General features: G+C 46.1%; 4 protein-coding genes across 9 annotated transcripts; 2 read left to right on the top strand and 2 right to left on the bottom strand.

Moving 5' to 3' along the window:
- The first annotated feature begins 6599 nt into the window (after positions 1-6599).
- PPP1R35 (protein phosphatase 1 regulatory subunit 35) lies at positions 6600-7881 on the top strand. Its single transcript, XM_045571128.1, is given in 5 exon segments — positions 6600-6992; positions 7073-7237; positions 7240-7324; positions 7406-7542; positions 7637-7881. Coding segments are annotated over 5 exon segments (798 nt in total). The 5' UTR covers positions 6600-6755; the 3' UTR covers positions 7811-7881.
- A 2224-nt stretch (positions 7882-10105) lies between these two features.
- On the bottom strand, positions 10106-15650 carry MEPCE (methylphosphate capping enzyme). The gene is made up of 4 exons (XM_036411237.2): positions 12676-15650; positions 11109-11327; positions 10808-10934; positions 10106-10697 (listed from the first exon to the last, which is right to left on the bottom strand). The coding sequence occupies exons 1-4, from the start codon at positions 14338-14340 to the stop codon at positions 10645-10647; spliced, it is 2064 nt and encodes a 687-aa protein (XP_036267130.1). The 5' UTR covers positions 14341-15650; the 3' UTR covers positions 10106-10644.
- Positions 15651-16062: 412 nt separating this feature from the next.
- ZCWPW1 (zinc finger CW-type and PWWP domain containing 1) lies at positions 16063-37467 on the top strand. Of its 4 annotated transcripts, none has more exons than XM_036410557.2 (17): positions 16064-16228; positions 21132-21189; positions 22186-22457; positions 23141-23231; positions 24283-24367; positions 24648-24805; positions 25018-25137; positions 26122-26238; positions 27654-27774; positions 28643-28718; positions 29125-29229; positions 30382-30465; positions 31079-31145; positions 32502-32617; positions 34928-34988; positions 35439-35573; positions 36999-37467. In XM_036410557.2, exons 2-17 carry the CDS (start codon positions 21162-21164, stop codon positions 37304-37306), a joined length of 1944 nt encoding a protein of 647 aa, XP_036266450.1. In that variant the 5' UTR covers positions 16064-16228; positions 21132-21161; the 3' UTR covers positions 37307-37467. The 4 variants fall into 4 exon arrangements, with proteins under 4 accessions (XP_036266453.1, XP_036266450.1, XP_036266448.1 ...); XM_036410555.2 differs by having other exon boundaries at positions 16071-16228; positions 25015-25137; XM_036410559.2 differs by having other exon boundaries at positions 16073-16228; positions 23141-23219; positions 25015-25137.
- Positions 37468-37984: 517 nt separating this feature from the next.
- On the bottom strand, positions 37985-48742 carry LOC118703530 (paired immunoglobulin-like type 2 receptor alpha). Of its 3 annotated transcripts, XM_036410564.2 has the most exons (7): positions 48494-48738; positions 47805-48194; positions 45011-45205; positions 40121-40184; positions 38986-39035; positions 38725-38756; positions 37985-38553 (listed from the first exon to the last, which is right to left on the bottom strand). In XM_036410564.2, the coding sequence occupies exons 1-7, from the start codon at positions 48555-48557 to the stop codon at positions 38425-38427; spliced, it is 924 nt and encodes a 307-aa protein (XP_036266457.1). In that variant the 5' UTR covers positions 48558-48738; the 3' UTR covers positions 37985-38424. The 3 variants fall into 3 exon arrangements, with proteins under 3 accessions (XP_036266457.1, XP_036266459.1, XP_036266458.1); XM_036410566.2 differs by lacking the exon at positions 45011-45205; XM_036410565.2 differs by lacking the exon at positions 38725-38756 and having other exon boundaries at positions 38419-38553; positions 48494-48742.
- Between the last annotated feature and the right edge of the window lie 12987 nt (positions 48743-61729).

Here is a 61729-nt window from a genome sequence, read left to right as displayed (position 1 = left end):
CTGCCCGTCTCCAGCAGCCAGCCCGCAGGCCTGCCTCTCTAGTGCTCTTGGGCCCGGAAGTCCGTGGGTCTGAAGATAGCTGCCGAAAACTACATCTCCCAGGGTTCCCTGCGGCGGCGCCACGGGCGGGGGGTGGAGCGGTGGCCTCTGTCAGTCTTGGCCGGAGGGCCGTGCACACTTCCGCTGGGAGGGTGCAGGCTTTGCGCCAAGTCCAGGGAGATCCAGACGGAGTTTGATTGGCGCTCCGGGGGGTGGGGTTGGGGGCCACGCGGGAGACCGGGGAGGGGCGGGCGTGGAGGCGCAAGCGCCCCTCTCCTGCTTAGCCTGTCCTCTTGAGAAGCCATGTGAAGATGCAGGGGTGTCTCCCCAAGGAAAAGCAGGGAAGTTTCACAAAACAAAAACCAGCAACATTCGGGGATTTCAGGGCCCACAGGGGTGGGGCGGCCTGGGGAAGGAGATAGGGGTGGCAGCTGGGCCAAGCTTAGGGGACAGCAGAGGCCGGGGTGGGGAAGATGGGGAGAAAGAGCGGATTGCTTTGCTGCAGAGTCTTGCTCACGGAGAGGTGGGTTGTGAGTAGCAGACAGTGCGCATGAGCAAAGAAAGCTAGGGGATAGATAGTGAGGAGAGACAGGGATGGCTTCCTGGAAGCATGGATTCACTAAGCCCCCCCTCCCCCAAGTCCTGCAGCTCTGGGAGAGTTGGGGCCCATTTGCTGGGAATCCGGGTGGCCTTTCCCAAGAATCCGGAGTAGCACTGAGCTGCCCACCCTACAGCTAAGCACCTTAACACTTACAGCCACAATTAATATTAACCACCACTTATTAAGCACCTACTATGATTATATGTATAGTATTGATTTTACACAGAGAGGAAGGGAGAGGGATAAAGAGCTAGAAACATCGGTGAGAGAGAAACATCAATCAGCTGCCTCCTGCACACCCCCCACCGGGGATGTGCCCGCAACCAATGTAAATGCCCTTGACTGGAATCAAACCTGGGACCTCTCAGTCTGCAGACCAACACTCTATCCACTGAGCCAAACCAGATAGGGCTTTATGTATTTTTTAAAAGTAATTCTCACAACAGCTTTACAATGAAGTTTGTTGTTTCCCTTTTTTTGTTAATCCTCACCTGAGGATATTTTTTCTATTGCTTCTCAGAGAGAGAGTGGAAGGGAGGGAGGGAGAGAAACACTGATATGAGAGAGAGGGACACCGAATGTGCCCATACCAGAGCCAGGAAGTGAACCCCAAACCCAGGATGTGCCTTTGATCAGGAATTGAACCCGAGATTCTTACGGCCCCTGGCCAACACTCTAACCACTGAGCAACACAGGCCAGGGCAACTTCCATTTTTCTTAGAGGAGAAAATTGAAGGACAGTTCATGTTTTCATTCATCCAACTAACTAGCTCACACAGGACATGTTACATTCATGTGACATGCATACACACACACACGTAATACAGTAGATGTTCAATGCATGAAGGAGGTGGCTTTGCTCAATATTAGTCCTGAATTCAGCCTGAAGTCAAAGCCAGTGTTAGATGGGTTCTCAAAACACACTGATAACGCAGTGGCACATTTCTGGGGTTTTTAATCACAGATTACTTACCACACCTTCATTATGTGCCAAGAATGTACGGGGGCCAACAGGCTATGCGGGAATATGTATCCCAGGAAGCCCAGATGTTTAATGGTCCCAGGGCTTTGGAATAGTGCCTCCCTGTCTGGGATCCACTGAGCTCTTCCAAGTCCTTAGAGACAGGCTTGTCTTTCTATCTTCCTGAGGACCTAAGACATTGACAAATTAGGGGAGGGTCTGGGGAGGGCGGGGCACCTGCTGGTCTCCAGTAAATAGCCTTGCAAGTAGCTTCAGGCCCAGGAGTCGATCTGGCCTTGAGGCTGTGGACTTATGGGAAGGAACATTGCTCTCATTTTCCATTGGCTTCTCCAGCATTTTGGGGGTGGGAAGGAAGAAGTTGAGTTCAGCCAGGAGCCACGGGAGCTGCTAGCACCTCCTGCCTCTCTCCCCAGACATGATGGAGTCCTGTCTAGGCCTGGCCATGCAGGGCAGGAGATTTGTGAGGGAGAAAGAGGCAGAACGGAAAAGGAAGGTCAATAATCCAGCCCAGAGCCCCATCGGAGGCATGTGGTGGAACCTGAGGAGGAAGTTCCCAACTGGGAGGGAGGACAGCATGTGGGATCTCCTGGGGCAGAAATTTGGGGAAAGAATTCTTATCCACCACAGCCCTCTCCTGGTCAAGAACAGTGGCAGACAGGGTGATCCCTTGGGAAATTTACCTCCCGGTGACAGTCTTAAGCAAAAATTCTACCTTAGACACCCTCCCCCACTATCCCCATCCGACCCCAGGCATTTCCTCTCCTCTGAAGCTGTTCTATTCCATGGTAGGGCTATGAGAGGGCCTAACTGGAACCAGGGTCCTTTTTTAAAAAAACCGATTTTAAAGAGAAAGGAGGAGAGAGGGTGAGAGAAACATTGATTGGCATTCCGACTGGGGATAGAGCCCACAACCTGGCATGCGTCTTGACCAAGAATCGAACCAATAACTCTCAACCAACTGAACCACACCTGCCAGGGCCTTTATTTTTAAAACTTAACCATCCTATTAGAGAGGGGGTCCCTGGGAATGTGGGAAGCAAAATAAAAATGCTGGTCCCTGATGCCCTGGCTCCCTTCCCAGCCCAGACCCTCTCACTCCTCCCCCATCACCATCAAGTTTCCTGAAAATGTCAAATCTTTTCTCCTGCTTTCCCCTGGGATCCCCCTACAATTCATTACACAGCAAAATATGTCACTCCCCTGCTTAAACCTCCCAAGGGCGTTTCCCCCCCAAAAAAATCCAAGTTTCCTTCGTCTAAAATGCCCTTCTCTCAGCTCTTGGCATGGTGGGCTCTTTGTCAGTCTGGAATCTGTACAGAGGCCGCTACACCTTCAACCTTGACCACCCAACCTAACGAACAGAAGAGACACATGGTCATCCTCTGTGTCCCGCCATGCTTTATTTTTTTCGTAGTAAAAAGTATCTGAAATGGTCATATTTATTTTCTTACCCGTATTCTTGGGAGACAGTAGTGAAATGCAGTACTTAAGAGCAGGGGAAGTGGTTTAAGCTAACACTTCCTGAATGTGTAACCTTGGGTAAATTGGTTAACCTCTCTGAGCCTCAGGACCTCAACTGTATAATGGGGTTGGCATGATGACCAGGGATATGATGCCTGGACTCACTGCACTTTAGCTAATATGATAACAGTTAAGATGTACAGTTTATGGCTACTATCCCATGGCCTAAAACTGCTGAATGAACCAGAAAGCAATCTTCACGTAGTGCGTAGGAAGCATACTCCAACCAGCTGCCTGGTGGAAGGAACGCCATTTAAGGTGTGACCCCCCCCCCAAAAAAAAAATGCATGCGCAATGGGTAGCAGGAAGAAGACCTGACAGAGTCCTGGTCGCAATATTACTACCACTTCGCTGTGGCGCTTGCGCGAGTCACTTCCCTTCCCTGGGCCTCAGGCTCTTAAGATAAAACGGTGGGTTGAGCTACTGGTTGCGCTGCGCCCTGCCAGCTTCCAGGGGTTCCCATTTGGGTCCTGCGCTCCCATTACCCACTATATACTCTGTTGCTTACAGCCACCCAGCCTATGGTATTCTGTTATAACAACAGGAATAGACTAAAACAGTAATATTTTGCAAACTATATTATATACTGTCACAACCAGGATATTGACATTAATTAATGTAATCTACCAATGTGATTCATATTTCTCAGTGTTGTACTGATTTTTACATCTGTATGCATTAAGTTCTGTAAAATGTTATAACCAGTGTGGGGTCCTATTTCCATTTTTAAAGTATTTTTTTCCTGTTATAATACAAATCTACATAATTATTCCTTCCCATTTTTTAAAAATATATTTTATTGATTTTTTACAGAGAGGGATAGAGAGTTAGAAACATCGATGAGCGAGAATCACTGATCAGCTGCCTCTTGCACACCCCCTACTGGGGATGTGCCTGCAGCCAAGGTACATGCCCTTGACCGGAATCGAACCCGGGACCCTTCAGTCCGCAGGCCAACGCTCTATCCACTGAGCCAAACCTGTTTCAGCTTCCTTCCCATTTTTTTATTGTGGTAAAATATGCATACAATTTAACATCTTAACCATTTTTAAGTATATATTTGTGTTATTAAATATATTCATAATGTGCAACTATCACCACAATCCATCTTCATCACTTTTTTTTTCTTAAAGCCTCACCCGAGAATATTTTTCCATTGATTTTTAGAGAGTGAAAGAGAGAAGGAAAGACAGAAAGAAATATTGATTGCACATACCCTTGACCATGGCCCAGGCAGGGAGGAGCCGGCAACCCAGTACATGGCCTTGACCTGAATTGAACCAGGGACCCTTTAGTCCACAGGCCCATGCTCTATCCACTGAGCCAAGCAGGCTAGGCTGGCAGTTAATTTTATCTTTTGGGTAGATCTTCAGATGTATAGTTATATCGGTGTGTTTTGAAGTCATTCAGAAGAGTTCCTTTCTGTGCCACCAATTAGTTATACATTTAGGTTCATTTGTTCTTGCTATTTGGGATTGATTTTTTAAAAAATTATGTTAATCATACAATCATGTAAAACATAAGATTTCAGAAGTCAAATGCACAAAACAAAGTATATTCAAGTCTTATTTCATTCTATCCTCTCCTTTCCAAGGTAAATAACTATTAAAAAATTTAAATGTATACTTCCACTTAAAAAAAAAAGTATTTATTTATTTACATTTGTACCTCCCTACTCCCTTTTACAAATAAAGAGTAGAGAGAGCCCTAGTTGGTTTGACTCAGTGGATAGAGCGTAGGCCTGTAGACTTGAAGGTCCTGGGTTCGATTCTGGTCAAGGGCACATGCCTGGGTTGTGGGCTTGACCCTCAATGGGGGGCGTGCAGGAGGCAGCCGATCAATGTTTCTCTTTCATCATTGACGTTTGATCTCCCTCTTCCTCCCCCTTCCTTTCTGAAATAAAAAAAAAAAAAAGTAGGAGAAATGAGTATACTTTCTTATTCCCAATTTTAACAGTAAAGTCCTTGGTGTTTCGTCATTAAGATCCTCAAAAACTTTTTTTGTGAAGTGAAGGAAACATATCCATTCTATCTGATCTTCCACACCATTTCTTAGGAAGATAAAGGATGTGAAAAGTGGTACACAGCCCTAACCTGTTTGGCTCAGTGGATAGAGCATCGACCTGCGGACTGAAGGGTCCCAGGTTCGATTCCAGTCAAGGGTATGTACCTTGCTTGCAGGCACATCCTCAGTAGGGAGTGTGCAGGAGGCAGCTGATTGATGTTTCTCTCTCATTGATGTTTCTATCTCTATTCATCTCCCTTCCTCTGTGAAAATCAATGAAATATATATTTTTTAAAAAATCCAAGTTTAACAACAAAAAAGTGGTACACAAACATGCCTGTTTCCTTATATTGACCCACTTTTGGGAGAACCTTGAGTCCTAGATCCAATTTAGTACATTGAACACAAGAACAGAGGCTCACAGAGCTGAGAGGACCTGCCCAAGGTAAGTAGGAAATAAGCAAGGGCTTCGGTCATCTGCCTTGCAGTCCAAGGGTCTGATAAATCCACCAAGCTCCTTTTTTAAAACTGTTCTCAAGCCTTCTCTCTCTTTTTCCACCATCGAGGGGTGTGCAGTTTGCTTCTCCTTTCATGTCTTCCCACAAGACTTTCAGATCTTGGCCAAGAAACAAAAGCAGAATCGGCTCATTTCACCAAGGGATTCTGATGAAAATTAGTAATAAAATCAGGTACAACTCAAAGAGACAATGGAGAAGTACCAAAATGGGTTTATGAGGAATCACACATGAGAGAGAACTCACATATTTATGCTGCATCCAGGCTGCCTGCACCTTTAAATGATTGAAAAGATCTCTACTGTCTGGGTAGTTGGGGGATTTTAATTGGAAAATTATTCGACTCATGATTTTGCTCTGTTGATTTTTTCCCCCCTGCAGTAGTAGGTTGGTTCAGTAATAAATGTGTGAGACCTTTTAAACTGCAAAAAATAAAAACTGTACTCAATCTATAAATACCTATTTTTATAGAAATGAGCATTTTAGGAGACCCTGGAAAAGGAAAAAGTAACAAAAGCCTCAAGGCTGCGTGAGCCAGTGAATGCTCAAGCAACCACTAGCACCCAGAGTGCCAGGAGGGAGCAGGAGGCCCTCACTCAAACCGGGCGGCTCTGGTCCGAGCGGAGGCGACGGAAAGCCTGGAGATGCGGTGCCGGCACCGAGTAGGGGGCCCAATGCGAGGACGCTGGGCAGTGAAGTTAAAGCTGCCCCATTTGGAACCCGACAGGAGGACTGAGACTGACATACTCCGGACCCCAGGTGAAGGCTCCGCCAAGACAGGGCGCCATGACGGAGATTGCGAAAGGAGACATGGCACTGATGAGGACCCGTAGCGCTTCCCCGGCTTCGGCTCTAAAACCCCGGCCTGGGGGCGGGGCGGAGGCCGGCCGGGAGAGCCCGCCGGAAGCCGGGGGAGGAGCGACAAAATGACGCTGCGGAGCGTCCCAGGGCGGGGCGAGGGTGGCTCCCGCCCACCTGGGCCGGGCTAACGGTTTCGGGTCGCGATATCCGGGAAGGGCGGGGAGAGGAGGTGCTCAGCCCGCGCCCGTGAGCCTCCGCCCCCAGTGACCGAGTGCCCCGCAGCCGCTCCAGGATGATGGGCTGCGAGGAGTCAGAGCTGAAGTCGGGGGGACGGGAGGCGGCCATTGCGGCCCCGGGGCCACCCCCGCAACCCCGCTCCCCGGAGCCCGGGGCTCCCGTGCCCGAGCCCGGCCTGGATCTCAGCCTGAGCCTGAGCTCGCGGTCCGAGAGCCCCGAGCAGCCGAACTGCAGCCCTGGGCGCGGGAAGGGGCGGGCAAACCGGCGGGGCGGGGCCCGCAAGGAGCGGCAGGTGAGCTGGTGGAAGGCCTGGCCGGCAGCCCGCCCACCGCCCGGGTCCCCGTTCCTCACCGCCCTGCTCTCTGCTCCCAGGTCCGTTTCCGCCTGGCGCCGTCCTCCCCGGTCCGGTCCCAGCCGCTGCCGGTCCCGGCCGCGCCGAGCGCGAAGCCCGCGGCGGCGCAGGACCTGGCTGCGCCCGCGCCGCACAGCAGCCTGGCGCTGGGCCTAGAGCTGCAGGCGGCGCGGGCCGCAGCCGCGGGCCCTTCGATGCCGCCAAGGCCGTGGAGGAACAGCTGAGAAAATCGTTCCAGACCCGCTGTGTGCTGGAGGAGAGCGTGGCCGAGGGTGAGGGCGGGCGGATGGCAGAGCGGGCGCGGGAGTCGGGGTGAGAGACGCGGCTCACCTCCGCTCCCCCTGCGGTCTCAGGACTGAACGTGCCGCGCTCCAAGCGGCTCTTCCGGGACCTGGTGAGCCTGCAGGTGCCCGAGGAGCAGGTTCTGAACGCCGCGCTGAGGGAGAAGTTGGCGCTCCTGCCGCCGCAGGCCCGAGCCCCGCCTCCAAAGGTGAGGGACGGGGCTCGAGTCTCCCCTGTTCCCTTCTCCGCTGCGGGTTCTTCCCTCTCCTAGTGTAACCTTGCTTTGGACTCCATTCCAACAGGAGCCACCTGGGCCAGGGCCAGACATGACTATGCTGTGTGACCCAGAAACATTATTTTATGAATTTCCACACCTGAACCTGGACAGTCTGCCCTCTCTCCGCCTTCAACTCCGGCCCCGCCCTTCAGAGGACACCTTCCTCATGCACCGAACACTAAGGCGATGGGAAGTGTAGACCAGGAGGCTCCTGGAATTGCTCGTATTTTTGTGTTGAAAGTAACATAATAAAGTGGTTTTGCTAACAAATGGGACTTTTCTTGGAAGGCTTAAGATGGAAAGCCGTAGGTTAGAAGCTGCCTGAAAGTCAAGTGTTTTGGCTCCTTCTTTAAGGAATTCCATAATGACCAGTAGAAAACACTGGTCCAAGTAAAAAGTTTAGTTTTTTTGCTTTTCTTTTTTTAAAAAAATCTTACTGATTTTTTTTTACAGAGAGGAAGGGAGTGGGAGATAGAAACATCAATGAGCTGCCTCCTGCACACCCCCTACTGGGGATGTACCCACAATCAAGGTATATGCCCCTGACCAGAATGGATAGGCTGAACTCTATCCACTGAGCCAAACCGGCCAGGGCTAGTTTTTTTCTTTTAATCCTCACCTTAGGATGTTTATTGATTTTTAGAGAGGATAGGAGAAACATTCGACTGGTTGCCTCTAGTAAACACCTGACTGGGAATGAACTCACAACCTTTCAGTGTAGGAGTCTCTAACCCTGTGAGCCACACTAGCTAGAGCCAAGTCAGGGGTTTAGGTTCCCTCCTCCCCACATCTTCCCGATTGCAGTCACACCTACCACCTTTGTTTTTTTATGACAACTACACTTGTTTCTTTGCACCACTTATTTCTGATCACTTTATGAGGTTCTCAGCCTGCATGTTACCTGACTCAAGGAACCTGGTAAGGCAGCTGCCGTGTTTCCTCGAAAATAAGACATCCTCCGAAAATAATACTAGTGCATGGAAAGATAAGACATCCCCTGAAAATAAGACCTAGCGCAACTTTGGGAGAAAAAATTAATATAAGAAACTATCTTATTTTCAGGGAAACAGGGTACTAGCATTTAGTTATTTAAATTATCTTTTACCTTCAAAGGCCTTGCCCATCTTTACACCTGACCAGAGTACTCAATACTTGACAAACCGCTGAATAGCTACATGTTAAGTTAAACTGCCTATTAATCTGATTCCACCGAATCAAAAAAAGAGGTTGGAAGGTAGGGAGGGAGGTTCTAGAACAGGGAGTCGGTCCAATCCAAACTGTCTTTCTAGCTCCACTTGAATTCTGTTAAATTCCAAAGTTAGCCTCTGCCAAAGCTTCCATGAAAAAAACTGTGAATGTTTTTGTTTTTGTGGGGGAGAGGACGGGAGATAGGCAGGCTCTTCAAGTTTCACATCAAAATTTGCATTTTAGCTGAAACCAGTTTGGCTCAGTGGATAGAGCTTCGGCCTTTGGACTGAAAGGTCCCAGGTTCAATTCCGGTCAAGGGCATGTACCTTGGTTGTAGGCACATCCCAGTAGGGGGTGTGCAAGAGGCAGCTGATTGATGTTTCTCTCTCATCGATGTTTCTAACTATCCCTCTCTTCCTCTGTAAAAACTCAATAAAATATATATATTAAAAAAAAAATGTCTTCCCAATCATTGAAAATCCTTGAGTAGTTTAGACAAAGGAAGCACAGGTTGTACTGGGAGGCACCATCCCTTCCCACCAGTTAAAACGTGCCAGCCTGGCCTGTTGAGCATTGACCTATGAACCAAGAGGTCACTGTTCAATTCCCGGTCAGGGTATATGCCTGGGTTGCAGGATTGATTCCCAATGCAGGGTGTGAAGGAAGCAAGCCAATCAATGATTCTCATCATTGATGTTTCTCTCCCTCTCTCTAAAATTTTATATATATATACATATAAATATATACAGTGGTGCCTCACACAACGAACTTAATTTGTTCCAGGAGCAAGTTTGTTATGCGAAAAGTTCGTTATGTGAAACGTGTTTTCCCATAACAATACATGTTAAAAAAAATAATTCGTTCTGTAGCATAAAATATGCTAAGATGACATAAAAAAGATAAATTTTTTGTTATTTTTATTTAGATACATCTAAAAACATAATTTTTTTAAAAAAAATTATATAAAAAAAATATTGAGTTTAACTTAAAAGGACGACTGCCGTGATACGTGCGTGATTTAATTCGTAATGAAGAACGATTGCCGCGATACGTGCTTAAGTTAAGCGCAGTGACTAACGACTGCCTGCAGTGCCTGCGCGGAAGGATGCAATACATCGGCAGCGATCGTGGAAGCTCGGGCGACTTCGTTGTGTGAAACGAAGTTCGTTGTATGAATCGTGAAATGAAGTTCGTTGTGTGCAGCGTTCGCTGTGCGAGGCGTTCTTTATGCGAGGCACCACTGTACATACACACACACACACACACACACACACACACACACACACATGACAAAAAGTGCTAGACATAGGTATGTGGGCCATTGCCCTAAACATCAAGTTTATTGTGCTGTTCTTACATTCCAAACCCAACCCCTTCTCCCAATGGGGGACAGCAGAGGGATTTTCACAGTACCTGCATGCCTCCCCATCAAGCTTCCCCCCCTTAAGCCTCAGTCCATCTATCATGTGGTCCACTGAAACATAGGTAAGGACAAGGGCTGAGGAGAATGGGAATTTCTCCTTGGAAGGACAGGAGGAAGAGGCCAGAGAACGTGATAATTCCCCACCTCCTGTGCCCGAGAACAGAGGTCAGCCAACAGTCCATGCCATCCAGCCAGTGGGCTGGGGGAAGAGGAAGATGGCCGTAACTCCAGAACAGCTGGGCTTGCTGCTTAGGTATCAGAGGTGTAGGGAGGAGGCTGGGGCAGCAACACAGGAAAAGCTTTCTATGCAGATCCAAGAAAGGAAACTTTTGGAGCCAGAAAGGAAAGACTGCGGGATATTTTCTTTCCCCAGGTCCTTAAGAGCAGCGGCAGCTTCTTCACACTTTCTGTGCAGGGGCCACTTAGTGGCTGGGGGAACGGGCCTTGTGGAACAGGTACACGGGACGCTGGAAGCCTAAGAGGAGAGTGTGCAATCAGGAGGGATGGGCAGGACCTCAAGACTCCACAGAGTCTGTACCTTCTCCCTCAGGACTGGTCTTCCCCCCCAAAATAAGCCAGACTTACCTTTGAAGGTGTTGTGGGGTGTGGCCACAAGCTCGTAGCTGGAAAAGCCCACTTCTGGGGATGTCAGGTAGGAACTGAACTGCTCTGGCTTCAGCTGGATCCGATAATAGTTCTTGTAGGTTGTTTCCTAAGGAGAAGAGCAGGGAACCACTTCACCTTGCTGCCTTCTCCCTTGCTAGAGAATGATGCCCACCCAGGAGATCTTTTCACCTTGTTCAGAACGTCCTCTTTTCACTTCTCTGGGGGTATTTCTTGCCTCAACTAAAGGACATACCCAATTTCCACTTAAATACCAACTCACTGTGAGAGTCTTTCTCTTGGCATAGGTTGACCAAGGTTGGGGTTCGAGGATCAAGATGCCCCCAGGGCGTAGGTGCCGGTAGATCCGTCGAAACATGCGCTTCAGTCCCTCGTCTCCCCAGTTCAGATGTACCCACTTGGTAAGGCTGAGGCAGAGCACCACGTCATACTCAGGTTTTTGGGCCTCCACCAGCTCATCTCGATCCAGCACATAGTTACCCTGAAGGGGAGAGGTCAACAGCGGCATTAAAAGAGCCCCACACATTCAATCTGCAGACTCGCTTTGTAGCCCGTGGCCACAATCATCTTTGATACCCTCTGTATCACTTTTTTTGCATGCCATTGGTGGTAAACAAAACAAAAAGAAGCCTGGCTAATTTAAATTTGGCAAAGCATCCATGAGATCGCCAAAGTTGGGGTGAAACTTCAGAGAAAGAATGCTAGAGTTCCTCCAAGACTCTGTCCATTAAGCCCAGCGACTCAGTTCTGCAAAGGGACCTAACCCAGATTTGAAAGGGAGACCTGTGATTCCTTCTCAGTAGTTGGGGCTGGCAAAGTTTTATTTTTTTTATTATTAAAAAATATATATATTTTATTGATTTTTTACAGAGAGGAAGGAAGAGGGATAGAGAGCTAGAAACATTGATGAGAGAGAAACATCTATCAGCTGCCTCCTGCACACCCCCCACCGGGGATATGCCCGCAATCAATGCACATGCCCCTGACCAGAATCGAACCTAGGACCCTTCAGTCCGCAGACCGACGGCCTATCCACTGAGCCAAACCGGTTTCAGCGGGGCTGGCTAAGTTTTAGGATTGTTCTTTCCAGAGAAGCGAAGAGGTCATCCATCCCTTAGAAAATTTTTTCTAATCTCAATACCACCCTCTGGAAAGTCTATTTTCCAACACTACTCCTGGAGATGGCCAAATTGGAGTGTTTTTATGAGGAGCTATTGCAGGCAGCCAGGGGACAGATGCTGAAGACATGTTACCCTCCCCTCCCACAGAGGACCCTGACTCTTCTCCATCCTATTATCGAGGGTCAGTGTGGCGATGATCCAAGGCCAAGCCACTTGGGTTCCTGACCACTGACACTCTTCACCTCTATCGAAGGCCAAGTCCCTATCAATGGAGAGAAACTGCAAATATTAGCCACTACCCTACCTAATCCTCCCTCCACCCTGAGACATTCCATGTCTGATACCCAACTCTTCATGCACCTTCAGTAGGTTAGAGGACAAATTCTTATGTGGACCAAACCCCCTAGTGAGCATCGGAAGTAACTCCCTAGAGAAGGAGGACTGGCCTGGATTACAGTCCAGGTAGGGAGCAAGGCAAAGGGGTCAAATCCCATTTTGGGGCTAGCAGTCACCAGAAAGGAGCCCAGGTAGAGAGCTTCCACCTTCCCAGGTTATAGGGACACCCAGTGGATTCAGACCCTTTTCTTGAGGATCTGGTTCTCCTGGTGTGGATTGCATACACAGAAATCCCTCTGGCTCATAACCTTCCCGTCACATTATTATTTAATCTCATCCTCACACCTGGGCCCTATCCCAAGCCCCTCTTACCGTAACGAAGACAACATTGTTGGGGAAGACTGTTGTGTCTGCTCCATCCAAGGGCACTTGGGGTGCAGCAATGGGACCCCGGGTTGCTGTCAGTGAGGCTGGGAAGCAGGTCCTCTTTCGGATGGTTGTGGTCCCTTCCTTACTCTCTGCTCCTGGGTCCCCCTCAGCAGTCTGGGATTGCAGTCGCAGCTCCTCTGACAGGTAGTGTCTGATGTTTTGGCGGGCCGAATGGATGAGTTGGGCATCGATATCCAGGCCTACCATGCGGGATGGGCCCCACTTACAGGCAATGCTCAGGGTCACATGGCCCACATTGCAGCCCAGATCTAGGACGTCCCGACCCTGAAACCACTCAGGCTTCAACACCCGAAGGCGCCCATCCTCACAGGAAGGATTTCGGTACCCATAGTACTTGCAGTAATTCCCATACTGGAACTTGCGCTGTTGCTTTTTGAAACCTGCTGCAGGTAGTGGGTGGAGGTGGTGGCGGCCTCCCCCACTCCCCCGGCCCTTTTCCTTGGGACCCTGGCTTCCTCCACTCCTAGCCCCTGCCTCTGACTTGCTGGAAGTCCTGCGCCGTTTTCTATGTCGTGAGGAGGAAGACGGGGGTGCAGAGGCAATTGAGGCAGCTGAAGAGGCTGAGAGAGAGCCTGAGGGTCTCGGTAGGGCAGATGGAAGGGGAGACACGACCTCATCCCTGCAGTTGATGGCTGTGTTGAGTTCATAGGGCTCGGGGGCATCACGGTTTTGGTTCTGGCCCCTATGCCGTTGCTGCTGTGTGGTGCCCTCCCCATGGAGTGAGGGAGTAGGGGGAGCTGTGGGCAGCACAGAGTGGCTATCAATCCCTCCAGTTGCCTGCTGCTGCTGGTGATGCTGTCCCCGGTGTCTATGTCGCTTCCGACCAGTCTTGAGTGGTGAAGCAAGAACTACTTGGGCCTCATCAGTGCAAGTATTGAGACTAAGTGGATCAGTAATATCTTTGGGGATGAGAATCTCCACTGGATCTCGCCCCTTGGCCGGAAGTGGGGATGACTTAGGGGTCTCAGCATTGAGTGCGCGGCTCACTTCCTCATCCAGGAGGCTATTCAGGTTCAGTGGATCAAAGATATTGCCCCCCAGGAGGAAGTTGGAGGGTAACACAGAGTCACAGTCCGAATTAACCCGCCTGCGCCTCTTGAAGGCCGGATGTTTGAAGCCTCCACCACCTCCCCCGACATTGCAGCTATTTCTCCTCTTGCCCCCACCTCCCCCGGGGGGCCGGTGGGGCTGATAGCCGTTCCGGGGGCGAGGCGGGGCAGGGGGTCCCAGTTCTGTTCCACCCCCTCCCCGTCGCTCCTCCCCCACGTCCGGGGGAGCGGCTCGCCCGTGGGGATCCGACAAGCGGGCCTCCCCCTGCGTCTGAAGGCCGCCCCCTCGCTGCTGCGACTGGCTGGCCCGAGGCTGGGCGGTAGCCCCGGGGCTCTCCTTGCCCGCTCCAGAAGCCAAGACCCCGGCGGCGTGTGCTCGCGAGCCAGGCCCACGCTGCGTACCGCCGCGGAGCTCCCCGGAGGCGGGCTCTCGGTGCGGCTGCACCGAGGGGCTGCCCCCTCCGCCTGACTCCTCTTTGAGCGGCGGCGGCGGGGCAGGTACCAGGAACGGCTCCTTCTCCGCCGCCATCTCTATCATTTCCTCCCCTTATTCCGTCCCAGTCGAGGGCTGAGAGGGTGGACCAGGGGGCTTAACCCCCCCCTTTCCTACACCCGCTCCCTTCCCCCCTTCCCTGGGTGCGCGCGCAGCTCCTCTCGCTAGTCTCGCGCCCTGGCGCCTCCCCCGAAGCGCGGCCCCCTGGCCTACGAGACCAAAACAAGATGCCCGCGAGACCCGAACTCCAGGAACACACCGCGCGTGCGCCGACCCCTTTCTCCTCCGCCACGGCCGCTCGGCCGCGAGCGCGCACCGCGAAGCGCGTCCCCCTCGCCCCGGGATCACGCATGCGCACTCCGCCACCACCCTGGTCGCGCGCGCATCCGAGTACGAACCAACTTAACGGCTCCGGGAGTTTAAATATAGCTCCCTTTAATCCCCCCACCAAAGCCCACCACCCCAAGCTGACACCCTACTTCCCTTCGCAGCTATGTTCGTCCCTACTGATATCCTTTGTCTCGGCCGCGCGAACCCACCCACCGTAGGCGGGGACGGGGAGCTGGTGTGAAAAGGTCTCCTTGACACCCGACCCTTGTTCCTGAGGAATGAGTCTCAGCGGTCTCCGCCCGGCTCTAAACCCAACAACCTCCCTACCCCGCCTCCTTCCTCCCCCTAGCGGGGAGCGCCTGCGCACATCCTTTTGGGCTTGCGCGGGTCGCTGCAGCACGTGCTGCTGGTGGTGCCCCGCCCGCCGTCCTAGGGGCGGGGACTGTGACGTCGCTTCCCCAGGTTTGATACACGTAACGTGCGTTAGCAGGATTGGGAGGGGCGTGGCTAAGGAGCGGGTAGGCCCTCATGAATTATTCATGACTCAGTTGTCTCCGTTTGCCCACCTACCTAGAAGGGCCGTGGGGAACGAGGGGGTGAATCTTAAAAGTAGAGGAAGGAGCGTGTGTACTGTCTTCCTACGAACTGTTCTCAATAAAATACAATAAGTCATTTTAACTCACCCCCCTGGAAAATGTTCACTGCTGAGCTGGGGAAAAAAAAAGTCAGCACTAAAACAGCTGATGTCCAACTTCCTCTTCCAACGAAATGGCCGAATGAGTCCTCTCGCTCCTCAGCCTTCCCCTAATCGCGATCACCTGAGGACACCACGCCCTTCCCTCCGTCTCCCGAGGCCCCGATACCAACGCCCCCGTACCCCACCGGACTCCAGCGCTCGACCCTCTAGCCCGAGGACTGCGACCCTATGCCCACCGCAACCACCAATAGCAATACATTCACCACTACCACCATCTCGCACGCAGGCCTTCCGAGCGCCGCCTTAAGATAAACGAGTGTGGGTGGGGGAAGAGGTTTAGGCTTGGTTGCCCCTGCCTCGGCCAATGAGGAGGAAGCTACTCGACGCCCATCTTACTGGGTGCAAGGTGGCCCGTTCTCCCTCCCAACAGTGCTGGGGTGCGGACCCTGTTTGCACCCCAGAGGGTGGGAGAGGCGAGAATGGGGAGGAGAGTCTCAAACAAAATATTAAAATACGTGTGCGGAGGAGACTAAAAGGAATAATTGGAATCAGGGAACGAAAAGGAAAAGACAGCTTGGGGGCAGAGAAAAGTTAGTAAAAGAAAGATGTGGTTCATTAACGATCAGGCACTGCTGTGGACGCCTAAGGAAAAAAGTGAGGCCATCTAGGATCATGGGATTTGTAGTTTTACAGGGCGCTAGAGGGGAAGATGGCGACATTCAGCTGCGCAAGCGCAAACGCATCTCCTGACTGCGCATGCGCCTCAGCACTGAGCATTCGCCGCTGGAGGGAACTGTGGAGCTTATGCGTGTCCTCGCGCCTTTTCTTGGTGGCGGGAAAAGTGGAACGAGGATGGAGGGGCTTGCAGAATTGTTGCAGTAGGTCTCTCTGTTCCTCGCTCCGAAGGTAGCTATCTTTAATCTGGTTATAGATGAAGGTGTTAGGCGCAGCTAATCTTGGGATCTTTCGTCTGAGTTTTCTCGTCAGCGTGACAACTCTTACCCTTGCTCCTTACCCCCAGCCAACAAAGTAACCTGTTCTTTCCTAGTGGCGGGCAGTGAGGGTCCGAGGGAGAATGAGGATTCTGGTGTCTCAGCGGGAGGGGCAGCTGAGGGGAAATTCTCTCATGATGGGGTTCTTGATGGGGGAAGAGAATCTAGAAAGACAGTGCTTTGCTCTTTGAGGGCCGTCAAGGACTTTTGACTGACACACCTCCGATCTTGAGACGTGGTGAAGGAAGAGCGAGGAAAAATGGCGACCACCAGAAAGTTATGCCCTCAAATTTTAAAGGTGGAATTAAGGCCTTTTACTGTTCCAAACCTCGGCACCCTGAGAGGAAAAATGGTGCGGTGATCTGGAAATTGACGGAGATGTGCTTCTTTAAGCGAAAACAACACACAAAAAAAGGCTAGTTGGAGGTCGGGCACACGGCGCACTTGGAAGCGTCCTTGGCCGTTGATAGCAAGACCAAGATCAGAGTCCCGAAAGAGTGTATTTTTTTGTGATAAGTGGCCATATCTTTGTGTTTCCTTGCACTCTCTGAACCAAGACGCTTTAAGTTCACCATTTATAAGATTCTGTAAAAGGTTTAGGTTAACTATAGTAGTTATGACAGTAATGTCAGGTAATCTAGTAAAGGCAGTAGGGTAGCTGGAATCTTCTTTTTCCTTCTATCTTTTTAAAAAATATATATTTTATTGATATTTTACAGAGAGGAAAGGAGAGAGAGAGAGAGCTAGAAACATCGATGAGAGAGAAACCAAGGTATATGCCCTTGACCGGAATCGAACCTGGGACCTTTCAGTCGGCAGACCGACGCTCTACCACTGAGCCAAACCGGTTTCGGCTCCTTCTATCTTCTATCTTGTTAAATGTTTTAAATCATCCTCTCTGAGCACAGAATGAGAGAGAGAGAGAGAGAGAGAGAAAGAAGAAACCAACTGTTACTGATTGAGGCATGAAAATAAGCAGTTTAGACATTAAAGCCAAAAGGGAATCCAATTCCAGCTTAAAGATTTTAAATATAGTCTTTAAATACAGGTTTTGAAGCTTGCATAGTTTATATTAGAGTACAATTCTAAAGGGTTTACTTTTATTTTCTTACACTAAGGATTCCAGAAACAATATAGAGGGAATAATTGGATAACTAGGAGGAAGAAATTTGTGAACACATTTTAAATGGGGAGGAGGAGGAGAGAGAATGAATGCTTTTTGAAAAGTATTTACAAGACTGAATTAAGTTATTTAGCTAGACCAGTTCTTAAACATGTTGCACTCTTTTTAAAATTAAAAAAATATTTTATTGATTTTTTTATAGAGAGGAAGAAAGAGGGATAGAGAGTTAGAAACATTGATGAGAGAGAAACATCAATCTGCTGTCTCCTGCACACTCCCTATTGGGTATGTGCCTGTAACAAAGGTACATGCCCTTGACTGGAATCGAACCTGGGATCCTTCACTCCGCAGGCTGATGTTCTATCCACTGAGCCAAACCAGTCAGGGCAGCTCTTTTGTACTCTTGAAAATTCTGAAGGACTCCAAAGATTGGTTTATATCTATGGCAGAAATTAACCAGAAAAATTTAAATATTTATTTATTTTTAAATATATTTTATTGATTTTTTACAGAGAGGAAGGGAGAGAGATAGAGAGCTAGAAACGTCGATGAGAGAGAAACATCGACCAGCTGCCTCTTGCATACCCCAACCGGGGATGTGCCCACAACCAATGTACATGCCCTTGACCAGAATTGAACCCAGGACCTTTCAGTCCGCAGACCGATGCTCTACCACTGAGCCAAACCGGTTTCGGCTAAATATTTATTAATGTTAAAATAATAAATTCATTACATGTTTACATTTTTATGAAAAATATATTTTCCTAAACAAAAGGAAAGTTAGAACATGATGTTGTTTTACATTTTTGCAATATCTTTTATGTTTGGCTTAATAGAAGACAGCTAGATTTTCATCTGTTTCTAAATTCAATCTGTTATGATACAGGCATACCTCGTTTTATTGCACATCCCTTTATTGTGCTTCACGGGTGTTGAATGTTAGTTTTTTTTTTTTTGTTTTGTTTTTTTTTTTTTTACAAATTAAAGGCAAGACCCTCCATCAGCAAAAAATTACAGCTTGCTTTATTGTGATACTTAGTTTATTGTGGTGGTTTGGAACCAAATCTGCAATATATACAAGGTATGCTTGTACCTTTTTTTGATTGAAGTATATGAGAAAACCTAGCCTAGCACAATAAGTAGTTGGAAAAGGGAGAGGACCCCCAGGAGTCTTTGGATCACACTTTGAGAACTGCTGAGCAAGGTGATTTTTTCTTAAAACCAATGTGATGATTTTTAGTGTTTAAGTGAAAGTCATTTATTAGCTGATCAGATGAAAGTTGGTGGTATTTTGTGTATTTATTAACTATTTAGAATTGTTTCTCTCTCTGAACTATATTTCAGTATTTGTTATTGTGGAAGAAAATAAATTAGTTTGGAGCAGAGGAGCAGAGACTTGAGTTGTCAGTGATTTCCTAGCTTTCCTTTCTCTATTGATCAAGTTAGAGATTTTCTTTAAAGGTAATGTTCTTCATCACAAACCCACTCTCGATTAAGGGGAAGTGTTACACATCATTGCATACTAGTATAGATTTACTACAGTTTGTTAGCTCAATAATGATCCACAATTTTATCCAGTTGGTTGGGGCTCCAGTAACACACTTTTTCCTACAGAGGTCAGTAGAGGCTTAAATAATGATTTGAACTTTACTTGGAAAATGTGTGCATTTTTAGATTGATCAAAATACTCTTTATTTTATTTAAAGAAGTTATAATTAAAAAAATAACTTTTGAAGTGATAATATGTGTATGCTATTAAATGTTAGAGATGCATAAGGGGGTACAGTAAAAAGCTCCCTTCCATACAGTACTACTCTCCAGAGGCATAAAGACAGACATTTTTAAAATTTTATTTATTTATTTTTCTTTTAAAAGATAGACATTTTAAAAAAGGAAATTTTGTCATCTCAAATCTACTAATTTTTACTTCTCATTTAGTATAGCTCTTCTTGAAATTTGTATTCCTTCTTAGAGACTTCTAATGATTATTTTTGGGATTCTGGAATCTGAGAGAAAATATGTTTGTCATTTGTGGTCAAATTAATAGTCCTTTTGCAACCAATTTGATTCAGTTTCTAGTTTCTACTTAGGATTATCATAAAGAAGGAGACAAATTTGCTGTAGTGTTTCTCCCCCAATTTCCAATTTGCCTTTTTTCTTAGAGCAAACACATTTGGGGGTTGGTAGTGGTGAGTTATGATGCAAAAAGTGAGAAAATGTGCTCCTTAATATAAAAGTAGTTATTGCAGAACAGCACATCAGAATTATCCACATTCAGAGATAGAACAGAAAAATACCAAAAGATAACTTAAAAATACTTTACATCCAATCATGCTGTAGCAACACTATGTCAAGCCCCAACTCCTTTTGAATTCATCTTAGGAACCAGGGAGAGGAACTTTACACCCCAAACAACTGAGTGTTTACTATAATTTGACCATTTGAAGATCTTAAAATTTTCAGACCCTTTAAAGGGAACTGCATATAAACTTAAAGATCCATTTTATGTTGCTTTGTGGGGTTTTTATAAGTGGGAGATGGCAGAGTTGGAAGATTGAGTTGCAAGTTTAGGGCCTTTAAAGTACTCAAAACCAGCAGTCAAAAATAAAATCACTGAGAAGAATAGATGTTGTATTAGTAGAATTTGAAAGCAAAAGCCTGTGTTCAGCTTGGCTCTCCCACGTATTAACATTGAAGCTTTGGGCAAACCACTTAAACTCTCTTTGCATATTTGCATCTGTAAAAAGGGGAAATTATATTTTACTAGGCACCTGTTGCAGGAATATTCCTGCAAGACTTCTGGCGGGCTTTCCTCCCAACACCCCCACCTCTCCCACCCCCACCCCCACCTCTCTCTCTGCAGCGGGCAGGGCCTGGCAGGTGGGATGGGCAGGGTGTGCCCACAACCACCTCTGCCACCGTCTCCATGGCTGTGCGCCTGTCCTCATCCCGCCCTGCATGCGCTGCCAGTGCTTTCCTTCCAGCAGCCTCAGCTGCCTTGCTTTCCACTTTCCCCCCTCTTCCTTCTATGTTGTCTTCAGTCTTTACTCCTCCCTAACTCTGCATATGCAAATTAACAACAATCTTTGTTGGGTTAATTTGCATACTCGCTCTGATTGGCTGGTGGGCGTGGTTTGTGTACCGGAGTGATGGTTAACTTGCATATTACTCTATTATTACGTTAGATGGCCTCTAATAATCCTACCAGAGTTATAGTGTTTATTATAACTTTTACAAAAATAAGAATGAATTATATGCTTTAAACATAAAAAACTGGGTAGAGGGTTATAAATTTAGGCTGATAAAAAAGCAATTCTCTTTTAACAAGTGGATAGAAGTAATATCAATAGTGGAAAGTATAAATTGGAAAACTGTAAAAATTGTTGGAACATCACCCACAAATTGAGTCTCAGTATTCTGCTGTGCCACAGGTGGCTTAGAGATGTATGAGTATATTAATCTCTTCAGCGCTTAAAACACTAAGAATTATTGCTAATCTTTAAAACAATAACTCTAATTATCCCCTGGCATATAATTGGCATTGCTCAGAAGGCAGAAGTATAGTCAAGAAGGCAGAACATGTAGTTCAGGAGTTCCAGAAAAAGAAACCCTGAACCCAGGAAGATAGGAAGAGAAGAAAGTTTAAACTCATGTTCAATCAGAGCCTTAGCAGTTAATTTCTTTTTTCTAACAGAGACACAAAAGAGTGTAGCTTCTGAGCTGAATGATGACAACATTACAGAGTAAAGAAGGTGAGTCAAGAGTGAGGGAGGTTCATTTTATACATCTCTTTCATTTTTCCCTTCTCAGAATACTAACAAAGAGAAGCTCAGTTTACGTATTTTTTATTTCCACTTTGTTAAAGTTACTACATTTTTAGACACTTTGAGTGAAATATATATCTTAAAAATAGAGGACTATATGCTCAAGGATATATGAACTCATAAATATCTATAACATAAATTTGAATGAGGTGAATGTCACCAGGCAGGTAAAAGGTATATGGAAGCTCAGAAGAAAGATATATTACTTATACCTGGGAGGATCACTACAATTTTCATTGTATCATCTGTTAATTTTAACAATATATTTTTTTCATTTTCTCTTAATTTTCCATAATATTTTAAAAAAATATATTTTATTGATTTTATACAGAGAAGAAGGGAGAGAGATAGAGAGTTAGAAACATCGATGAGAGAGTCATCGATCAGCTGCCTCTTGCACACCCCCTACCGGGGATATGCCCGCAATCAAGGTACATGCCCTTGACCAGAATCGAACCCGGGACCCTTCAGTCCCCAAGCCAACGCTCTATCCATTGAGCCAAACCGGTCCTGGCAAATTTTCCATAATATTTTGTTCAAAGTTAAATAGACAAATTTAAAAAATTTTATATTAAAAAATGAAAAAATAAAAATTTTATATTTAAATAATTCAGTTTACCAAATGCTTATATTTATCATATTTATCACCTTCGAATTACTTAGTGGTTTCTAAGCCTAGAAGTACATCAGAATCATCTAGATAGTCCTGTAAAATTTCAGATTATCGGGTCTCACTTCAAAATATTTCATCAGAAACTCAGGGCAGGGGAAGTGAGGGTGGGTGAGTAGAGACCTAGAAATATAAGTTTATTAAAGTATTTCTCCAGATAATTCTGATATGATCATTCAGTTAGCAGTGTTTGGCAGTCTCTGTGTTAGACACTATGTTTCATAAATTCCATTTGATAACCAAATATCTTTCAGAATATGGGAAAGGATCAAAAAAACCCTATATCCCACCTGCACAAAAATTACATAACCTGATGCCCCACATCTCTAACTCACACGAAGAGGAGAGTATGGGGATCAGTTCCCTGGAGGCAGAGGCTGGACCAAACCTGGCAGAGGTTGGACCAAACCTGCAAAAGGCCACGTTAGAGGAGGAGGAGGAAGCGACCACAGTGAATGGTCCATGCAGTGACCAGGAGAGAAAAGTAAAGGTTCAAGACAACAAGCAAGCAGAGAAGAAAGCAAAGGTATCAGTCATTCTGATGGGCTCTGGTGGGACAGTTTCTTCTAGTCATCCATCCTGGACAAATAGAATCTTCCCATGTTGGGGAAATTCATCTTTTTTTTTTTTTTTTTTAATATATTTTATTGATTTTTTACAGAGAGGAAGAGAGAGGGATAGAGAGTTAGAAACATCGATGAGAGAGAATCATCGATCAGCTGCCTCTTGCACACCCCCTACAGGGAATGTGCCTGCAACCAAGGTACATGCCCTTGACCGGAATCGAACCCGGGACCTTTCAGTCCGCAGGCCGACGCTCTATCCACTGAGCCAAACTGGTTTCAGTGGGAAATTCATCTTGTAGTTTCATTTTTTTATTCCTTTTTTGGGACTTCCATTTTTTTCTTAAAAAGGTAAAAAATGTTTTGATGACAGTATTTAGCAGGAAATAATGGTAGGTATATAGAGACTGAGGTGGTTTGGGTATGAAAGTAGAGGTAAACAGAAATTTAATCAGCTTTTTCTATTTTTTGACTCCTTTATTCCCAGGAGATCTGGGATAGAATTTATGGAGTCCTTATGTACGATCGACTTCATGCTCTCAGCCTTGTGAGTTTACTGCCTCATCTAACGAAGGCTTTTCTGGCTGCCAGAGAGGAGAACTGGGAAAAGACGAGCAGTTTTCCTTCTCTACCCTTGTCTATGCAGGAAAAATCAAATCTTTCCGATGAAGAGTTTGAGGAGATTGTCCAGATTGTGATACAGAAGTCCCTCCAAGAGTGCTTGGGTATGGCTTATGGTGAGAGAAAAAGAGTTTCAGTTAGGCAGAGAAACTGTTACCTGAGATGTTGAATAAATTGAAAGTTTCCTTTCTTGCCTCCATCCCTTAAGTAAGAAAATATTAGATGGGACTTTGAATACTTTAAAATACTTCATCTTCTATCAACAGGACTATAGCTAAACCATCTTAGATAAGGGGGTACAGACTTTTAAAAAAGTAGATTACATTGACTTCAGAATGTAAATACACTTTCATCTTGATTAAAAAAATATATATATTTTATTGATTTTTTACAGAGAGGAAGGGAGAGAGATAGAGAGCTAGAAACGTCGATGAGAGAGAAACATCGGCCAGCTGCCTCTTGCACACCCCCTACTAGGGATGTGCCCGCAACCAATGTACATGCCCTTGACCAGAATCGAACCTGGGACCTTTCAGTCTGCAGACCGATGCTCTACCACTGAGCCAAACCGGTTTCGGCTCATCTAGATTTTTTAAAGTTAAGTTAAATTCATTTCTTTATGTTCATAATTTACTTAGAAAAGATAAATTATTTTTCCCAGTTTTGAAGAATTTAGTTTCCATCTACCCCTGTATATTTTCTGTTTCCCATACTGCTTCAACCTGCTCAAGGATTTTATTTTTAGAACAAAGAACTCTGTAGCATAGGCCCCAAGATCCTATCAATAAAGTCATGAGGCTAAGGAAAATGGTCTCATATTTTCAGCTATTCTTAGATGTAATTCTATTCCTTGAGGAAAGTTTAAGAAAAAATTATATAAAACACAGTAAATAAAATAAAATTAACATTACCTGGCTATTCTGGAATGAGGCAGGTTAATCTGGAAAGGCTTTTAGGACATAAATTTGTATTTTTTCCTGAAATTTTAAAGACTTAACATTTTGTGATATGACTAAAGTCCAAAAGTAGACTCTTCTAGGCAACAGGTGGAAGTCACTTTAATGAAAGATTATAATTTAGAAATAATGGAATGGTTATTTCTTAAAATTACTTCTTTGCTTATAGTGTTTTGTTTTGGAAGAGATAGAATCTAGCTTGATTTTGCAGAGACTTCCTGTGCCCAGCCCATAAGATGTACCCAGTTAGACAAGGAACCAGGACTTTCTTCTACTACTGATAATAATGCTAATAGGTAAGTTTATCCTTATTAGGTGAGTTGATTACAGGGTGAACTTAATATTTATAAAAGGTTATCTATCTACTTACCTACTAACCTATCTATCTGGTCATTTTTTATATCTCTGTAAATTTGTCTCAGCTCAGGAAAGTTACCTATTTGAATTGGGAAAAATAGGCAGGTAAATAGGTAAAATGACATCAGGAGGCCTTAGAGAGTCTAGGATATTTCTATCCTTTTAAAATTTATTCTTGGATTTTTTTTACCTTTTCATTTAAAAATATCTTATTTTCAGAGAGTGGGTAACAGTACCTCATATTCTAGAGATTTCAGCCTCTCAAGAAGATGGAATAATCCCTGAGATAAATATATCTAAGCCAGGCCAGCCAGATCCTGCATCATCTGAGAAGAAATTCAGTAAACTCTCCATAAGTAGAAGAAAGAAGAAAGCTCGTAAGTATAGTCAGATATACTTTGACATCTGGTTCAAATACTTAATCCATAAAATTAGGGAATGGGACAGTGGGCAGGCTGAAAATTTCCAACCTATGGCTTGAAACTATCATGCTATGATTCTTCTTCCTTCATTCTTCTTTCTGCTTTACTATCTACAAAGAATCTCTCCCACATAACCCCAACCTATAATTATTTTATCTTCCCAGAAGATGAGAAAATGAAGAAAGCCCAACAAGGACATGAGCATAAACAGAAAGACCAACCAAAGAAAATGGAACAGGATCATGCTGAGATCAGGGACCAACAAGAAGGAGAGGAAAGTGGTTTTGGTAAGTGCAGCCATGGTTTGGAAAAGTACTTGGGCTTGAAAACTGGAGATGAAGGAGAGAGTCAAGGGTGAGAATGTTACAGGGAATTCTGCAAACATTACAATTAATTTCTCATTGTTACTTGTTAGAGGATATGCTGCTGAAGAAGAGAGAGAAAGATTTCATTCATTGAATTATTTATTCATATAATCTGTAGTTTTGGGGTACTTATTATATACCAGGCATTTTAGGAGGTTCTGGGTAAGTGCAGAACAAATGAATATAAGCCTGTCACAAGGGAGATGGGCTTCTAAGGAAGATAGATAATAAAGCTACAAGTTGGGAGTATAACTGGAAAAGTTTCTAAGAAAAGATACTGCTTGAGCCAGAACTTGAAGTATAATTTAGACAGATGAACCAAGGTGGAAATGGGGGTGTATCAGGGCAATAATTTTCAGAGTTACAGAGGACTAATGTTGGTAGCTTTTGGTTGTGCTTTGGAGTAAGAGGTTACAGGGGTAGGGGAGATAAGGCTAGAGACACACAAGGGCCAGGTCATAAAGGGCCTTGCATGCGAAGTTAAGGGGTTTGGGTTTTATTTCATAGATAAAGAGGAACCACTGCCATTAAGTAGGGAAAATTTGATAAGATTTCTATTTTAGAAAGCTCACTTTTGGCAATAGCATGGAATGAATTTCTGTGAACAAGACTAGACTGAGAAATAGTGACCCAAGCAAGGAAGATAGTAGTGATGAAGAAGAGAAATGATGGCATGGTATGATAAAAGACTGAAATGCGAGACCTGGGTAAATGTAGCTCTGCCACAAATTTAGACTAATCTTCAGGAAGTTTTCTCTGAGCCCTACTTTTCCCATTTATAAGTAAGGATTAGACTGGGTGATCTCTAAGGCTATGTGATTCTGATGAGGAGTACACTATTTTAAATGAGTTAAAGAAGGAATAGCACATTTTTTAGTCTAATTTCAGTTTCCCCCCCTGTCACAGGTCAGTGTCTAGTGTGGGTCCAGTGTTCTGCCCCAAACTGTAAGAAATGGAGGCGGCTTCATGGGAACATTGACCCATCAGTCCTTCCAGATAATTGGTCCTGTGTCCAGAATACAGGTAGAATGAAATGGAAAAAATTTTTTTTGTTCCACCCTTTCTTTCCCTCCATATATCCTTTAAATTAATTGTGTTGTAGGTATAGTTTCAACTCCAACGGTCCTTGTAATTTTTGGAGGAAAGAAAACGATCTTCCTGTCATATCAAGATGAATCTGGCATAACGGGCTAGAAGAAGACAACCAAAAGTGTTATGTTGTGGGGAGGGGCATGGAATCTGAACATCTATTCTGAGCCCAGCCCAGTGGCTCAGTGGTTGAGCATTCATATAAACCAGGAAGTCACGGTTGGATTCCTGGTGAGGGCACATGCCTGGGTTTTGGGCTCGATCTCCTGGGGTAGAGGTTGGAGGTATTGCTGAGGCAGCTGATCAGTGATTCTCTCTCACCATTGATGTTCTCTCTCTCTCTTCCTGTCCCTTCCTCTCTGAAATAAATAAAAACATATAGAAAGGCACACGTATGTTCTGAGAGAATTCCATCTTTTGCAGCATTGGTCTGATCCTGTCAATCTTGATTAGGTTATTGGTATTGGGTTGGATAGAAAGGAATATGGAATATATAGGGAAAAACAGGTAAGAAAGATCCAGTGGCATAGAATACTAGAATGTTTGAAACTACTTGAAAGACATTATGCCAAAACCAGTTTGGCTCAGTGGATAGAGCGTCGGCCTGCAGACTGAAAGGTCCCGGGTTCGATTCCGGTCAAGGGCATGTACCTTAGTTGTGGGCACATCCCCAGTAGGGGGTGTGCAAGAGGCAGCTGATCAATGATTCTCTCTCATGGCTGTTTCTAACTCTCTATCCCTCTCTCTTCCTCTCTGTAAAAAAAAAAAAAAAAAAAAATCAATAAAATATATTAAAGAAAAAAAAAAAGCTGAAACTACATAGTTTTTTTTTAAAATAAAAGAAAGACATTATTATTTTTTAAATAAAAGAAAGACATTATGACCCTATAATTCAGCCCATTGCCTTCTCCAGAAAGTTATATAGAAGGGTCAAATAATGTGGAATATAGAAGCCTGGAATGTAGGGGTGTCGAACTCAATCAGAGAAGGGGCCAAAATCTAAAATCCAGCCTAAATCGCGGGCCGAATGGTTTACTGAACAGTCATAAACTGACAATGTTAACCAGAAATGTGAATTTAAAATGAGTGGAACAATCTTTTCCTTAACAGTGCTGTTAACCAACTCACATGCTATCAAGGATTTGGCCCGTGGGCCTTGTGTTTGACACATGTGCTCTAGAGTATAAGGAGGCAGAACTCCTACCTCTAGGTTGCATTTCTTCCAAGAGTCTTTGTTCTTCCTCCATGCTCATCTCCCAGGTGCCCTTTGGGTCATACCTGCTGCCTATACCTGTTTCCTGTCTATCTCCTGCCCTCATCAAAGCTATTTTCCTTCTCTTTTTTGGCAGACTTGGAGTACAATCGCTGTGATATCCCCGAGGAGACCTGGATAGGGCATGAGAGTGATGTGGCCTATGCCTCTTACATCCCAGGATCCATCATCTGGGCCAAGCAATATGGTTACCCCTGGTAGGGCACCATGGCATACTTGGAACATCCTTCAGGAACTGGAGGGTGGTAGATTCAAGTAGAGAAGGAAGGAAATGGGAAACATTTACAATGGAAATGGTAACTGCCTAAGCCTTGGCTGGGTGCCTCAGCTGATTGGAGCATTGTCCAGTACACTGAAAGGTTGTGGGTTTGATTCCTGGTCAGGGCACATACCTCGGTTGTAGGTTAAATCCCCATGGTGGGGTGCATACAAGAGGCAACTGATTGATGTTTCTCTTTCTTTATCTCTCAAATAATTTAAAAATCCACAACATATCCTCAGGTAAGAATTAAAAGAAAAGAAAAGAAAAGACATGGTACCTGCCTTAGAAAGAGCTTGGGGTGGGGGAAAATATAAAGTACTAAGCTTGGAGGCTTTGAAAGAGTATATTCTCTAGAATTTCATAGTGGATGTTGTATTAATATTTCCTTGGAAAAAAAGGTCTGACAATTCTACTCTGAATAGGTAGAAAGAGGAAGGTGGCTCTACAGCATTTTTAAAGCATTGAGATATTAGGGATAAAATAAAGAGAAGAAGGTAGGATAGGATGGGTAATTTCTTCTTTGGAGATGTCTCTAGTCAGAAGACTTTGTTTTCAGAGTTGCTGGAAGGCCTAAGGATAAGGTACTTTTACAAGGAAGATCCTAAGCTTCTTTGTATGTTGATGAAAGTTACTTCAGTCTTCAGTCATCTGGTAGTGACCACTGGGAGGGTTGATGGGGGTGGGGGTATCTATTTTTGGTTATAAAACATATTGTTCATTTCTTTACATGTATATTAATGAGTTTGTATTCTATTCATCTAAACCCATCTCTTCCGTCTCCTACATGCATCTATCTTCTTCAGGTGGCCAGGCATGGTAGAATCTGACCCTGACCTGGGGGAATATTTTCTTTTTGCTTCTCATCTTGATTCCCTGCCGGTAAGTTTTTCTGATTCAGGTAGGTGATCAAGCCAAAGTAATGACCAATTTCATCCTAACGGATGCACAGAGTTAGAAATATAGGCATAATCAGCAGACATGAGTAGAAACAGACACTTAGCTGGAGTGAAAAACTGAAATAAATTCTCACATATAGAAACAAATTTGTATCTCATTAAGTATTTATTAGGACATGTGTGTTTTGATAAATATGCATTGATTAGGATTACTGAGGTCAGGATGGGAGACCAATGGAAATAAGTGGGTCAGGTGGGTCAGTATAAGGGAGCAGAAGAGGCCCAGCATCCCTTCCCTTGTGACTCCTCGGTTCTTCCCCTTCTTTACTGGCTAGAGGGCCAAAGCAAGGAGAAAGACAAGAGGCCATAACAACCATCTTTTATTTCAGTCTAAGTACCATGTGACATTTTTTGGAGAAACGGTCTCTCGTGCTTGGATCCCAGTCAACATGCTAAAGAACTTCCAGGAGCTGTCTCTGGAACTGACTGGAGTGGTGAGCCGCCCTTGGGGGTCAGTTGTAATACAGCAAACTTGAAAATGAAATTTCCCCTTTATTAAACCTGATATTCTCCCAGGGGAAGCTGTATCAGGAGAAAGTCTCATGTCTGACCAAGTGTGCAAAGGTGAGGTTATTCATGAGGGACTCTTCTATCTACCAGGATTGTAACAAGATAATTATTTTTCTTAATCTTTTTTCCTGGCTTCAGATGGGAGGCTTTCCTGACGACGAGTTTTCTACAGTTTAGTCAAAGCAGGTGTGGCAGAAGTGAAGGCATAAATTAACTCAGGGTTTCTCAATCTGGACACTATTGACATTTTGAGCCAGATAATTGTTTGTTGTGGAAGGTTGTCCTGTGCATTGTAGGATGTTTAGTAGCATTCCTGGACAACTGGCCAGTAGGGCTCCCCCACCCCTGGTTGTGACAACCAAAGAGTTGTCTCTAGAATTGCCAAATGTCCTCTGGGGCAGGGAGGGCGCAAAACCTCCCCTGGCTGAGAATCATTACACTAGGTAAAGAACATGTCCTCCTTATGATTGCTTTGGGTTTGACCAGCCTTATAAATGAGCAAAGGTCCAGCAGCTCAGGGGCCTTAGAAAATTAGGTAGTGAGTATTAAATCAAACAGCTGGATCTAAAGAAACTTGTGAAAAGCTTAAATGTGTAATCATCTGAAGTCCTTTTATCTTGCCTTTTCAAATTTCCATGGGAATTACTTTGGAGAGGACATCAAAATGTTAATTGAAAATATTGCTCGGAATTGATGAGGGTTTTTTGTTGGGGGCTAAGCAAGAATTGTGTCTCTGAGCTCAAAAGATTAATGAGTATCATGTCAATACCAGGAGCTGGAAATAAATATAGTTAAAGATAATATCTGGGCCCAGCCAGCATGGCTGAGTGGTTGAGCGTTAACCTATGAACCAGGAGATTACGGTTCAATTCCCAGTCAGGGCACATGCCTGGGTTGCAGGCTCAATCCCCAGGGGCCAGCGAATCAATGATTTTATCTCATCATTGATGTTTCTATCTCTCCCTCTCCCTTCCTCTCTGAAATCAATAAAAACATATTTTAAAAAAATTATCTGGTGAGCAGTATGTTGGGGTCACATCTCTAATATTTATCATGACTCTCCTCTTCCATTTCAGAAAAAGTGCAGGAGCAAGAACTGCAGCCAGAAACTGGGGGCAGCCGTGATAATGGCTCAGGAGGCAGAACAGATTGGTATTCAGGTGGGAAAGTGTTCAGATCACATACCAGCTCCTCTTTGGGACTTGAGACCCAAAGCAAACTATGTGTTCACTACTGCAGAAAATTGGTTTGTCCTTCTGCATTATACAGTTTTAGTCTTAGAACTACATAGTCTTTTCTTCCCAGGCCAAATTCCCTCAATTCCTTAACTCATCATGTCTTTTCCTTACCTTTGGATAAATGGGATCTTCTCTCAGTCAGAGACAGTTTGTGGTAGGGGCATGCTTCCTCCTATTTTAAAGTTAAGTCTCAGATATATGTACCTTAACGTCTCTTTTATGTGGAGTCAGTGTTTACCATCAACTTCTGCCTTTGGGGGTGGGTGGAGAATGGCAGACAGTGAATTTATCCTTACTACTTACTTATTGAATTATAAACTGAAAAAGAGATGATAATATGATTATATATCACTTTACAACAAAATGTTATAATTGTCCATCTCCAAAAAAATCTAGGTAAATCTAATGTGAAATTTCAAGTGAAAATGGTATGGAATAAAAATTCAAATCCTAGAACGAAAAATCTTAAAGACAGTGGGCAACAATAGTCCCTGGGAGAGTAGTAGACGATGCGTTTGTTTCTTGGTTCCCTTAGGAGCGGGTTAAATTGTTTGGTTTCTGGAGCAGATATAGTGGATCTGACAATAATGGGGAAAGAAAAGGTAAGATTAAAGAGGGAGAGGAGGGATTCCTTCATGAGGACAGCAACTGAAGCTTTTCTTTGTTTTATATCTGACTAGACGCCTGGTGCACAAAATTTATGCTCAGGGGCGGGGTATGAGTGTGTGTGTGTGTGTGTATGTGTGTGTGTGTGGGTGTGTGTCCCTCAGCCTGGCCTGCACCCTCTCCAATCTGGGACCCCTCAGGGGATGCCTCTCACAATCCGGGACTGCTGGCTCCTAACCACTCACTTGTCTGCCTGCCTGATCGCCCCTAACCACCTCTCAGGACCCAGGATTCCCTCCTCTGGCTGGCCACAGGCACCCAGTACCTGGGCTGGTTTTGCCTGGGCCAGCTGCAGCCGCAGGGAACTATGGGCGGGCAGCTTTGCCTGAGCTGCAGCTGTAGGCACCTAGGACCTCAGGGTGGGTGGCTTGTCCCTCTCCTGGGCCACAGCCTGGCTGGTCCCCATTCCTCTCTTGCAAGCTCATTTGTGCCTGGCTGGTTCCTATTCCTCTCTTCCCAGTGTTGAGTGTCTGAGTCATATATATATATATTTTACAGAGAGGAAGGGAAAAGAATAGAGAGCTAGAAACATCGATGGGAGAGAAACATCGGTCAGCTGCCTCTTGCACACCTCCGACTGGGGATGTGCCCACAACCAAGGCACATGCCTTGACTGGAATCAAACCTGGGACCCTTGAATCTGTAGGCTGAAGCTCTATTCACTGAGCCAAACTGGTCAGGGCAGTGTCTGAGTCTTTAACGGCGTGACTGGTGAGGGCATGACAACTATTTTAAAAAAAATATATTTTATTGATTTTTCACAGAGAGGAAGAAAGAGGGATAGAGAGTTAGAAACATCGATGAGAGAGAATCATTGACCAGCTGCCTCTTGTACACCTGCTACCAAGGTACATGCCCTTAACCGGAATCGAATCCGGGACCTTTCTGTCCGCAGACAGACGCTCTACCATTGAGCCAAACCGGTGCCTGCGACAACTGTTTGCATATTAGCTCTTTATTATATAAGATGTTATCAGCCTACTTTTAGGTTTTATAATAGGAGGTTTTCCATGAATATCATTGGGCCAGTGTTGGTGATGAATAGATGAATGGATGAGTGGAGAGAGGAATGGAGGAAAAAATGGGATAAGGAAGGAGGGTGCACATTAAATAGTGATGATACTTTGTAAAGGGTCTAACTATGATAATCTAGGGGATCATGATTTATGGAGAAAATACTACTTGGACATGAAGGTTAGACTTAGAATACTGATTCTATGGTATCAACTTCATTACCTCATCACCTATTTTATTAAAAAATGATTTAGTTTTCCTTCCTAAACCTGTTATAGACTTAATGCTCAGTGGGGCTAAGAGTCCAGATTCCTTCTTGGAGATAGAAGAGGAAGAGTCAGATTTGGAGGATGAGGAGGAAGAGTCAGACCTGGAGGAGGAGGAAGAGAAAAAAGTAAGATTGATCGTTGGGGCTCCTTTTAAGTTCCTATAGGGCATCTGTTGGCATGGGTTATATTTACTAAGGAAGTATTCTGTCTCTGCCTCGGGGAACCCTAATAATCCTGTCTCTTAGGGTCTCCAAGAAATTTTCTTTATTATTCTCTCTAATATATCACGTCTCTAGAAACATTTCTTTTTAAAAAAATTTATTTATTGATTTTATAGAGGGAGGGAGAGGAAGAGAGAGAGGGAGAATTGGGGAGAGAGAGAGAGAGAGAGATTAATTTGTTGTTCTACTTATTTATGTATTCAGTGGTTGACTCTTGTATGTGCCCTGATTAGAAATCAGATCCCCAACCTGGCATATCAGGACAATGCTCAATCTAACTGAGCTACCCAATCAAGGTTAGAACTTCTCTCTCTCTCTCTCTCTCTCTCTTTTTTTTTTTTTTTTAAAGTGTGTATGTATGTATTCCTCACCAAGAATATTTTTTCCATTAATTTTTTGAGAGAGTGGAAGGGAGAGAGAAAGGGAGAAGGGGAATACGGAGGGATATATATATATATATATATATATATATATATATATATATATATATATAAACAAACATTAATTGGTTGCCTCCTGAACATACCCTGACCAGGACGGGGATCGAACCTGCAACCCAGGTACATGCCTTTGACCAGGAATTGAACTTGTGATCCTTTGGTGCACAGACAAATGCTCTAACCACTGAGTCACACCTTCCAGGGCTGTTTAAAAAAAAAATTATTGATTTTAGAGAGAAAGAAAGAGGAAGGGGGAGGGGGGCATTGATTTGTTGTTCCACTAATTTTTTTTTTTTAATTCAGAGAGGAAGAGAGAGAGAGAGAGAGAGAGAGAGAGAGAGAAACATCAATGATGAGAGAGAATCATTGATTGGCTGCCTCCTGCACAGCCCCTGCTGGGGATGGATCCAAAAAACCAGGCATGTGCTTTTGATGGGAATCAAACCCAGGACCCTTCAGTCCACAGGCCGACACTTTATCCACTGAGCCAAACCGGCTAGGGCTGTTCCACTTATTTATGTATTCATTGGTTGCTTCTTGTATGTGCCCTGACTGGAGATTGAACCTGCAACTTTGGTATATTGGGCAGACATGCTAACCAACTGAGTTGCACAGTCAAGACAACTTCCTTCCTCCTTCCTTCCTCCCTCCCTCCCTTCCTTCCTTCCTTCCTTCCTTCCTTCCTTCCTTCCTTCCTTCCTCCCTCCCTCCCTCCCTCCCTCCCTCCCTCCCTCCCTCCCTCCCTCCCTCCCCTTCTTCCTCCTTTCCTCCCTTCCTTCCTTCCTGCATCTTATTTCTTGATTATAATCTCAATTCCTACCTTAGTTCTTTGGTTCTGACTGGATCAATTTCAGAGAACACCAGGTTGCCTCTATTCTCTCTTCCCACTATGTGGACACTTAGGATATCCATTCACTTGTTTCCTTAGTCTCTCTTCAGGTACATGGAATATAGAATTTTTTTCATATTTAAAGAGACTTTTTAGAATAGTGTTAGGATCAGAGCAAAATTGTGAGGAAGGTACAGAGAGTTCCCATTTAACCCTTCCCTAAATGTACATAGCCTCCCCCATTATCAATATCTCCCACCAGAGTGGTGTATTTGTTATAATCAGTAAACCATTCACACACCAAAATCATTCAAAGTCCATAGTTTATATTACCATTCACTCTTAGTGCACATTCTATGGGTTTGGACAAATGTGTAATGACATGTATTAGTCACTGTAATATCATACAAAGTATTTTCACTGCTCTAAAAATCCTGTGTGTTCCACCTGTTCATCTTTTCTCCCTCCCCCAGTATGCCTCAACCTTTGACAACCACTGATCTTTTCATTGTCTCCATAGATTGCCTTCTCCAGAATGTCATATAGTTGGAATCACAGTATGTAGCCTTTTCAGACTGGCTTCTTTCACTTAGAATTATGCATTTAAGGTACTTCCATGTCTTTGTATGGCTTTATGTCTCTTTTTTTCCTGAGTAATGTCCCATCTTCTGAATGTTCCAGTTTATTTACCCATTCAGCTACTGAAGGATATCAACCCAGCACTGACTGCAGGACTGACTTCCATTTGGTTGAGCCTCCGTCATTGCTGGTCGTTATGACCCAGGGTCTTTATATATTAGGATAAGTTCTTCATCAGATATGCCTTTTGCAAATTTTTTTTTCTCAGTCTGTGGCTGTTCTCATCATTTCTGTAGCATCCCACTCTATTAAAACACAGTTATGTAACTTAATTTATCTTTTTTTATTTTTCTCTCCCATACTTAGGACCCAACTTTGCCCAGTCCCAAGCCAACCAAAATTCAGACAAAAAACCCCAAGGCCAGAGGTAAGCAAGCCAGCTGGAAATGTGTTACAGTTAAGGCAGGGTGAAAGCAGAGAGTGTAACGGGGCTGTAGGTAGCTGGAACTTACTGATTGTCTCAGATCCAAAACCTGAGAAAACGGCAGTAGTCATGCTAGTGTCATTGGAGAATCTGTAGCGTCCTCATTTCTGTGTATTGAATTATAAAAATCTTAGGAATGAATGTTTTAAATTCTTAGCAAGAAGCATAACTTTCTAGAGAAGAACCATGAGGAGAACCATGAGGAGAAGATGATGGGGTGGGGGATAGGGGAGAAATACTGGGGAGGAGGGAGAAATTGAAGTAATTTACTAGATTAAGATTAGCAGAAGATGCAGGACAGAGACTTAAATGGGGGAGTCAATGGACCCTTGACAAGTTGTTATTTAGAGAGAAATAAATGTTCTTCATGGTTGCGGGTGTGGGGTGATGCAGGAATAGCAGATGGACGAGATGGGACTCAGCAAAGGAAACCAGTGAAGAGATCTCTTGGAAATGAACCTGCAGCTGCTCCTATACCCATAATGGGGAGGAAAAAGGTGCATGGCAATTCAGATCCTGACCAGCCAGGTAAGGCTCTAGACCACATGTGTCAAACACAAGGCCCGCGGGCCAAATCCGTCCCGCCAGGCCTTGCAATGTGGCCCGCACCGCGCTGTCATCACTGCACTCCGCTGCGTTTCCATCACAATGACAGTTTATGACTGTTCAGTAAACCATTCGGCCCGCGATTTAGGCTGGATTTTAGATTTTGGCCCCTTCTCTGATTGAGTTCGACACCCCTACTAGACTTTGGAAAAAGTTTGAGGAAATAGGGTTCATGTCAATATCTCCTCTCTCTGGATAATTTTAAAACAAGTCTATACTTTTTCATTACTTTAAAAAGAACAAACACTGCTCTGACTAGTTTGGCTCAGTGGATAGAGCTTCGGCCTGCTGACTGAAAGGTCCCAGGTTTGATTCCGGTCAAGGGCATGTACCTTGGTTGCGGGCACATTTCCAGTAGAAGGTGTGCAAGAGGCAGCTGATAAATGTTTCTCTCTTATCAATGTTTCTAACTCTCTATCCCTCTCTCTTTCTCTCTATAAAAAATAAATAAATATATAAAAAAAGAACAAACACTGAACAAAACGGCATTTCTCAGAGTGTAGAATGCAGTACATACTATCCATAGTAATAAAAGCATAATATGCTGATTACACTGGACGCCCTTCCGGACGTCCTTCCAGATGACCTTCTGGACGAAGCCAGGGCTGCGAGGGAAGCCTGTGTCCCAGGTGCTGGAGGGAAGCCCGGGTCCTGGGTGCCAGAGGGAAGCTGGTGCCAGCAGCCGGGGAAGGAAGGCCTATTCTTGCACAAATTTCATGCATCAATCCTCTAGTACACATGTGTCAAACACAAGGCCCGCGGGCCATATCCGTCCCACCAGGCCTTGCAATGTGGCCCGCACCGCGCTGTCATCACTGCACTCCGCTGCGTTTCCATCACAATGACAGTTTATGACTGTTCAGTAAACCATTTGGCCCGCGATTTAGGCTGGATTTTAGATTTTGGCCCCTTCTCTGATTGAGTTCGACACCCCTACTCTAGTAGGAACGTAATGGTTGTGGATTTGGTTTGATCCAGAGACCCGAGAATGGTAAGGAGGAGGAACTAACATTTATTGAGTATTGTCATGCAATGGCTAGATAGATATGTCCATGTTATTCCCTTTCATTTTTTTTTTTAAACATCTCTATGGCTGGATATTTTCCATTTCAATTATAAGGAGATGGAGGCTCAAAGAGATTAAAATTTGCTTATCCCATGTCTCTGTCACGGTTGATCCTTGGCTTGACTCCAGGTCTTTCTGACTCCAAAGCCCATTTCCTCCTATTGAGAGAGGTAATCCTTTCCAGAGTTCTAAAAAAATATATTAACTTTGGAGTTTGATTTGTAAAAGGTAAGGACAGATGACTTAACAAGATTCTCAGTTCTTTCACTTTTTAAATTTAGGTCCTGAGAAAAAATTTAAAGCTCCCCAAAGCAAGGCTTTGGTACCCAGCTTGTCTGAAGAAAATGAAGTTATAATAGTGCCAGAGGGCCTGATCCTGCCAGCTCATCACAAGGCCTGTCCTGCCGTGGGGAAAGAAGAGCCTGGACTTCAAGAACTACAGGAGGCTGGACTCTTCCCTCCTGACGATGAAGCCTCCAGTGACCTTGACCTTGAACAACTCATGGAAGATGTTGGGGAAAAGCCAGAGCAGGGGGTGGAGCTGCAGCATGGAGATGACATGGAGGACTTCATCTTCTTTGAGGAGTAGTTCTGTGCTCTTGTGTTCTCGTCCCTCTTCCCTGAGAGTAGGAGGGCGAGTCTCTCAAACGGCCCCAGAGAATGATTGGGATTGACCATTGACTACAAGATTAATTTGCTGAAGTTAGAGTTGTATGGTTTATGTGTTAATAAAATAGGTTACTGGCTTAATTGGTTTGGCTTATCTCTTAACCACACGCTTCCTTTTGGCTTCTCTCCCTCCTCCTCTATGTCATTGTTTCTGCTGTGAGGCCTGCACAGCATAGGAATCTGGGAAGGCAATGACCCCTGAGTTCTAGATGAAGGGCATAGAAAAGGGCAGGACTGGATTCAAATCCTGGCTCACCATTTACTAGCTGTGTGGCCTTAGGAAAAGCACTGAAGCCATCCTGGTTCTTTGTTCATGTCTCAAATGAGTACATCCAATATCGTATAGGGTTGTTAACATTTATTTATTTATTTATTTGTTTATTTATTTATTTAAAATATATTTTATTGATTTTTTACAGAGAGGAAGGGAGAGAGATACAGAAACATCGATGAGAGAGTCATCGATCAGCTGCCTCCTGCACGCCCCCTACTGGGGATGTGCCTGCAACCAAGGTACATGCCTTTGGCCAGAATCGAACCCAGGACCTTTCAGTCCGCAGGCTGACGCTCTATCCACTGAGCCAAACCGGTTTCGGCTGGGTTGTTAACATTTAAATGAGGTGATGCATAACAATACATGCCAGTTATCATTATTTGGTGAGTAGAGTGGTTAGACTAGGGGGCAGACCTTGGGTTCCAGGCTGCCTACCCGTGTTTGGTAACTTATTGTTTCCAGGCCCGACGCAAGCCCTGAACTAGAGGAGGGATCTTGGGCGTGAGCTATCTATTGTAGCTCATTTTTGGAAAGAAGGACAGAAGTTGAAGGAGACATCAATTTTTTTCTCAGACGCATTCAGGCAAATCCTACAGATACTTTTATTTTTGTGGGCAAGGGAATGAGGTGAAGAACTGGAACAGATGGCTATTTTTCTTAGGTCCTTGGTGGCCTTCCACCCCGGTGTCTGGCTGGGATTATTAGGGAAGTGGTGATCCCTCTGTGCAGCTTACTCTGAGGAGGTCGTCATGCAGTCCCACTCCTTAGGTCTTTAAGGTAGAGTACAGGGTCTCTTCCTGGGGGCTCCCGGGGAGAAGGGGGCCAGGAGGTGCTGGCGGTGAGGGGGAGGCCAAACTGGAGAGGGTAAGGGAGGCATAGAGGATGCCATCAGCCTGTGTGAGAACAGAAAGAGAAGGGGTTAGAAGTGGAGGGGGGGCTGACCTCATCTCACATGAGTGATCTCATACCTGAGTGCCCCGCTGATACCTCCGTCCCTCTATTCTTCCCACCCCTTCTTCTCCAAGCTTCTCTTTAATTCGTTCAGGCTCGAGTCAATTTCTTACCTTTGGGTCCGACTTGGAGTTTCTATGTAGTCCTAGGAAAAAAAAAAAAAAAGTGCCAGGATCAGAGCATGGCAGCCAGGGGAGAGAAAGGGCAGAGGGCTCAGTAGTGAGGTCATCTGCTAGGTCAGGACCGGGGGCCGGGGGAGGGAGGGGTGAGGCATGGGAAAGAGGAAAACGCTGGGGGCACGTGTGGGGAGAGAGTGTGTAAGGAAGAAGGAAGGACCAAGGTGGAGAGAGGGGAGTGGTGGTGGTAGAACTGACCTTCATGCCCAATGTTCTCGTTCTCCTCCTCAGCGTTAGGGAAGGATCCCCTGCGTGGGAAGGAAAGGGTGGGAAGTGGGTTAGAGGCTGGGCAGAAAGGAGTAAAACCTGCATCAGGCTGGTTCTCTTGGGGGCTCTGCGACCTGCTTGGACCGACTCAGAAGATGTAGGCAATGGTTTGAGGCTCTCAGAGGAGGCTGCCTGGACAAGACTGAGAGGCAGTTTGTGGTGTAGCCCGGGAGAGGCCTGAGTGCCCCCTGAAGGAGGACTGTTGTAGGGAGCCGCTGTTGTCGGAAGGGCACCGGAGGGGAAACCGGAGGGTGGATTCCTGTCCTCTCTGCTGGCATCGCCTCTGTAAGAACTGGAGAAGGAGAACAGTGACGTTCACCTCACAGCCTCTGGGTGGGTGTCAGGCCTTGGTCCCCAGGAGGAGACACCGTCCTGGGATGGGACCTGAGTAAGGCAGCTGGCAAAAGTCAGGGAGGAAGGAAAGGTGGGAGGGGGTCTAGGGAAGGGAAAGTGTAGAAATGGGAGGAAGGATGGAGAAAAGGAAACTGGTGGGAGGGTGAGGAGGACCAGTGCTCAGGGCAGGAAGGAGATGCCAGCACAGAGGAGAGGAGGCCAGGCTGGGAGCTGAGGGGGAAGGTGCTCTGAGAAAAGGCAGAAGGTAGAGCAGCTGGAGGCAGATGATTCTGTGGCCATTATGGGCGCATCACCAGGAGAAAAGGCAGATTGGACAATGAGCAGGAAAGAGGAAATAATGTGGAACAGGAAGACCTGGGAAGGATGATGTTCCAGGTAGAAAGAAAACAGGTGAACAGAAGGAAAAGCTGAGAAAGGGCTATGAAAGGAGGAGAAAGGGGTTTCCAAAGAAAGAGCAAAGGGAGACATTCTGGGAAAGAATTACAGAAACTGCTGGACCCCTCGGTCCGCTGTTCTTGGTTTTTGGCTTGTTTGCTTTTGAGGAGCCAGAGCCGCAGGACATGTAGAGCCCAACCTGTTGGGGACACCTGAGGGTGCGGATGCTAATGTGAAAGCGGAGGGTGAGAGCAGCTGTGAAAGACGCCCTCACACAGTCTCATAAGGACCCCTCCTGTTTCCCAAACCAGCACCCCACCCGAGGACAGGCACTCACCTGTCTGGGGCTCTTGCCGTCTTTCCACCTTGAACATCATCCTTCTCACATTTAGTCTGCAGACCTGCAGAGGGACCCACAGCAGGTCAGCGTGCCATCCATGCACAGCATCTCTCCTGCCCTCTCTGCTCCATCCTACTCTGAGACCGCCCTCGGATAAACCAGGGCAGCAGAGCAGCTCTGCTGAAACCCAGGCTGGAAGGGCCTAGGACTCAGAGTGGCACCAGCTGGCATCCTGAGGCGGCCCCACCTCTCCTGGTTTTGTCCTCAACACCAACTCAGGAGAGCAGCTCTACTCTGCACCCTGTGCCCCCTCATCCTGCCCTCTCTCCCTGACTTTCCCTCTGCTTCCTTCCACTCTCCTTGAACTCCTTGCAATGCCTCAACCTTCTCCTTCCACTGCTGAGCCCAGCCCACCTCCCCTCTCCCTCCCCCATCTTGTCACAGGCACCATCCCTCCTCCTGCTGTGATAAACCAGCCTCTGATGCTTTCCTTGGAGTGCTGACTGTTTCTCTCTCCCACCTCTGAAGCTCAGGGCTGGAATCTGTTTGCACTGCAGCCTGTTCTCTCTTCCACCGAGGACTCTGCTGTTCTTCCCCACATCCCTGCACTCTCCCCCTCCCACTCCCTCTCAAGTCTCTCCAGCATTTCCCAAGCTTTGGGCCCTGGTTCACACACATCTCTCCACCACTGTCACCTTCCTATGAGGTCTGTCATCCACAAGGACAATCCTCTCAGGCACTGACTCACCCATCCCCCAACTCCAGTGACCTCCACTCCCCTCCACCATGCCCTGGACATTATTTTTTTAATCACCAGGAAAGAAAACTCTGAAATATTATATGCTAGTATTATTTTTATGCTGTAGCTCTCTTTCCTCCCAGCTCTCTTTTGTCATCACACCCCCCCCCCCACGCCCCAACACACCTGTGCTTTGACCTCCCTGAACTCTTGTCTCCTGATAATCCACTTTCTTTCAGGTTATCCAGGCTGACTCAGAGTCCCCCACTCTCCATTGGTGCCCTCTCACCAGCTTCTTGACCTCCTGATTCCCCTGTCTGGCCACACTGAGCTGACAACTCGCCAATCCTGCTTGTGTCCTTGGCAGTGGTTCTCAATCTTTCTAGTGCTGTGACCCTTTAATACAGTTCCTCATGTTGTGGCGACCCCCAACCATAAAAGTATTTTCGTTGCTACTTCATAACTGTAACTTTGCTACTGTTATGAATTGTAATGTAAATATCCTTGTTTTCCGATGGTCTTAGGTGTAGTAAAGGGTCGAGGCACTAGAAAGGTTGAGAACCATTGGTCTATGGCATGGAATGTGGCTTGCTTATCCAATATGCATTCATCTCCTCTTACTCAGTTACAGAGCCTTGATTTTATTTGGAGTGGCAGTGTGCTCCCTTACAGATAGGTGAGGGACATATTATTAAATTCTGGCCAATAAGATATAAGGGAACATATGGATAGGACTTCCAAGAAGGCTCCTGGACTATATCACATATTTTTCTTCATCTCTGGCCCTTATCCTTACTGTCAGGAGAACAGATAACTGGAGTATAGTCTTTTGTCCTTTCCTTCTTCTTTTTGTTTCCCATTTAGATTCAGAAGTAATGGCTGGAATCTTTGCAGCCACCTTGGATCATGAGGCAGCCCTCAGGATAGAATCCTAAACAGGACAGTTAGCAGAAAGGTAGGAACCTGAGTGCCTGAGGACTGGTTTCCTGTGCTGCCTGCCTCCAATTCCTTTTACTTATTTATTTTTAAAAATATGATTTTAGTTATTTCATAGAGAGAGGGAGAGGAAGATGGAGATAGAAATATCAGCGATGAGACAGAATCATTGATTGGCTGCCTTCTGCACACCCCCACTGGGGACTGAGCCCACAACCCGGGCATGTGCCCTGACCAGGAGTTGAACCATGGCCTCCTGGCTCATAGGCCAAAGCTCAACCACTTAGCCACGCTAGCAGGGCTTTTTTTACATGAGGGGAAAAAGCTCTCCTGTATCTAAACCATGGTTACTTGTGGTCTCTGGAGCTAGCAGTGAACACCACCCCTAACCGATGAGTCTTAAAGGCTTCTAAACTGCATGGCTGAATACTGGTGTGGAAAATACAGGTATGTGCACTGATACTTTCACAGGTTTATGGCTTCATGCCTGAGTCAAATCCTGAAACACTATCATCCACTTCCTCAGTGACTTTATTACATTTTTCTCTTCATCTCTGGCCTTCACGCTCATTGTCAGGAGTAACCAGTGTGGTATTTTCCTTGAAGAATTAAAAAAAAATCCCTATTTTTATGCAGTTGAATTTATCAATATTTTTGTTTATTATTTTTTTGGTTTTATATCATACTTAGGGAGGTCATCTCCACTCCATGCTTCCAGCACTTTGTATTGAATTACTCATTTCCCCCCATTGATTACATTTAATTTACTAAATTCTTGCATATATTGGGGTCTATTATTATTCTGCCTATATTTTGAGTTTTTCTTTTCTTCCATTACTTTAACTTTTATCTGTTTGCTTATTACGTATTGCAGCTACTCTAAATGCATTATGTTTAATTGTCATGACAACCCTGGGGTAATTACTAATATTATCCCCATTTGCCGAAACCAGTTTGGCTCAGTGGATAGAGCATCGGCCTGCGGACTGAAAGATCCCGGGTTCGATTCCGGTCAAGGTCATGTGCTTTGGTTGTGGGCACATCCCCAGTGGAGGGTGTGCAAGAGGCAGCTAATCGATGATTATCTCTCATCGATGATTCTAACTCTCTATCCTCTCTTCCTCTCTGTAAAATATCAATAAAATATATTAAAAAAAAATATTATCCCCATTTTACTGATGAGTAAGTTGAAGCACAGAGTAATAGTACCACTGTGCCAGAGTTGACCCAGCTGAGATTGATTGCAGGCAGTCAGATTTTATGCTCTTCATCTTTGTGCTTTAATATTTAAGAGCGCAGGCTGGCCAGTGTGGCTCAGTGGTCTACATATGAACCAGGAGGCCATGGTTCAATTCCTGGTAAGGGTTGTGAGCTTCATCCCCAGTGTGGGGTGTGCAAGAGGCAGCCAATCAATGATTCTCTCTCGTTATTGATGCTTCTCTTTCCTTCTCCCTCTCTGAAATCAATAAAAATATAAAAGAATAACTAAGAGGGAAAATTTTGTAAATTTTTAAAACATAATTTAAAATCAATTTTGGATGGTGTTGGGGCATAAATAATTAATTCCTCTAACCATGCTCTCTCTTTGAGCTGTAAATGCAAACATTCAAATTTCTTTTATTTTTTTTGATATATTTTATTGATTATTTACAGAGAGGAAGGGAGAGAGATAGAGAGCTAGAAACATCGATGAGAGAGAAACATCGACCAACTGCCTCTTGCACACCCCCTACTAGGGATGTGCCCGCAACCAATGTACAATACATGTCCTTGACCGGAATCGAACCTGGGACCTTTCAGTCCGCAGGCCGACGCTCTGCCACTGAGCCAAACTGGTTTCGGCAAACATTCAAATTTCTGATGGACATCTCTACTCACCTGCCCACATGGGTATCTAAAATATAACATATCCCAAACTAGAGGAATCATTTTTCTCCCCCAAATAAGGCTTTTGACTTGCTATGGTCCCTAATTTACTTGTTGGTTTCAAACATGGGACTAGTTGCAAACATGGGACTTCTTCCTGCTTCCTTGCTGCTACATCAACCCAATCATCAAGTCTTATTGGCTCCCTCTTACCCTTTTCCAGAATCTGACTCTCTCCACAGACCTATGTATCAGCAAGGTGAAGTGTGTAGCTGCCTCTTGGCTGCTTCATGTTGCTTCTGGAATCGTGGATGTAATTTATGTGGTCTTCTTTTCCATAGCACTGAGCTATACACTTAAATATGGTTAAAATGGTAAATTTTGTAGTGTGTGTCTTTTGCCACAATAAATTTTTTGGTGCCTCCTCCATCGCACTGAATTACTTTTGGTTTCCAGAATGGTTTTCTATGCTTGGAAGAACAGTGATCTCTATACCACCCTCACCACTTCCCTGGCAAATTCTTCTTTAGTCTTTGAAACTTTGCAGATATTACTTCTTTGGAAAGTCCTCCCTGGTTCCTCTCCTTCCTCCCAATCTATCATAGTTCTTTCCAAGTGAGGCAATTAGCCCTTGAAATACCTCCTGCTCCCTCTGAGTTCCTTGACAGCAGCAACTCTGCTTTATTTACTTACTAGAGGTCTGGTGCACAAAAATTGTGCATGGTAGGGTCCCCAGGCCTGGCGGAAGATCAGGGCTGATCAGGGCCTTCCAGCTGCCAGCTGGGGCCTTCCTCCATTCTGCACCACACCCCAGTCAGTGCATGTCATAGTGAATGATCAAACTCCCAGTCTCCTGGTCAAATTCCCGAGGGGACACTTTGCATATTAGCCATATATATGGCAAATATATATATATATATATATATATATATATATAAAACTCCAGTCATAAGCCAGATCCTGGAAAAGGGGTATCCTATTAATGTTTGCTGAGCTAAGCAACTTTCTGTCCCATCTGCTCCTCTCTCCTTACTTTTCTCAGGGCAGATCTTCCCCTCCCCATGATCCAAAAGGTGAGGACTAATGATAAATTGTTAAGTCAAGAACCAAGAACTGGAAAAATGATCAGATTTGTGGAGAGAGGTTTGTCTGGAGTGGTGGTTCTCAAACGTTATTACTCACAGACACCACTTGAGGAGAATGCTAATACCATTTGAAGTCCAGACCTCACCCCAGTAAGATTTTGCAATTTTAACAGGCTCCTGTGTTCATTCTGATGCAGGTGGCTTCAGAGAAACACCTGGTTGGGAAGATTCTAGAGAGAAGTGGAGTCTCTGACCACTTACCTTTGCTTCTCCTCCACCCGAGGAAGATCATCAATCCCAAAATTGCGAGTATGAGCACGGCCCCCGCCAGTGCCACCCCCACGATCGCTCCCTGAGGCAGGGGCCCAGACGCTGAGGCGCTGAGGCCTTCTGTGGTGCTGCTGCTGGTGGTAGGGATGGTGGTGGTGGTGGGGTCCGTGGTGGTTTTCTCGGTGGCTGAGGAGACAAGAGAAACAAGCAAAATCTTCCTTAGGGGATTGGAGGTATCTGAGTGAAGCTGTCACGTCCTGTTCTCTAGTTGGAGGAACACTGTGGTGGGGAGCAGCCCTCGGAGCTCTCACACAAGGAAGGGGTTAACAAGGTGAAACGCTGAAGGCTTATCACATCCATCATCCAGTTCAAATCCTGAAACTTCCACCGATTATCGATTATCGGTGTGACCTCAGAACCTCATTTCATCACCTACAAATAAGGATAACTAGATCACAGGACTTAAAAAAAATTTATCGTGGCAAAAGACGCACAACATAACATTTACCATTTTAACCATATTTAAGTGTGCAGTTCCGTGGCAGTGAGTGATTTATATCGTTGTGCAACTCTCACCCTCAGCATCTCCAGATCTTTGTCATCTTCCCAAACTGGAAATCTCCCTATTAAATAACTTCCCGTTACCCTCACCCCAGCCCTGACACCCACCATTCTACTGTCTGTGTCGAGGAGTTGACTGCTCTAGTTACCTCATATAAGTAGAATCGAAGAGTACTTGTCTTTTGCAAGATTGTTTTAATAAGTGAGAAAACATCTGTAAAGCACCCAGTACATACTGGAAATATGTTTTTAAAGCGACATTAGTATATATTGAACTTTAGCTTCTACACACAGTATACCTTTGTTGATTTAAAAAAAATACATTTTATTGATATTTTACAGAGAGGAGGAAGGGAGAGAGATAGAGAGCTAAAAACGTGGATGAGAGAGAAACATCGACTAGCTGCCTCTTGCACGCCCCTTACCGGGGATGTTCCTGCAACCAATGTACATGCCCTTGACCGGAATCGAACCTGGGACCTTTCAGTCCACAGACCAACGCTCTACCACTGAGCCAAACCGGTTTCGGCACCTTTGTAGATGTTTAATGTATCATTAAAAAACTGATAATAAGTACTAAGGCACAGGAAAAAAATCTAACTCTAATAAAATCTTTAGGTTAGCATGGGTCAAACTCTCTGTCTACTCTTGTTAGAAATTAATACAGGAGACACAGAGAAGGTACAGGAAGAATAAAACTAAGCCTGTGTATGTAATTCAGGTTGTGAACCACTTAATAAATTATCTAAAACCAGCTCTGTGGTCAAGACAGGTCAGTGGTTTACCCAGGCTGGGAGGAGTGATTCATCACTGCCATAGTTAAAGTTGCCAGCACAAGCAAATCGAGCCCAGCCAGGTGTGGCTTGGCGATTGAGCATCGACCCAGGAACCAAGCGGTCACCAGTTTGATTCCTGGTCGGGGGCATATGCCTGGGTTGCAGGCTCGATCCCCAGTGTGGGGCATGCAGGCGGCAGCCAATCGATGACTCTCTCTCATTATTGATGTTTCTATTTCTCCCTCTCCTTTCCTCTCTGAAATCAATAACAAATATATATATAAAAAAAAGTAATTCAGCTCACCATGCACCCCTTTATGCTGGGGCCTGGGAGAGAGCCCCTCCCTCACTAACCTGGAGACAGATAAGCCACACCTTCTCCTCTTCAAGTTCCCCCATCCCAGTGAGTAATATAGGAAGATCTATTAACAAAGCACACCCCAAGTGGGTTAATATAGGTCAAGACAACAAGATGATCGAGTCAGTAGGTGAGACTGAGTGGCTAAAGGTTGAGAGAGGAGGCTCTGGGATTAAACTGGGTTCCAATTCCCCCTGCACCATGAAGGTGACTTTGTGTAGAGCCTCAGTTTCCCCGTCTGGAACGGGAAGGTGAAAGCGGTTCCTACTATAATTGCGGGGTCGTGGTGCAGGGTAACTGGCGATGCCTACCGAAGGATTCAGGTGGGGCAGGGGCACAGGAAGCGGGAGCCGCCTTGTTGCTGATGCAGAGGGGCCTCTGACAACCAGGACAGAGGGAGAGGGGCCACACAGCGCTGTGTGTGGTGGGAGGGAGGGCTTAGGGGGGTTGCTGTGGGAAACAAAAGGGATCAGAGAATGAAGATGGGAAGAGGGACATGGGAAGGAGAGGAAGGGGATGAAACTGGGGAGGGAGCACTGAGGGCCATGTCCTGGGCAGCAGAGTGAGGAAAGGAAGCAGGGAGACTGGGACAACAGGTACTGAGGTGTTACCAGGGGCTGAGGAAAGGGGTGGGAGATCCTTGGGCTGCTGTTGGGTCCCTCCTGTGTGTGTGAGGCTGAGCTCATGGCTGTGGGGGACACTGACAGGGGCCAGCGGGGGCTCCACCTACAGACACAGGACAAAGGAAAGGCAGGCCACATCCTGTAAAAGCCAAGGCCACCTGGAGGACATGGGGTGCAGGCAGGAGGCAGGGCTGCAGCGCCACTTGGAGCAGGAAGGGAGATAACCAGGTGGGAGGTGCTGAGGCCTGGGGGTGGGGTAGGGGCTGGGTCTGGAGGGGGCAGTGAGGAGGATGGGCAAGGAAGGCAGCCTGAGTTTGGGGGAGAAGAAGGTGAAGAAGGAAAAGCTGGCAGAGGCCTGGGAAGCAGGCGGGGGCAGGGAGAGGAGTCTGAGAGAAAGGTCGGGAAGAGAGGAGCCTGGACCAGTCCTGGGAGACGAGGGCGCTAGGGGCCGGGGCGGCGGGACTCACCTCTGGTGATGGTGAGGTTGGTCCCTTCGATGGACTGCCACACCTGCTCGCCATGGTCCCGTGTGGTCAACCGGACTCGGAAGAAGTACTTAGTCTCATCCTCTCTCCGCAGGTTAGAGATCCGGAGGGAGCCACTCGTCTGGCCCTTTGTCCAGTTCAGGAAGAGGCGGTTTTTAAAATTCTCACGGGTGAACGGCAGGGTTGTGTTGTAGATGAACTTTCCATGGAAGTCTTTCCATCGCCAGGATATACTCATTTTGGGATCGCTGGCTAACTGCCAGGAGTAGCAGAAGGAGAAGGGGATGTCGATGGAGCCACCCTCAGGGGCTGAGAGGTGCTCTGGTTGGTAGACTCCAAAGTTAGGGTTTAACTTGCATTCTGCTGAGCCACCTGGAGGAGGGAGGGAGAGGGAGGGACTTTGAAGCCACTTGGAGGGACCAAGAAGCTAACCCGGCCCATCTGGCACCCTCACCTACGGGCGGAAGTGGGACACATAATAGGACTGTCCCTCTGGCTGGGTGTCCCCCTCTCCAGGCTTGGGGTAGAAAGGAGGGTGAGGGATGTGGGGGACCCAGCACTGTGGGACCAGCCCAACCCATTGCTTGTTGCAGGTGGGAAGCCTGGCTGGCCACAGCCTCTCCCGGGCTCCCCTGGGACCCTGTCAGAGCCAGGGCGTCCTGGCCACTCACCAGCCTGCAGAGAAGCTGCTGGCAGCAGGGGCAGCAGCAGGGGCAGCAGCAGGGGCGGACCCATCGCCTTGCTCTCCTGGGCAGTGAGACAACAAGCAGAGCTAGCGGAGGGCAGGCTCGGTGGAGGGGCGGCCTCAGGCTAGTCTGACCACGGGGAGGGCAGGATCAGGCTCCTTCCGAGGACTGGGGGGTGGGAGCCTTCCCCAAACAGCCTGCCCCAGAACGAGCAGCACTTCCTTTTACAATCTGGCTTCCTTTCTGATATTGCAGAAGAGCTTCCCCTGTGGTCAGTGACCAAGAGCCATGATATGGCCCCGTCCCCATCGTCATGCTGGCAGGTGTGGTCCTGACCTTGGCTGCCGGGGCCTCTCCCTCCCGCCTCAGCTCCCTGTCTCTGCCAGGGACTTTCTCATCTCCTTGGGAGTCAGTCCCATCTCTCTGTCCCTCACTCCCTCTCCTTTTCTCTGCTTCTCTGAGCGCCTCTCAGCCTGTTTCTCTCACTGCGGGGGAAGGGGCAGCAGCAGGACCAGCTCAGGCTCTTTCAGGAGAGGAAAGGCAGCCAGGAGTCTGTCCAGCCTGGGCCCCTGGGAGGGGAGGAGGGAGGCGCTGGTGGAGATGCCCTCCACCCCAGGGGCATCCAGCTGGCTCTTGGGCCCTCGCCCTCCCCTGGCGTTCACGGGCAGAAACAAGACCCGCAGGCCCCAGTCTGTTCCCTCTGCAGCTCACACCCTCGCTGGGGTTGGGAGGTGAGTGTGGGCTGACACTTCCATCTCCCCAGAGAGTGTGCTTTTTGGAGCCACGCCTTCACCCACAGAACTCAGGTGTGGCTCTGAGGGCCTCTGACTTCACCCTTCACGTATGAGACGACCAAGGCTCGAGAGGGTGTGCCCAGTCCATGGCCCTCAAGTGGTGGGTCCAGGACTGGATCCCCACTCTTGCTGAATCCCAGAGCCTCTGGATGCCGGATGCTGGTTGCACCAGAGTCTCTAGGCCTCGGCACCAGATGCAGAGCTCTGAGGCCTAGCTGCAGGAGGCTGTGCTTTTATAATGCTCCTTGGATGATCCCGTCCACCGCTGTGGGAGCCCTGGCTAATCCAGAGTCTTCCCTGGACAGAGGGGGTTAAGCTCAGAGCAGTAATGGGGTCACCCAGTGACAGCCCCTGGGGCCACCCCTACTGGAGGGCACTGCCAGCCTGTGACGGGTGGTGACTCACAGGAGGCTCTGCCCATGGCTCCCCAGACTGAGCTTGGCATCAGCTTGCTGAGTAGACTGTGGGAGTGGGTGGACATGACTGCATCAGAGGAAGTGACCTTGGACCTTTGGAGGTGGAAGCAGCAGACCAACTTCCTTTTCAATCAGTTTCTTCTACATTTCTCCCACAGCCAGCCAGGCAGCTCGCCCCCCTCTCTGTGTCTGCTTTTCATACCCTTCCTGCCAGGCCTGGGAAAGAGGTTTCACATTTGTATGGAGGCCTCTTATCTGACTCAGTCACAAAACATCATTGCCTCATTTCAGCTTCACAACATTCTGTGGGGGGTTTATTGTAATCTCCATTTTACCCACAGGGAAGTTGAGGCGCAGAGCTTAACGTCATTCAGTCCTCTGGGCTGTGAAAGATGCTTGGGTGGCCTGGCCAGCGTGGCTCAGTGGTTGAGCGTCAACCTATGAACCAGGAGGTTTGGGTTTGATTGCCACTCAGGGCACATGCCCGGGTTGTGGGCTCAGTCCCCAGTGTGGGGTGTGCAGGAGGCAGCCGATCAACAAGTCTCTCTCATCACTGATGTTTCTATCTCTCTCTCCCTCTCCTATTCTCTCTGAATTCAATTACAAATTTTTTTAATTAAAAAAATAAAATCTCAATTTAAAATGAGCTAAATATTTGAATAGATATTTTGTGAAAGCAGATATATGGGTAACTAATAAGCATGAGAAGATGGTAATACCATTAGTCATTGGGGAAATGCAAGTGACCACCACCATGAGGTGCCATCAAACACCTGGTAAATGACTAACATTAAAGAGCTGACCAGACCACCTGTCCGCAAGGATGTGGAGCAACTGGAACTCTCAGACACCACGGGGGGTGTGTGTATGTGTGTGTGAAATGGCACCATCACGTTGGCCGTTCCGTAAAAGTTAAGCACACACCTAACATATGACCTAGTCATACCGCTCACCAGTATGGCAGTGCTGACCAGCAAGGCCAGCACCACCTGGGAACTTGTAAGACATGCTCACTCTCAGGTCCCACCTTGACCGGTGAGGTTGAGAACCACCAGAGTTTGACTGAGGGCCTGCCTTGTGTGCTCCTTTAATTTTCACAGCAATTCTGTGAGATGCAGGAATTTCATTCTCACCTCACAGAGAGAGAAACAGACACTCCAAGAGTTTCCCGCTCTCCCATCTCCTCTCTTCCTCTGGCGTGTGAACCTCCCTCAGGTCTATGGGCCTTGTGAGCTGGATGCTTAACCCACTGATTGCTCCCAGACCCTCACAGCTTATCCTCCCTCCCTCCCCCCTCCACCCACAGCCTTTCGCAGAGAACGGTGATCATTGTGCCTCATTCAGCTGCTGCTCACCAAGGTCTGGGGAAGCAAAGAGTGCGGTCCCTGAGGTGGGGCAGGCCCGGGAGCCATGGCCCAGTGACATGCCATCTCTGAGGGACAGGAGAGGAGGAGAGACTCGGGGGACAGTCTTGGTCCCTGGCCTTCCCCATAGTCTGTGCCTCTGCTGACGTCCCCCTCTTTACTTCCCCTGTTTTCCCTCAGGGCAGGGGACCCGAGAGGGTTCATCCTGGCCCGGGGGGGGGGGGCGGGGGGCGCAAGCCTGCAGTGAGCCCTCCAGGAGTCAGAGTCCCGCTGGGAAGGGAAGACTCGCCAAGTGACACACGTAGAGAAGGCCCAGACCCCAAGTTAGAGCTGAAACAGGCAAGGATGACCCTCCCACTTTTTGGCTGCCGGGAGCTTTGCAATTGTATTAAAGATGTTTTCTTAGTCACTGTATCCTTTTTAATGTTTCTTTATTTTTTTAAATTTATTTTTGAAAGTATTACAGATGTCCCCTCTCCCCCCCCCGCCCCCCCCCCACCCCCCCATTGACCCTCTCCGCCCCACACCGGCCCTCCCTAGCCTTTGCCACATCACTGTCTGTGTCTCTGGGCTATAAATTCCTCACCTCTCACCCCCATCTTCCCTCTGAAATTCTTCAGTCTGTTCATGGTCCTGTGTCTCTGGATCTATTTTCTTCATCAGTTTATTTTATTCATTAGATTCCACATATGAGTGAGATCATGTGATACTTATCTTTCTCCTACTAACAATATATTAAAAAGGTCAAATGGGATTTATTCTGGGGATGCAAGGCTGATACAATATTCACAAATCAACAAGTGTGATACATGACATAAACAAATTGGAAAACAAAAAATCACATGATCATATCAATTGATGTAGAAAAAACATTCGATAAAATCTGACACCCTTTTTTTTGATGAAAACTCTCAGTAAAGTGGGAATAGAGAAATCATACCTCAACCTAATAAAGGTCATATATGACAAACCTACAGCCAACATCATACTCAATGGGCAAAAATGAAAACCATTTCCCCTGAGAACAAAAATGATTGTTTTCTTTGTTGTTTTTTAAAAATATTTTTTATTCATTTCAGAGAGGAAGGGAGAGAGAGAGAAAAGTCAATGATAAGAGAGAATAATTGGTGGGTTGCCTCCTGCATGCCCCACACTGGGGATTGAGCAGGTGACCTGACCAGGAATTGAACCATGACCTCCGGGTTCAAAGGTTGATGCTCAACCAGCCTTTGATATTTGCTGTATCCTTGATGCTCTGACATCCAGGGCCTCACTGACCAGGGAGAGATTGCTCCTCCCAGGGCCGCCCGATTCTCAGACCCAACAATGGACTTGCCGAGGAGCAGGCCTTTCATATGCAAGCCTCCAAGTCCAGAGCTCAGAATCCATCCTCCTCCTCTCTCTGGCTCGCGGGCTCCCGGAGGCTAATATTCGGTTACTTTAGTCACCCAGGGCCATCCAGACACCAGACAGCGCGGGACAGCCCTGATCCCCGGGGCCTGCAGAGACCATTCAAACTGGCCACTCCCAACCCTGCTCTCCCTGCCAGGCTTCCCTGCTGTCGTTTCCCCGGGCTCCCCCTGCCTTACACCCACGCTAGTCCCAGGCCGCGCCTCCTGTTTTTAGGGATCTGTGAGTATCAACTTCTTTCCCTGTGACAGTCTTTCTTATGTTTGTGTGTCTTACCATAACATGATTTAAACAAATCTAGGGTGCATTTTTAAATAACACAACTCCCCCAGCCGCCTCAGGAGCGAGGCAGGGTCTGTGAATGGTCCTCATTTTGCACAGGAGGGAACTGAGGTCCTGAGTGAAATTATGAGTCTCAACGGAGGTCACATGGCCAGTGATCGTCTGCTGTGCGGCCGGGGCTGAGCCCAGCGTGCACGTCCGCGCTGCTCCCCCACCAGGGACCAGAGTGACCTGGGCATAAAGCAGCCGAGGGCTCCTTTGCCGTGCTGCATGCCTGCGCACACGGAGGCGTCTGAGGCCTGACGGGGTACGGCTCCTGCAGCTTTGGGGCCTTGTCACCTGGTGGTGGGTGGGGCAGTCAGTGCTGACCAGCGTGTTGAAATATAGTGGCAACCATAATTTGGTAAAAACTGCTGTTTGAATTTTAACCCTGCTAAGTCTGGCTCCTGCCTGATTAAACATGGAATACTTACCTCAGCTTCCAGGTGGAGACCTGGAGGCTGAGGCAATTCTCCCTTGCCTGGGACCAGGAGCACAGGAGATTGATTCCCACCAACTCAGTAGCTTCGGGGATAGAAACTGTAGATAACCTTTAGAGACTAACCGCTGAGCTCTGCTTCTGTGTTATCGGCTATCGCAAGATAGGGCCACATTCCAATGTCCAGCAGGATGTGACTAGCAACGACCCTGCGGGCTGACCCTAGTCTTTAGAATGTAGTCTTTAGGATTTAAAATTAAAACAAAGGAAAATTCCTGTGGTTTGAACCTTTAAAAGGGACTGCCTACCTCTGAAGCGGCGGTCGTGTGGGGTCCACCTGAGTGTGGTGCTCTCGCGGCTGTCCTGGCCAGATAGTTCAATAAATTCTTGCCTGCTTTTTAATCAATCATCAGCCTCCGGTGGTCTTATTCTGAACCCAGGGTTCAACCCCACAACAGTGTATGGGAGGAACGGAGAGGTCTTTATAGGGTGGGTGTCAGGCGATAAGGTCCATGTAGCTTTCCAGGCAGCGGACAGTGCTTTCCCAGTTACCTCATTCTGTCCTCACGTGCACCCCCTGAGGAAGATGCTGTTGTTGTCTCCACTTTACAGAAGAGAAACCGGCTAGGGGAGGTGAGTCATTTGCTACAGCTGTCCGGCTCCAGAGCCTGCCATCTGTAGTTTCTGCCTCTGTCACATTCATACTTCATTTGCCATGTGACTGAGACTCTCACACTTCATCCTCCTTCTCGTGCCTGCATCTCAGCTCTCGTTCAGTCTGACAAAAGCGATTGAGCTTCTAGGAGGTGAGATGAGAGGCTGAGAACCAGCAAGCAAAGGGTGACTCCTGACTTTGATGAGTGCCCAGACTGGGAGAAGAGAAGGGGATTTACAAAGAAGGAAACAGGAGATCCTGCCTCCCTCCCCCTCAGAGCAGTGCTGTGCTGGTCAGCATGCAACAAACAGCTTTCCAGAAAGAAGTGCTGACTGTAGCATGTGCCAATGTCCATGGCGTAGAAACTTCCACAGTACCGTTTAACTCCTGCATGGACTGCATGTTTGTGTCTCCCCCTCCCACTCCACCCCTAAATTCATGTGTTGAAGCTTTAACCTCCCAGTGTGGCTATATTTGGAGATGGCATCCCTAAGGAAATAATTAAGGTTAAGTGAAGTGGGAGAGGGGTGGGTGCTGGCTGATCCAATAGGCATAGGTCCTCATATGCAGTGACACCAGAATGCCCCTGATCCAGTGGATAGAGCATCGATCTGCGGACTGAAAGGTCCCAGGTTCGATTCCAGTCAAGGGCACATCCCTTGGTTGGGGGTACATCTCCAGAAGAGGGTGTGCAGGAGGCAGCTGGTCGATGTTTCTCTCTCATCATTGTTTCTAGTTCTCTATCACTCTCCCTTCCTCTCTGTAAAAAAGCAATAAAAAATATATTTAAAAAAAAGAAACTACTTTTACCCTTTCTCTGAGGATAATCCATGTGAGCACATTGCCACTGCCCTCAAGCCAAGGAGAGAGGCCTCACAATGAAACCTACCCTGCTGGCCCTCTGACCTTGGACTTCCCATCCTTAAGTACCGTGAGAACATAAGCTACCTGTCTGTGGTATTGCTGTGAAAGCTGAAACAGACTAATGTAACTACCAGTGTGAAGTCATTGAATGCAGGGCTGGAAAGAAATGCACAGTAGTCATGATATAGCACTCCCACCATGCAGCTATTAACCTTACGTGCATAGATTATACTAAAATATGAGTAGGAAGTGATGAGCTTCCTTCATTTTTGATATAATTTATCTGTAATTTTATGTTTAATTTTTCTTTAACTATTTTCAAGTGTACAGTTCAGCCAAAACCGGTTTGGCTCATTGGTAGAGCATCAGTTTGCGGACTGAAAGGTCCCAGGTTTGATTCCGGTCAAGGGCATGTACGTTGGTTGTTGGCACATCCCCAGTGGGGGCTGTGCATTAGGCGGCTGGTCGATGTTTCTCCCTCATCGACGTTTCTGGCTCTCTAGCTCTCTCCCTTCCTCTCTGTAAAAAATCAATAAAAATATAAAGTGTACAGTTCACTGGCATTAAGTACTTTCGCATTGTCATGTGCATATTATTTAATTTACTAATGGCTGTGTTTGACAACAGGCTCACCATGGCCTTCTATGACAACAAGGGCATATCCCCCAGGGCTTTATGGCAATTGGGTCCAGGCCCCGTGGGGCAGGCTGTGGGGAAAAGCACTCTGTGGGGGCAGAAGGATGCTAGTGATGAGATCCCGCATTACAGGTTAGGAGTGGCACTGGTGTTCAGTTGTATGAGCTATTTTTTTTTTAATATATATTTTATTGATTTCTAAGAGAAGAAGGGAGAGGGAGCAAGAGATAGAAACATCAATGATAAGAGAAAATGATTGCACATCTAGAGGAAATGATGAACAACTAGACTGATGAACAAAAACAGACCCAGAGAAAGAGAAGCAGCGATCAGACTCTCAAACCTCAGAGGGAAAGTAGGGGAGGGTGGGGGTAAGGGGGAGAGATCAACCAAAGGACTTGTGTGCATGCGTATGGTGCGTATGGGCCTGGCCAGTGGCCATGGACAATGGGGGGGGGGGGGAAGGTGTGTGTGTGTGAGGGCATATGTAGGGAGGGGTTTGGGATGGGATTGGGGGATGAGGAAAATTATGTGATACCATAATCAATAAAAAAAAATTAAAAAAGGAAAAGAGAAAATGATTGATAGGCTGCATCCTGCATGCCCCCCATTGGGGATCAAGCCCGAAACCCAGGCATGTGCTCTGATCAGGAATTGAACCATGATCTCCTGGTTCATGGGACACTCAATCACTGAGCCACACCGGCCGGGTTGCCTAAGTAAGTTCTTTATACATAGTGGATATTAACCCCTAGTTGGGGGTGCTGTTTGCAAAGATCTCCCATACAGTTGATTGCCATTAAAAAAAAAATAATATATATATATATATATATATATATATATATATATATATTATTGATTTTTCACAGAGAGGAAGAGAGAGAGATAGTTAGAAACATCGATGAGAGAAAATCATCGATCAGCTGCCTCTTGAACCCCCTACTGGGGATGTGCCTGTAACCAAGGTGCATGCCCTTGACCGGAATCGAACCCGGGACCTTTCAGTCTGCAGGCCAATGCTCTATCCACTGAGCCAAACTGGTCCCCGCGCCATTTTGTTTTGATGGTGATTTTTTTTGTTATGCATAAACTTTTTAGTTTAATATAGTCCCATTCATTTATTTTTGCCTTTACTTCCCTTCCCTTAAGTATTCTTTGATGAATGATTGGCTAAGGAAGATGTGTACATCAGTGCACATCATAGTGACCGGTCGACCATTCGGTCATTATATATAAAAGTCTAAGTGACTGAATGACCGAATGACTGGTCAACCGGTCACTATGATGTGCCCTGACCACCAGGGGGCAGATGCTCAATGCAGGAGCTGCCCACTGGTGTTCAGTACACTCCCACAGCCAACCTTCCATGGCTAGCCAACCTCCTGCAGTCTCTCCCCACTATCCCCCTAGCTGCCCCCAATTGGCCCCAATGGGGACTGGGTGAGACAGCCCCATTGGCCCCTGACTCCCCGCCAGGCCAAGGGACCACCCATGCATGGATTCATGCACCAGGCCTCTAGTATACACAATAGAATACCACTCAGCCATTAAAAAAAAAAATGAAATGCTTCCACTTGTGATAACATGGATGGATCCTAAGAATATCATGCTAAAGGAAACAAATCAGGCAAAAAAGTAAAGAACTGTATGATTTCACTCATATGTGGAGTATAAAACTGAAAACAACAAATGAACAAATAAGACAAACAAAAACTCATAGACACAGGCAGCAGTGGGGTGGTTACTGGAAGGAAAAGGAAGTGGGAAGGTAATAAAGGATAATGGATTCAAATATATGGTGATGGAGAAGATTTGACTTTGGGTGGTAGGCACACAGTGCAATATATAGATGATGTATCATAGATGGTGTACACTTGGAATCTGTATGGTCTTACTAACCAATGTCACCCTAATAAACTTAATGAACAACAACAACAGAAGACTTACCAGAGCCTGGGGTCAGGGTAGGGTCCCTCTTGCCTGACTCCAGGGATGGTGCTGACCCCAGTGCCTGCCAAGGAGCCCTCCCTGCACAGTTCTCTCCCCTCCTCTGGGTCTGGGGTTCTGGTAACTACTCTCTAGGCTGGGAGTGGAGGAGCAGGCTTGTTGGACTGGCCTTGGGCCACCATATGTCTCTTCTAATGTTCCTGCACCCTGCCCCGCCCTTCCTTTAGAGCTACCCCCTTCAGGGACGTCTTCTAACTGCCTTTGTCTGAGAGAGCCAGGCACGGAGTCAGGGCCTGCCCTGCTTCCAGACTGGGTACAGGCCCGTGGAGTGTGAATTCGATGTTGGGAAAGGGTGGTGGACACAAAGGGAAACGGGCTCAGTGGCCGTGTGTGTGTGTGTGTGTGTGTGTGTGTGTGTGTGTGTGTTTTATTGCAGAAAACCCTGCTATAGGAGAGGAGAGCCATCATGTAGCCTGGAAAATTAGACGGGAAGAAAAGAGGTTTATAGTCAACCAAAAAAATTGTGTATCATATTTGTTCACTCTTGGACCTGAGGTGCATGGGATAAAATAAATCTCCAAAAAACAACCCCAATGCCCGTGTTTAATGCAATGGAAGTTCAGTCCTGGATTGTACAATGTTCCAGTGTGGCTCTCCCCGTACAGTGCTTCTTGAGCATCTCTCTTCCAATTGTTGATTCAAGGACCTAGACTCCTTCAAGCTTCTTTGCAGCTTCATGTCCTTTAGTCCTTTAGGGAAATGGAAATACAGATAGCATGGAGGATTGCACAATATATTATTTTGTATTTTAATCAGTGTATGCTTAATTTATAGTAGGTCCTTTTTCATATCCTCGAAAGTCTCACTAAATTTATTGGCCTTTTCTAGGAAATTCTTGAAAAATGTTATAACTGTGGTTTTGAACTGTATATCCAGTAGTTTGCTTTCCTCCATTTCTTTCATTTGTGACCTGTTTCTTTTATTTATTTATTTATTCATTTATTTTAAATTAATTAATTAATTTTATTGATTATGGTCTCACATAGTTGTCCATATCCCCCCATTCCCATCCCAAACCCCTCCCTACATATGCCTCCACTCCCTGTTGTCCATGGCCACTGGCTAGGCCCATACGCATGCACACAAGTCCTTTAGTTGATCTCTTCCCCTTACCCCCACCCTCCCCTACTTTCCCTCTGAGGTTTGAGAGTCTGATTGCTGCTTCTCTTTCTCTGGGTCTGTTTTTGTTCATCAGTCTATGCTGTTCATTATTTCCTCTAGATGTGTGAGATCATGTGATCCAAGAAATACCCTTGTAAGAACCTAAACTGCAACAAGCCATAATGGTTATGCTGAGAAGCAAATGAATTAGTCTGTAGTGAATTCCTTTCTCGGCCAACAGTTCTTTTGCATCCCAATTTCAATGTCAAATAGTTCCTTATGTGTACATGTCAGCCATGATATTTCAGATCTGGTTGGTGGACAAATGGTGGTAATGCAGGTCCGACCGTCTCTGGTTTGCTCCTGGGCATCCTTCAGCAACAGGCAGCTGCTGTCTGCTGGTATGGCAAGGTGTCGTCAGCATCTTCCATCTCTGAGTTGTGTCTCTTCTCTCTTCATGGCTGGAGCGCTTCAGTCTATTCCTCTCTGTTACAGGATTCCAGATGGTCTTGAAATTGTTTTCTAAAAATATACAAACATATTCTCTACCAAAAGTTAATAAAGGAATATTTTCTTTAAATTTGATTTGGGATTCTTTCCCCCCCTTCCCCCCAAATAGTTTCCCCCTGGCTTGTTTTGACACCATGTGTGTCTTTTCATGGGTATCTTGCTGTTAGTGTTTCGAATGAAGGTTAATTTTCTAAAGTACAATTTTTTTATATGTAAATTATTCTCAGGATATTTTTCCTTACATGATATTCTTCCACTGTCACCCCCTTTTTTACTTTAAATAATAGGAGACTTTTGGAAATATTATAATGTAGTCTTGATAGCTTTTACATTTTAACTTATTTGCGCTACACTATGACTGCTTTAGGTTCATAACATGTTGTGGAATTTTACCATGGGACGCTCTGCCAACAAGAATTTTTGTTAACACTTTCCAGTCCAGTCAAGTCAAGTGACCTATTTCTTTGTCTCCACATTTTGGCTGCTTCCCTATGCTGATAGAGTGGCTTTGTGTGCTAGGTGTCCTATAGGGCACAGTGGCTCAGCCTCCCCAGTTACCTGAGGTGGACACTCTTGGTGCACCCCTTTGTGGACTGTGTGCACAGTCTTGTTGTAGTTAAGCCTTGATCTTTGTTGGTATCACTGGGAGAAATTGACCTCCAGGCCAATTGGTTATGAGGATCAGCTGTGTCTACTTCTGTACTGAAGACACACTTATGGGGCGAGACGTGCTTCAGTGGGGCTTCGGTGCTCACTGAGTCTGCTCCCCTCTTTGGATGTAAAGAGTTATCATCTGGATGATCTCACTCTGACCACTGGGTACATTGGCTTTTGGATCTCCAAGGAGGTACAAAGATCTGCAGATTCCTCCTCTTTGTTTGGGGTTTGGAGGTGCCCAGATGAAGCCCAGCTGTGAAGCAATGCAAGCTGCTGTGGAGCCTTCTGGGGCTCTCTAACTCAACTGCAGTATGTTAGGTTTTAGATTGCAAAAGGCCAGGCCATTCATATGCAAAAGCCTCTGCACAAAACTTGGTTGGGGTTGTAAATTGGGTGGAGCAGGGTCTCAGGGAATCACCAGGGTGGAGCAAACAACGGATAACTGTCAGCCCTGCCCTGAAGTGGTCCCCGGGTTTCTGTGTCCCTCAGCCAGTGCAGGAACAATGATTGCTGTGACTACCTCAGAGAGAAAGCAACCCTTGTGTTCCTGCCCAATGCCAGACAGTCCAGTTTCTTCCCATTTGAGTTTTAGTCCCCAGAGTCTCTCCCAGAACTGGAATTCAGAGCAGTCAGGAGCTTGTATCTCCCTCCCAATTGAAAAAGACAACAGCATACTCAGTTGCCAGCCCTTTTCTGCGTGCACCTCTGCACCTCCTCCCAGTCTCAGTGTGCTTTTCTCTTTTCTTCTAGTTGTACAACTTCCACTCAGCCAGCCTTCCTGTGGTTCTGGATGATGTCCATTTTGTCTTTTAGTTGCAGTTTTGATGTGGTTGTGCAAGATAGCAAGTTCAGGTGTTTACTTATGCCACCATCTTAATTCCCCTAATTATTTTTTGATTCAAGAGCTATTTAAGAATGTTTCTCCACTCCCAGCCAGCGTGGATCAGTGATTGAGTATTGACCCATGAGGTCACAGTTTGATGGTCAGGGCACATTCTCCAGGTTGTAGGCTCAATCCCTAGGAGGGGGCATGCAGGAGGCAGCCAATTGGTGACTCTCTTTCATGTTTGATGTTTCTAGCTTTCTTTCCCACTTCCTTCCTCTTTCTAAAATCAATAAAAACATATTAGAAAAAGAAGAATGTGTCTCTTCATTTTCAAATACATGCAGTTTTATATTTTTGTCCCATTAAAAACAACATAGCATTGTTCAAACACAATTCATATGCCATGCAATCCACTCAATTGAAGTGTATAATTCAATGATTTTTGGTATATCACATTATTAATTTAATATACAATATATTAATTTGATATATTTTATTAATTATATAATAAAAAACTTGTGGTAAAATACATATAACACAATGTTCTATTTTAACTATTTTTAGTGTAAAATTTAGTGCCATTACTTATACTCACAATGTTGTACAACCATCACCATAATCTATTTACAAAACTTTTCATCACCCCAAACAAAAACATTTTTCTTTTGCCTGTGGATATCCAGTTGTCCAAGCACCATTTACTGAGGAGAACTTGTATAGTTTTTTAGTGTGTAGGGATATATATATATATATATATATATATATATATATATATAATTTTTCATAGCCTCAATAGAATTTATATTTTACCACTTTAAGTGAATTGAAGAAAATTTACAACCATATAGATTCCTCTTTAATATGGTGTTTCCAATGCCATTTACATTTAAAAAAACTTGATTGTGTGTTTGGATCTACCCTGTGTATGTCATACCCCTTCTCTCTTCCTCCTCCTATCCCCTGCCCCTGGGCCATTCTGAGACTGGGGTGGGGACTCTACACTATAGTTTAGTTCTCAAAGCTTTTTGTATGTTTTTATGGATCAGGTCCCCATGTATGCATACCTTGGAGGTGGGCCTGGGCTTTATATGCAGCTTATGGAACCCCTTTCTCAAATTTCCTCTTTTTATTGTTTTTATTTTTTTTAAAAATAAATCTTTATCGTTGAAAATATTACATATGTCCTTCTTTTTCACCCATTGACCCCTTCCAGCCTGCCCC

This window comes from Pipistrellus kuhlii, unplaced genomic scaffold (genome assembly GCF_014108245.1).
Source record: "Pipistrellus kuhlii isolate mPipKuh1 unplaced genomic scaffold, mPipKuh1.p scaffold_m20_p_4, whole genome shotgun sequence".
In the NCBI taxonomy this organism is placed as follows: domain Eukaryota; kingdom Metazoa; phylum Chordata; class Mammalia; order Chiroptera; family Vespertilionidae; genus Pipistrellus; species Pipistrellus kuhlii.
Note: the sequence above shows the minus strand (reverse complement) of the source record. Positions and strands in the feature narration are given on the sequence as shown.

Coding starts and splice junctions, on each gene's coding strand:
- MEPCE (XM_036411237.2), bottom strand. CDS start 14,340: ATGATAGAGATGGCGGCGGAGAAGGAGCCGTTCCTGGTACCTGCCCCG. Junction 11,328..12,675: donor ACAATGTTGTCTTCGTTACG/GTAAGAGGGGCT, acceptor TCTCCCCTTCAG/GGTAACTATGTGCTGGATCG. Junction 10,935..11,108: donor CCAAGAGAAAGACTCTCACA/GTGAGTTGGTAT, acceptor TCTTCTCCTTAG/GAAACAACCTACAAGAACTA.
- ZCWPW1 (XM_036410555.2), top strand. CDS start 21,162: ATGATGACAACATTACAGAGTAAAGAAG. Junction 24,368..24,647: donor ACTGATAATAATGCTAATAG/GTAAGTTTATCC, acceptor TCTTATTTTCAG/AGAGTGGGTAACAGTACCTC. Junction 25,138..26,121: donor AGGAGAGGAAAGTGGTTTTG/GTAAGTGCAGCC, acceptor CCCCTGTCACAG/GTCAGTGTCTAGTGTGGGTC.
- LOC118703530 (XM_036410564.2), bottom strand. CDS start 48,557: ATGGGTCCGCCCCTGCTGCTGCCCCTGCTGCTGCCCCTGCTGCCAGCA. Junction 40,185..45,010: donor CGGGTGGAGGAGAAGCAAAG/GTAAGTGGTCAG, acceptor GTCCCTCTGCAG/GTCTGCAGACTAAATGTGAG. Junction 38,554..38,724: donor ACTCCAAGTCGGACCCAAAG/GTAAGAAATTGA, acceptor GTTCTCACACAG/GCTGATGGCATCCTCTATGC.